At 36.4% G+C, this 72,089-nt stretch overlaps 1 pseudogene; it reads right to left on the reverse strand.

The window, feature by feature from the left end:
* Positions 1-26,307: 26,307 nt before the first annotated feature.
* LOC137763880 (ribosome biogenesis protein BRX1 homolog pseudogene) lies at positions 26,308-27,374 on the reverse strand (annotated as a pseudogene).
* Positions 27,375-72,089: the final 44,715 nt, after the last annotated feature.

Below are 72,089 nucleotides of genomic sequence, written 5' to 3' on the forward strand. Positions count from 1 at the left end.
CTCAGCTAGCTTTTATCCTTGCCTCTAAAGCTTCTTACATCCACTCTGTTCTTTGGTGTTCTCCCTACTAAGGCACTATCCATTTCTCCTGCAAAGCCATATCCATACATCCTTTTTGTTGTTGTTGTTACAATTATCAATAGTAACAAAACCTGGGAAGTTGCAAAACTTAAATAGTCTGATTTATATAGTTCATACAGTCATATTCCATGATGAAAATTTACAAATTCCCTTTTGGAATAATAACTGGAACTTCTAAAAGTTCCCTTTCTAGTCCACTTTGTACTTCTAACTTTTGAGTCTATTCTACAGACAATACTCAATGAAACATCCATCCTTAAATTCTGATTTCAAAGATAAGGATGTACAGATTCTTTCTCTTTTCCTGTCTTTACAATAAGAAATCAAAATAGATCATTAAGTGACTTTTTATCTTAATGGATAATTGGCATCTCTGAAGATTTCTGTTTTATCAGGACCTCTACTTTACCCAGAACAATCATTTTGAATCATTTGCCTTGAACATTTCCTGGAATTACTGCTAAAATTTATTATAAATGGCCTATCTAATCAGGCTGTACTTAGAATTCTTTGAATAGACTGTGATTTTAGTTATATCTCAGTGATATTGTGATGATGGAATTATATTAAAGAATATAATTAACTAGCATAATTAGGGACAGATAGAAATACTGTCAAGCATATGATTTGCCCCCCAGTGGTTAGAAATTAAATTAATAAAGTGATGAATTCACATTTGAAAACAATAACATACTTTTCTATGAAATATAAAGGGAAAAAATCACATTCTTTGTTATACGAGCAGAATGAACTATTCTCCTGGTAACTAACTGTGATGGTATTACAAATCAGTCAGGTCTGGGAAGGACATGTTAAATCAGAAGTAAATAAAAACCTCATTACAAAGAATTCCCTTTCCTATGTGTTATTCTTGCAATATTTGAAAAATGAAAAATACTTATCTTAATCTTCTAAAGTGTCAAGAGTTTCATACTACAAAATAAAAATTACATATCTTATTTTTATTGCTATCATTTTTTTATTGGTGACATTTTTGAATATTATTTTTCTTTTTGACACTTACCAACATCTGATAGTCTAGCCAGTAAGATATTGTGTTTCCTTCTTTCCTGTTTCAATAGTTAAATATAGAGATGCATATTTTACACTGCCTTTAGTATGAAGGGCCTTCTGTGCCATGATTTATTTTATATATATAAAAGAGCCTTGGCCAGACCATGAGGGTTATATTTTTAAATAACAAAGGGATCAGTGTGAGTACCTTTAGTTTTCTACTTTGAAAATAAATCATGTGAGTCAGACTTCTTAAACCACATACTAAATTAAAAATATCATTGTCCTGGTAATGGATATTAAATAGCTTATTGACTTAGTTTCAACATTACCATTTTTTCCTAGAGGATTCAAATACCCTCAACTGTGATTTGTAGGCAATATGCTAAGTTTTGATTGCTACTATTATAATCTGTATTGTATGTTCATTACCTAGCATCAAAGAAAACAAAACCCTACTAGAGTAAAATCCATTTTCAGATTGTTGTGATTTATTTCAAATAATATTTTATTTGAATATATTCACTGAGCACATATTTTATACCAGACACTCTGCTACCTATTGCAGATTTCAAGCCGTATGGGACATGATTCAAGCATCAATGGGACTTTTTAATCTGGAGAAGTAGTAAAATTACTCTGATGAAAGGCAGTTTATACCTCTTGAGTAGTTTAAACTGTGCATACAGAAGAGAAGGAATGCATCTAACTATGACAATTCAGGAAGTTGCATTGAATCAATGATAATCTGAACATTCATGGCACCTTAAGAGAAAGGGATGGGACTTCAGTGGATGACTGTGGGAGCACAGTGACAATTCTAGGTAAAGAGAAAGGCGAAAGCAAAGACGTAGAAGTGGAAAACGTGGTGGAATGGTGGATTTCATTAACTGGTTGACACACAAGTTATTTGCTCTGACGTAGCATTTAAATGAATCATTTAAATATAATGGACAAAGCCTTATCCCAGCGCATAAACAGAAAAGCCTGTGTCAATGGCCTGATCCAGTATTTCCTGAGACTTAATCAAAAGAAATCCATGCTTTCTACATGGTAAGAAATCCTTGTTTGTGTCTATAAATGCATACTTAGGCACAATTATAGAATATCAATAAAAAATGCAATAATCTATGGACTGATTGGGCATTTAGAAGTCAACAATTTGGTACTCAAACCCCAATTCTGAAACTCAAACCCCAATTCACATCCCAAATCTTTCACAGGTTCAGACTAACACCAAGGCCTAATAAACCCATCTTGGTTGTTGTAGGATAAACCAAAATGTACGCCAGTTGAACAGCTGTTTTGAAATCTGTTACTTTGGAGACCCCAGGGGGCTTTCTGACCCCTAATCTTGCTGAGTTACAATGGATACCCTAACTGATGTCTGTGTTGCCAGTTCCCTTGTAAAGCAGGATAATAAATATCAGGATGAGGCAGGATGTTAACAAAGGTCATTAGCTATACTTATAGGATTGGAAAACATCCAATTGTCAAGCAGAAGTATGGCACTCCAACCAACACTATATCCTTTTTCCACATGGCAACTTCCTTGCTTTCTCATGGAAAAAGAACACTGGAACATCACGTAAATTGGCTTGTTAAATCTAAAGGGATATGCAAATGCACAGTGATCCATCGAAATATTAATGTTCATGATTGTGGTCTGCCTGTGTGTTTTAAAACCATTAGCTGTAGAACCAGCCATTATATAGTAAATTCTGTATAATCAGGAGGTAGTCATAATAACCTAAAACTTCTATTTAGTTTATATTAAATTATGGAGATGGATGTAGTATTTGTACATACATACCCACCCAAGCTGAGATTTTTTTGTTTTAGAAAAAATAATTAGTTTAAAATTCCATTTTTTAACTAATATTTTACAGCTACTATGTCTTTTCACCAAAGTTAATTGCAAATTATTTTGCGCTACACAACATTAATTTGTCATGCTCTAGTTGGGCAAATAATAGTAAGGCTTATGCTTCTCTAAGTAGTAATTTTACAACCTATATCTGACAATGTCTTTTACTTTTGCCCCATCCTAAGTTCCCTAGGAAATATTTGAATCTAGGATTCATGCGTTTCTCAGATATGGAAATAAACAATTCATTTTGGCCTGACAAAAAATCATTAAGCTATATTCAGATTACCTAGTGAATAACTCACTTCAACTGAGTGGAAATTAAATTAATTGACATCAGGATTCATGAGTCCTTGCTTAAAATAGCTAACCTAATTAGGATCACTAATATTTTACAGTAAGCTAGAGATATGTATGTTTGCCAAATGGCATATTCATTCTTGACAAGTTCTTTTCATGTGAAAGCAATAAGATTCAGAAAGTGTTAAATCTAATTAGGATATAAATCTCTGGCAACATTGCAATATAATATATGTTATGATCCATAATTTTGCCTGAAATATTTTTATTATAAAGATTCAGGTTTCAACTTATATTAAGATTGAACTCTACCTCTACCATCTCCTTTTTAGTAATTGCAACTAATACAAAATAAGTTGCTATCCTTTCCCTTTTGCTCATTGTTACTTCTTGGAGAAGCTATTATTTATGAGTTTATAATGAATGAGTCTGTAGTTCTCAGAATATCCACCATGGTAAAACTGGTTAATTTAGTAGACATAATTTTAGTTATGAAACATCAACTTATTTATTAGCTAACACTGTGATGTCCCAAGGACAAGAGTCAGGTCTTTTTTGTCTTTGTGACTGAAGTCCATGCTAAGCACAAGGCCTGCCACATGGCAGACACACAATTTGAATATTCAAAATACCAGAGGCACACATGTTTAGCCTATTTCATAATATTTCTGAACCCATATAGGCTCAAGACAAAGCTGGCAATTGTCTTACTAATGTGATGGGTAATTATGGAGTCACCAGGGAGTAATTTAGAAAGAAACACTTTTAGACATAAGTCCAAGTCTCTGTTTCACAGATAAGGTTTTTTTTTTAATGTTTTCTGCTTCTTAGGTTGCTCAATTTCAAGAGCTCACTTAGAGAAAATACACTTCCCGTACTTCTACTTCAAGATAGCAGCAGTGAGAGTCTCTAAAACTTGGGTTTTATAAATTATTGTACTTGGATAAGAGCTTGATATTGGCAATGAAAATCTTTGATGAATTATCAATGACCTGATGTATATAATTACTCATTTCACAGTCAGTAACATAAATTGGAAAATATATTCTCTGGAATTAATAATCTTTATTATAAATATATGACATTTGCTTATGAAAAACCAGCTTTGACTCTGGTGCAACACAGGCTTATTTTTCTGCTTTTAATTTATTTAAGATATTTAAAATATAATTTCACCCAAGAGAGTGTTTTATTGTTATAAATAACATTGTATCATATTTCAAATAGCATATGATTATGATTAGTCAAATTCAGTAGATAGAATTCACTTAGAATTGTTATTTTTTTGAAATGACATGCCAAGCCATTTCAAAGGCTAATTTACCCTAGAAAATAGGGAAAAAAAGTTCATTTACAACTGCATGATGGTTTAATATTGTTTCAGTTTAACATTTTAACTCATCTAACCATATGCCTTTGTCTCTGACTCAAACAAAACAAAGCAGAATGAATAAACAAGAAAATGACGAATTCTTTTTTTGTGGAATTATTAAGGAGAGGAAGGTATTTTTGTTTGAGTCATCAAGCTTAAGGTGTCTGTTTTTTCAGTGAATCTCAATGATGTGTAGGTTGTTGGCGTAGGTGGTGCTGGGGACAGAGATGAACCTGCCTCGGTCCTGCTGAGAGTTCACGCTACCGGAGGGACGCTTGCATACACATGACAATATTACTAGGCAGACTGTAAGGGCTTGATGGGGCCACAACAGATACTGTGAAAATGTGATAGAGAAGAATATGAAGTTATGTCAGGGAAATCAGAAAAAACTTCTTGGAGGAGGTAGGGTATGAGTAATAGTATTTGTAAGGATAGTCAAATATGGAGTATGTTAAGCAAGTGAAAACTATGATTCAGATTGGGAAAAAAACCCCAATGCATGTGTATTCTGTATTTTTCATCGGGACAAACAGCAGTAAAAAGACATATAAATCATTATTTTCCAAAATCTAGCTTCCTTGGTGCTGAAGCAGCATAATTTGTTATTTTCCTAATAAAAAGAATTTGCATATGGTTGGGGAGGGTGAGAGGAGAGAGTTGAGTACACTGTGTTTAAAACCCAATAATTTTCAATAATTGCCACAATTTTCTCCCTACGTAGTGAATGCCAACTGGAATCAGCATTACCTATGAAGTACAATGGTGGAAAATGTAATGTGTTTTAGTCTAATTATTATGCTTTAAGCCTTTAGATAAAAAATTTATTCAAGCAAGTGTGGTTTTACTGTGTGCAGTCTATCAAGCAGAAACGAGCATGGTTCTTAACAAGTTACACTACAGGAATACTTTCCAAGACCAGAATAAGTACGTTATTTGGTCAAGTTCATTTTTTATGTACTTCTGCTTTCAGAACTCATGCCTCCCAATTTTTAAGCAGTCTTATGAAAACTAAAATATTTAACAATTACTTATTTCCCAAATTCCTATTATATCTAAAGTATCATAAATTGTTCCTAACCCCAATATGACAACTACTTAAAGAACAAATAAATTGCACTCATTCATGCTATATGTAGAAAACATGATTGCTATTTAGTTTTTCCTGGTCTTTAGCCTGTGATAATTCATTGTATTCAATAGTTTCACTAATATCAATAGCTTCGATCTCCAAGGAAGAAGAAAATATGCTTATCCCACTTGAATAAATGTAAGAATAGTTATCAGCTTTCCACATACATTATTTCTCTCCAGTATTTTAAAAATGGTCTTGTTTAGTGTTTCATTTGATTACCATTTATATATATACAAATATATTTATTTATAAATATATAATTTATGTATATACATATATGCATACACCTACATATATACATACATACTTATACATATAAATATACATAACATATAAATATGTGTGTATATATGTAAGTGTATGCATATACATAAATCTATTTTAATATGTTATAAGTAATGAATATTTATATTTTCTGTACAAAACTTGGAAAGTTTGGATAAGCATGGCAGATAATATAAAGGTCATACATACTCCTACCATCCAAAGATAACCAATCTAGACATCATATTAACCCAGGTAATGCAAATGGAAATCTCAGTATTAGAAATGGTATTTGATAACACAAGACCAAATGTGTTAAATCAGCTTCTTCTTTACGTTTAAAATAAGTTAAGAAGGAATTTTGGGCTAATTTAGATTAATATGGACTAATATTGTGTAGAATTTTCTTCCTGGTAGAAAATTTGACCAGTGTCCCAATGTGCAGTGATCAAAATTGCTTTAAGTGTGGACCAGCTGATTTTCACAGACATAATGACACTTTTATCCCAGCTGTGTGTAATTTGTTGTAATTACAACTTCTATTTAATGAACAATATTTCTGACTGAAATGCATTGACTTTCAACTTTCCCATTATGGCATACTGTTTTTGTGTGTTTTTATCTTCTGTGACACGCATCACAAATAATATGTTATTAATAGAAGTTAAAATACTTACAAGTACTATTCACAAACAACTTAAAGCTCACCCTAAAATAATGTCATTCTTAGTTTCATTCAAGTGTCCTTTCTTGAGAGTAAAAGAAGGAGTAACAGAAAGAGATGGAATGTAGTGTAATCCACAGCATGTCCTAATAACGCTACAGCTGTTAATATATCAATTGTATTGACAGTTGCTTACCAGTAGTGATAACTAATTATTACAGTGCTGGGTGTTCTGTTAAAATCTTGGAATGCTCATTGGATTACATTTGCTCCTTGTGACTATTATGTCGTATGTATTGCAGTAGGAAATTCACTATTCATGAGTGCTTTTCAAAAAGATTGAATTTTGAAGGAATCAATACAGTGAACACAAGAGTTTAGTTCCACAGTGTTCACCATTCCTTTCTGAATTCAGATCAGGCTATTTTAAGTTGTGTCCTAACCGAAATGTAGAATGATCCAGGATAAGAAATAGCATGATGGTGCTTTTTAATGTATCTTTTTCAAAGCAGAAATATTATAATATTTGACTTGTTAGTCTTTTGTAATTTAATCTTATTTTCCATTATATGGCACAGAAATAACAAGTGTTCCCCTCATTTTGAGGTAACGAGACAGAATGCCCCTCATGCCTGTGTGATTAAGTCCTCCAAAGTAAAGATGATTTCACCAGAAATTTTAATCTCTACGTAAATCAAGCCATGGCACATGGTAAAAGGTAGTCCTTTCCCCTTGGACAAAAGAAGCCAAATAGTGGCCAGCTGTGTGTTGGTTTTCTCACTACGTTCATTACTTAGTCATCTTTCGGACAGCCCTTAAACTTAGTGTCCCTTATTACGTTGAGTTATTTTCTGGCCAGTGTGGTAATCTCCTTTTCTCACCTTGGGTGTTACACCTTATTCTACATCCAATACTGTATTAATGTAAAATTTGAAATTTATTTCCTTGTGGCAAATTATTGAATACCTCAATAGAGTTACATAGATCTGTTCAGATTTTCACCGGATTTTCTCGAAACAACATCTGTGTGTTTTGTTTTTTTTTATCTCGTAAAAGCACAACTTGAAGAAGTGTTCCATAAAAAGCAAACCAAGCTATCTCCACAAAAATCACAAGTCCCCAAATCCTATGGATATAATATCTATTTTTGTTAAGGAACATTCAGATGAAGAGAAAAGACTTTTCTTGAAGGATTCCTATAGTAAATGGGAAATAAAACTATTTTCTTTTCTGTGTGTACACACGACCTTTTCTATCATATACACAGTATCCTAGATATGATTGTTGTTTCTCTTATTCTGTCTCCTAGATTTAAAATATTACTCTAGAATACAGCATTTGATTTTCTTAGAATTATCATTTATTTCAAACTCATTCTGAATTGATGGTAAGTTCATGTCAGTTCAAGAAATATTTATTAAATGCCTTTATTTATGTACCAGCTATTGTTCATGGCATAGGGTGTGCACTAGCAAGATGAAGTCTCTGCTCTTACTATCCAAAAAGTTTTTAATTAAACGTTTTAAAAGTTATCCCGCTGGGGGCTTCCCTGGTGGTGCAGTGGTTGAGAATCTCCCTGCCAATGCAGGGGACACGGGTTCGAGCCCTGGTCTGGGAAGATCCCACATGCCGCGGAGCGACTAGGCCCGTGAGCCACAACTACCGAGCCTGCGCGTCTGGAGCCTGCGCTGCGCAACAAGAGAGGCCGCAAGAGTGAGAGGCCCGCGCACCGCGATGAAGAGTGGCCCCCGCCTGCCGCAACTAGAGAAAGCCCTCGCACAGAAACGAAGACCCAACACAGCCATAAAAAAAAAAAAAAAGAAAAAAAAATCCTAATGTGATTTATTAAAAAAAAAAAAGTTATCCCACTGAACATGTTACAAATCAAGTTACAGAAATGCTTATGACTTATTTGCTATAGTTTTAGGATTTACAAGTAGCATAGAGAGAGCTTTTAAAAATTGATAAGTGGCTGCTTTTTAAAATAGAGGTTTACTCAAACAGTAGAAATGAAACTGTCTTAGAGTGCAAATACCGTTTCAAGCTATTTGGCAATGTCTTGACACTCCCAAGGAAAGACTAGATATCTCTCATTGACGGTTAAAGATGTTGAACTGGAATATCCAAGTTTAGGAACAGAAATAATGCCAAATAGCACAGTTCTTGTTGAAGCGGGACTGCAAAGAATCCCCTCTTGCCTTTAAAAGGGGAATTTTCCCCAGTGTGATCCCAACAAATGTGCTTTACCTCTTCTATCATCTGTTTTTGCTTGGCTACAACCACAGTTACTACACAGGCACATATTCAAAATTACGGGGTGTTCAGAGGCTGAGGGGGTGCTCAGATTATTTATATCCCTCCAATTAGTACATAAATAACATATCCCTAGGTGTTTCTAAGGTAACTATGTGATTTGTGAAATAAATTTCACACCATTAGACCTGTCATTTTGCAAAAGCAAATACATCTCATATGATTTTATATGATTAAAAAAAGAGTTATCAATACAGTTAGTACGTGAAGTAAATCTATAGTCCATATAGCTCAACTTTATTATTGTAGATACCTTATATTTAACAAATTAGTATGGCATTTTTTTTTCATCAAATTCTTTCCTTTTAATCTAAGTGACTCCTGGCTATTTCTTGTTTAAAAAAAAAAAAAAAATCCACCCATAAAATGTGAATATTTAATACCACTGGACAACTTTAAAACAGTACTGTAAAGGAAATTCCAAATGAGAATTTTCAAAGTTATTTGCAAATGTCAATGTCATTGGAACACAAGTAGCCCCTAGTTTTTGAAAGTTCGCTTTATGCCATTTCACTTTTACGAACGACCTATACAGTAAGTCCCTAACTTTCAAGTTTTGAGCTTTCAAAGTTGAACATGCATTTGGTTTCAGCAAGGAACCAGAACCTGTGCCATCAACATCAGGCGTGGGCGAAATTGCAGCTTGCCCTCCGTCTCCTATTGCTGACGATCCTTCAGCTCTACCATCTCCCACCTCCTCTCCCTCCTCCAGTCAGTAACTCTTCTTGCCTGTTCACTTAATGCCAGCCCCTGTATGCCAGCTGTTGTACTGTCCTACTGTACTTTTCAAGGTACTGAACTGTAAGATTAAAAGTGTTTTCTTTATTTTTTGTGTTTGTTTTTTATGTATTATTTGTGTGAGAGGTATTATAACCTATTACAGTACAGTACTATATAGCCGATTGTGTTATTTGGGTACCTGGGCTAACGTTGTTGGACTTACGAACAAATTGGACTTATGAACGTGCTCTGAGAGCAGAGCTTGCTCGTATGTAGGGGACTTCCTGTATTAGTAGCTGTTTTGCTAACCAAAAGAACTCCAAAGAGGATTTTTGTTTGTCTGAAAAAAAGGCAAAAAGTGAAAACAGTATTCAGTGTTTGTTTTGCTGGGAGCCATCGTAGAGGCGTGGCCAGCCCTGACCAGCGCTGAGATTGGCACCCCCAAGCTTCTCCAGGAACTGCACTCAACATGTCAACATCAGGCCGCCATACACTGAACTGTGTCTGTGAGCATCTGCTTTATGTCAATTTAGTATCCTAAGGTAATGGCTTCTTTGCTCTATGTCATTTTGGCTTACTAAAGGTTTCATAGGAACACTCTACTTTCGAATAGCTGAGGAAACCTGTATGTGACTAATGTCCTAAAGTGATAACTGAAGGTAGACTGAATAGCTGTTTGTGTGTGTGTGTGGAGTTTTATTACCTGCGTGTTGGTAAATAAAAGTAGTTAAAAAAAAATTAAACCCATGGATTTCCAACCTGAAATTTGGATGATAGGATACCAAAATTGTTTAAAAAGTAAACAATAAAGAAAAGCACAAATTTTTCTCTATAGAAGGGAAGGATAGCTAATATTTATTGTGTGCTAGTTGTGTCAATTATCCTATTGTTCTGTTTGCCTTACAAATGCTTTTTCTTTTAATTACAAAGGGCGATTTTACCCTCCATTTTACTCTTGAGGTCTCAGATAGTTGTATGGGTACCTGTAGGCTGTATGAGTAACTGCAGCTAGTCATTGGAGCTAAGACTGAAACTCAGGTCTTTTGGTCTCTAAGACTCTTGTTCTTTGAAGTATCCCAAGGAACCCCTTGAAATGTGAATATATGAATCATTGACAAGCCTATACTTATTAATAGGTCCTGGGGTCTAGATGTATTAATTTTTTAAAAGTTGGCCTAAAATTTAAGTTTGACAGAAATACTTTAATAACAAAATCTTGCAATTAAACCTTGAATAGGTTTTAAAGGCTGGAATCCTAGATTTATAATGCAGAATATTCACATGTTAATATTTTATGTTGATCACCACATTCTCGTGATCTGATTATAAGAGCAAATTTTTCTGAGAAAAGGACAGCAGTCAGGCAGTAAAGCGATAGTCAGGATAAGAAATGAAGAATCCTTGAAAACCTTGAAGCTATATGTGATGACAATGGGTCAGCATAGGTGGAAGAAATAGAGAAACAACAATTACGATTTTATCTTGAAATTTTAACTAAAACCCCTTCTTGTCCAAAGCCAGGTTTCTTGGTCTGAACACGCAGGCTTCTGCTAATTTGCCTATCTCTTGTATTGAGTTTCCTTTCTAGAAAGATAATTTTAGGAGTTCTATAACACTGAAATCATTTTCACACATATACCATCAGGGAAATTCTGTGTATCAGCCTGTTTATTGCAAATGATACACCATATGTAAAAAAAAAAAAATCTGCTTTGAAATATTCTGAGTGATTTAGCATTCACTTAGTAAAAGTTGATGACAGCTTGTATATCATATATATACGATTCAAATTTTTATTTCTCTCAGTCTTAATCAATGATGATTTCTTGTTACTGATTGGGATTGTGTAATCCAAACCTAAAAAATTCATATTCAAAGATTTATTTTATGTCTATGTTGAAATAGTTTAGATGTTCAGCACAGAAGTATGTTTTGAAATTTGTTAAGTGCTTGCTAAAATTAGTCCTGTATTTTCCAGTTTTAAATTATGTTCTGAGTTCGTGTTATTTTTCCATTAATTTTGAAAATATTTTTCTTAAAGCCCATGCTATTTGCTCTATGAGGAATTACTTTCCTATTTTTCTCCTTGTTTTGCTAGAATCATTTTAAACCCCACTGCTTTCAGAAAATCCCGACCCAGTTTCTTTAATCCCTTTCTTTTTTTTTTTTTCTAATTTCTCTAGTGCTTTGCCTATACTGTACTATCAAATTATTAGAAACTATTTTTAATTATACCAAATGGAGAAGTACAACTTTGAAATAACTTCATCTAATTAGAATAGGTTCTTCTCTACGGCCTTACCACCCTGAACACACCCTACCTCGTCTAATTAGAATAGCTTCTTGAAGAAGGAACTTTAGGAATCAAGAGAACTATAGGGAGACTTTGTAAGCTGTGTATATTGTTAGCCCTTGAGGACAAGGAAATTGTTTTGTATGTAATAGATTTCTAGTGTTCAGACTTCTGAAAATGTTGTCTATCCAGGAGTCTTTTAACCCAGAAGAAGATAAAAAAGTCACATTGAAAACAAAGGCAAATAACTGTATAGAGAGGAAGAGAGTTAATCATTGGGAAGCAAATCATTCTGCAGAGTTTTTGACTTAGATTATATTAAGGAGTGTAGGAGTTTTAATTTTAGTTCTTCAGTACTCCAGCTAAAGGCTATAAATGATATTGCAGTGTTGAGGAATCGGAGCGGGCACTACTTGAAGCAGATAAAATGGCTGTACAGAGAAGTCTATGTAGAGTCTTTGTGTTTTTTCTACACGTTTCGTGCAACTGTAGAGAATTTCACAATATAATTATTTTGTGATGACACTGATGGCAGTTTTATAATGATTATATGATAATAAATGTATATCATATATTATTATATATAATAAATTATAATGAAAAATTTAACTATATATTAGATTATATATAATCTTATAATTAATATTTTGAGTGTTTATATATAATCTTAAAATTAATATTTTGAGTGTTTATGAATTACCAGCTATAATCTTGAATTAGTATAGATTACTATTTCTGATACAGAGAAAGAAACAGAGTTGAAATTGTTTTGAAGAAGATAGTATTCTCCAATAAAATCATTAAGATCTATGGTGCTATTAGTCAAGGTAGAATATGAGTTGCTGTAAAGAGATTCCAAAGAATAATGGATTAACAGAGTGGAAATTTATTTCCTCTGATGTAACAGTTTGGCATCTCAGGCTTCTGGAACAACTCTGCTCCACAAGGTCATTCAGGATCTCAAGATTTCTCCATTGTATTATGTCTGTCTACACCTGGGCCATTGGCACCTCCATCTTGTTCAGTGAGAAGAAAGGAACAAAAATGGACCTCCAAGAAAAGTCATTTCTTCTTAAGCAAACAATGTGAAAATTGTAGATATCACTTTCCTTCCCATTCCACTGAAGGACTTAGTCACATGGCTACGCCTTCAAAGGAGGCTTGAAAACATTTTGCCTGTAACTTGGTAATTATGGGAAAAGAAGTCAATAAACTTTGGAAAAAAACTAGTAATCTGCTAAAAGGAATATTGTTCATTTGCCTTCTCTCTTTAGAAGCTGTTAGTTCGAATTACAGTGTTGAAGATTGGGCAGAAAACTTGTAATTCATTTTAACATACTTTTCTCCTGGGATGCCATTTTTAATTAAAATATTTAGGAAATCTATTTGATGTTCTTTGTTTCACGTTGTGTACCATAACTGCAATAGAAAAGTAGGAAAGAAAATGGTCACCTGGAAGACTACAGCCTCTTTTTATATATGGACTCCAAAGTGAGTTGTTTTATAGCAATAGGACAGAAGAAAGCTTTCATATAATAAATTTTCTTGAAACATTATAGTTATCTCTTTTAGCTCTAAGGTAACCCAGGAAAATCACTGTTAAAGGGACATCCTATAATTCTGTTTTCAATTTTAAAATAAATAATAGGTTATAATAAGTTATAATTAACTTTTTGTGACTATGTTTCACTGTCATTCATAGATGTTCCTGAGTCTGTCTTTGAAAGCTATCAGTTCCCATGCTTGTTTTTAGCATGAAAAAGAGTCATTTGGCAACATTTCAGACAGAAATGGAAGTTCTAAAATAATAAAATACATTCTTATGCTTTCTATCTAAGCTGACTCAACTCTAATGGTAAAAACAAAGGTGAAACCATAAACAGTTGAAATGACTCACAGAAAAATAATAAGAAAGAAAATTTGGAAAATTAAAAGTTCAACGGAAAATAGTCTAATTAGAAAACTCAACAGAATGAGCTCTTACATAACTTAAGACCTAAAAACTAAGCGCAACCCTAAAAATATATGTATGTATAACTCTAAAAATATCTAATAAACCAAATGAAAACATAAAAGGATAGATTCCACATTCAGATAAACTTTCTACTTTGATATTTAAGGATCATAATCTGCTATATATAGTCTACCAAGAGTTCATTGTGAAAAATCAAATTGGGAGTCATTTGGGAGAAACCAATCTAGATAAGTGAAATTATTCTAGAAACTTAATATGCAGATTTTTTTATTCTCAACATGTACATTGATTAAATAAGGTAAGCAATTTGGACTTTTATTTAACACAATAACATTTGTAACTACGGAATCTCTATTTACAAATATATCTCAGAGATATTGCAGGTTCAGTTCCAGACCACCACAATAAAGTGAATATTACAATAAAGCAAGTCACATGAATTTTCTGGTTTCATAATGAGTATAAAAGTTGTGTTTACACTATACTGTAGTCCATTAAGCATGCAATAACATTATGTCTAAGAAAACAATGTATACGCCTTAATTAAAAAGCACTTTATTGCTAAAAGTTGTTAACTATCATCTGAGTCTTCAGTGAGTCCTAAACTTTTTGCAATTGTAATATTGAAGATCACTGATCACAGATCACCGTAACAAATACAATAATAGTGAAACATTTGAAGAAATGCAAGAATTACCAAAATGTGACAGGAGACACAAAGTGAGCAAATGCTGTTGGAAGAATGGTGCTAACAGATTTACTTGACACAGGGTTGCCACACACTTTCAATCTGTAAAAAATGCAATGTATGCGAAGTGCAAGAAAGCACAGTAAAAATGAGGTCTGCCTGTACATGATTCCTGAAGGATAATTGTACACAATAACAAGAGTTGAAATAAATGTACTATGACACTCAAGAAGTAGAATAAGGTATAATATATAGTGGGAAATATTACAAAGAAAGGGACTAAACTTTGCTTTAGACACAAGAAGAAATGACCCTTGTCCTTATCAGGACTAATCCCTCAAGTGTTCTTCCTTCGATCTTCTTCCAGTGCCTGTCTCAGGAACCCTATCCCACTGGTCAGGCCTTATTCAAGATGTTAACTGTTCCCTTTTTATTCCTCTCCCTCTGACTTTTAACATGAGTAGGTTCTCTGTTTTCATGAAGTGGAGGACTTTCACCAAATTTAAGCACCATTGTATGAAGGGCTTTCACTGTCTTGTTTACCAGCTGTATCCTCATCTCTCAGAACTTGACCTTCACTGTTCAGTTAATACTGAATTAGTAATACAATCTTACCATTCCTTCTTCCTTAACACTAATACTGCTCACATGTATGCCTATACCTTCCGATTCCATTCATTCACAACCGATTCACTTCTGAGAGCGAATCTGGCGTTCCTCCTCACCACTCAATGGGAAATGTGTTCTCCGCCATCACCCAAATCCTCATGAGTTACAGAAAACTTCTCAGCTCTCCTTCTCCTCCAACGATCCTGCTGCACTTGAAATTAAATTTAATTTTTCTAGATTATTTTCTATCTCCATGTTCCAACAGCCATTTCTTGTAGTTCGGTTTCTGATCTTTTGTTCTTCTCTGTATTATAAATAACTCAGAGTCCCTTTTATGTAGTTGTCTTTCAAATCTAAATGTCTTATTCTAGTACAAGTTGATGAAGCATTATGTATTTATATTTTTTCTACTTAAAATTCTCTCTATCTCTACATTGCAAATTCTTGCTTCTTCACTAAGATTTAGATCAAATAATTAAAGCATCAGTTTCATTATGGACCCCTTGCTTCATTATGGGAAATCTTGAAGGAGTTTTAAGCAAAGGCTTGCATTATCACATCCTCTGCTTCCTTTTGCTACCCTAGTGCTTCATTATTCCAGTGTCACTTTCTCCAGGATGCACCTGCAAAATTCTACAGCTTTTTCTTTATTTGGAAATTTATAACACTTATTGCCAGCAATGCTCTTTAGATATTTATTACAAAAAGCTTACATAGGGACTTCCCTGGTGGCGCAGTGGTTAAGAATCCACCTGCCAATGCAGGGGACATGGGTTTGAGCCCTGGTCCGGGAAGATCCCACATGCCATGGAGCAACTAAGCCCACGCACCTACAGCCCGTGCTCTGCAACAAGAGAAGCCACCGCAATGAGAAGCCCGTGCACCTCAATGAAAACTAGCCCCCACAAGCTGCAACTAGAGAAAGCCCGTGTGCAGCAACGAAGACCCAACACAGTGAAAAAAAAAAAAAAAAAAAGCTTATGTAGATTTTTAGTCATACCTGTCCTCTCTTTCTTAGTGAATTTTAAGTTTCTTAAAGTTTGTAAATCTTATAATGGATAGCAAATTCGTACTAGCTTATCAGCTGATACTTCTTGGATAAATTACTTAATGAATAAATGAGTGAAGGAACTCAAATGTTGGCCTCTGCTATTCTTTTTTTCTTACAATATAATATAACCTTATGGTTATGAATCACCTACCTCAGAAATACAGATCTTTAACCAGATCTGCCAGCTGGGCCTATGTACACACAGCTCAACACTGCTTTCCCCACATTTCTCTGGCAGTGAGTGAGAGGGAAGCAGAACCACCGCAGTGACTCACCCCATTCCCTACATGTCCTAATACAGCCCTAACAGTCAGGTTTAAAATCATATATATTCAGCCACCATTATTCCCACCTGACATGTCTTCGTTTCTCTCTCTATCATAGTGTAAGCTCTTGCTTATAATTTCCGAAGGTGATGGAGGGCTAGAATATTTCCTAAAGTAGGAGCAGGAATTCAGTAGCACTCAGTATCCTGCATAAAAAGGATGATTTCTTGGCCTCCTTTATTGTATTAATGTACCTATTCTTTTTTTTTTAAATAAATTTATTTATTTATTTTTTGGCTGCTTTGGGTCTTCGTTGCAGTTGCTGTGCACGGGCTTTCTCTAGTTGTGGCGAGCGGGGGCTACTCTTCGTTGCGGTGCGCGGGCTTCTCATTGCAGTGGCTTCTCTTGTTGCGGAGCAGGGGATCTAGGCGCACGGGCTTCAGTAGTAGTTGTGGCATGTGGGCTAAGTAGTTGTGGCTCGCGGGCTCTAGAGCTCAGGCTCAGTAGTTGTGGCGCACGGGCTTAGTTGCTCTGAGGCATGTGGGATCTTCCTGGACCAGGGCTCGAACCCGTGTCCCCTGCATTGGCAGGCGGATTCTTAACCACTGCACCACCAGAGAAGTCCCTAATGTATCCATTCTGATTCTCAAATTTTTCATGATTGTCAAAGCACCCATCATCAGAATAATTTAGGAATTACTTTCTATATTTCAGTAAGAATTGAGGTGGAGGCTTGCAGATAGATGTGTTCACAAATGCAAAATCGGAAATGTTACATTTCACAGCTCTGGGGGATGGAGGGTAATCAAGACCTGCCCATCACAGCTGCAGCTGTCCGCCAAGCTTTGTCCTCCTGGGAGACTTCCTGGAAGGCCAAGCGAAACTCATGGCTATTGGACTCTTCTGCAGATATGACAAGAGCTTTGGGCCAATACGGCGTTGCATTGCAAGGCTTCCTAGGTGCTTGCACTTGAATTCCTTCTCTTGCCTGCTTTGCCTTTCGCTGACCTATGACTCATTTTGTTCTCAACAAAGGTCCTTTGATCTCCCATTTTGCTCTCTGTCTTCCTTGTTCACATCTATCTCCTAGTTTTTACCATTCACAAACACCCTGATTCTACAAGTTATTCAACTCTATGAAATGAGTCAGAGGCTCACATGCCTATAGGCGCTAGGTCGGTGATATAAATAAAGAAATTCGGCTTGAGTGAAAACAGTGGAAAACTAAAGGGGACATGACTGCATTTATTTCTGATTGATGGTTGCCACAGGGGAATATGGGCCAAATATAGCCAATATTAAAAAGGAATTTTTTAGACTCTGCAGACTAATTAGAACATGTTTGTGGGCATATTTGGCCTGTAACCGGCCTTTTTTTTTTTTTTTTTTTTTTTAATTTGATACTCTGGGATTAATCCCTGAATTACACCAATACAACTGTAGGGATTTATGTCTCAATGCCAACTTTATTTTAGCCAATTCTCTTACTCTTATTGAGTCAGGCAATTAGGTTTCTCACTGTTCAAAATTATTTTTACCTTGATATTAGAATATCTTTTTGTGTCCAAATCAATAATTATGTACTTTAACTTAAACACAATTAGAGCTTCTGATACTCTGTTATAGGCACCAATTTAGCTAGTATTTACTTCAGCTCTGATAATTGGCATCATAGTTGTATTTTTAGACGGGGAAGGGTGATTTTCAGTGTCACAGAGCTGGCAGTACTAAAGACATCCTGTCTGAATCAAGGCTCAGAGCAAGGTCTTCTGTCTCTGGTCTACTGAGTTTTCTATTCTGCCACAGTAGTTTCTCAGCTATTACTTTCCAGAGTAATTTACCTTTTTGTTAAATCTTAAATATTGATACTGGAGCTCTGTCCTGTAATTCTCATGCTTTTTTTTTTTTTAATTTCTCAAAAATTAAGATGAAAACATCAGTCACAGGTCTAAGACTCTTAATGATATTCAAGTCATTGACCCTGGTGATGAGATGTGTACAGATGAAGTTCTCATATCTGAAAACAGACAAGATAAGTCAAAGATCTGATGCATGGAAATTGCTACAGCCTTTGCTTTTGTGCTATAAGAGAGATTTCTAGTAAGAGTCTTTCATTCATAAGATAATGTGTTAGGTTGGATTTTAAAAATTCCTATCCAATAATAATTAAAGCCTAAGTGAGCACCTATTATGTGCAAGGCATATGATACTTTGTAGAATTAGCTATTTTATCTTCACAACAACCCAGTAAAGATATGATATGATAAAGATATGAAGACTAGTACTTTCAAAAGATAAGAGAGTTGCCAAAGAAGTTTGCTTAGTACCTGGAATTAGCCAAACGTGAGGTTAAGGGTACAGTCCTCCAGACCACTGAGTTTTCCCAAGACTTCTGACACCAACTGCGACTTTGGCAGTTTCCCAAAACCACAGAGAGTCTCTATAATTTGCTAGGACTCACAGAAATCACTGGAACCTACGATATTCGCAGTCCTGTTTATGACAAGCAAAGGATGCACATGAAACAGATGCCTAGGGTGGAATCTGGGACTGAGAAGGGTCCAAATGTGAAGCTTCTGAGTCATCAGGGAGGCTCTATCCTCCTGGCATCAATGTGTGGCAATACATGCATGCAATATTGCCAAGCCAAGAAGTTTTTATTGAGGCTTCATTATCTAGACAGGATGGATTGAATCTTTGTCCAAATGGTTGAACTCAATATCCAGCCACTCTGGAGGTCAGGCTGATATCACAGTAGCTCCAAACCCCATCTCTCTCTTTTTTTGTTTTTGGCCTGGCCAGCTCCACACCTGACACATCTCATTAGCATCCACTTTCCTTTCTAGGGGCCCTGGTCAGTGTAAACTTTCAGATGTGGTCCTAGGGGCCCACCGTAAATAACAAAGACACTCCTATCACTCAGGAAATTCCAAGGGTTTAGAGGCTACCTTCCAAGAACCAGAAACAAAGATCAGACACATTCCTTATAACACACTCAGTTAATAAATATCAGAATCAAGATTTAATCTTAGATCTGTTGGACTCCAGATATTAGTATGTGCATTTTCTTCTCATTCTCATCAGCATAGTACCTGACACATAGTAAGTGCCCAATAAATCTTAATTAAATGAATGAACGAGTCAGATATTTTTTCCTTTTGCACAGACAGGGTAAAATTTCATGGCAATGGTAGATACTCCCAAGGGTGGGTAATTTTGTCATTTTATGAATGATAGTCTCACAGGCAGTTGTTAATTATAAAACCCTTAAAACGAGCTTTTGTCCTCCTGAAAACAGCTTGCTGTTGCTAAATAGAATCACCAAGAGATGAAAGAGGGGCTGGGAGCGGGTGTATAATGCTTGTGACTTAAGTGATTACATAAATTGGTTTAAGGCTATTCTTCTGTGGGAGAATATCATTTCTTAAGAGACGTTACTCTCCTGCGTAATGCTTGAGTGTGATCACATGAGATTTTCTTTTAAATAGGACATAAGCTCTGCCATCTCTGAAAAAAGAGTACTTACATTGAAATAAGATAAAAAATATATTATGAAAAGCAAACTAAGAGTCAGCCAGTTAGGGTTTGTGTGTGAACGCAACAGAGAAATGTGAGTGAGGAAAATATTTTTGGTGAGGGAAATCAGGATTTATTGAAATTACCAAATTCAAATCTATCTTAAAAATCTCTATATGTTACTTTAAATAAAGGGTCTGGTCCAATTTAATTAAATAAACTCTATTAAGTCCTTAGTCAAAAACAGATTATGGGAAAGCATTTGTAAAGCATTTGTCTTTTATCTTTTCTGTGTTTCATCTATTATCCTTTTCATTTTTCTGGATATTAAACGATCAGAATGGCATTAAAAAGGAAACAAAACCTAACCTGTAATTCAGAGTGGATGGCTTATTTTAAAGTAATGGCCTGCAAAAGAAGAACGATGGATGGAATAACCTTTTTTGTGTGATATATCCTTGGAAAATTTTCTGACTATATAATCATGAACATGGGAAGTTAAAGAGAGAGTATCTCTTTGGGTGTGTTCCCAGACTTCTAATAGTTATGGTTTTTTATTTCTTAGTGTATTGAAATTATTTTATTTATGATTGCATCTAAAAATACATCTAAACATGAGGCTATGCTACTGCTATTTTGTTCACTTGGCCTACGACAAAGAATGGAAGTTGGAAATGTTGTAGTTACTGAACCATATCTCTTACACATTTCACATAATTGTACATTAACCTAATGCTGCTTTCACTGAAACAAAATGTAGTAATAGTATATTATTAGGAGGGAGTGAACTTATAATGTCAAAGTAGAGTCATATTCACTTAAATCTCATGTAAAGACAGAATTCACAGGACCACATTTACAAGTGCAACTACAGGAGATTTTAGGTCCTTGAAAATGTTAACTAGAAGGAAACGTAGTAAGATAAACTCACATTATTTTACCCAAAATGAAGAATCTGTTTTCCTTTAATGTTCAATATATAGCTTAATTTCTGCCTGTGTTAGCAGATAATCCGTGAGTATGCCTTTCTGTCAAGCTTCTTTCCTTTATTTCCGGGAACCACAAATCAATTCAGGACTGATTCCTCAGCCCTGACCTCCTGAAATGGCCTTCTAACCATAGTCTTGGACATACCTACCTTCTACTCTCCTATTGAAATGGCTTTATAAGTAGGCCTGTATTTAAAAAATCTGTAGTATCATCTCCCTCTACAAGAAATTGATCTTAGAAACATTCATATACCTCAGTATAGAATTTATTCAATAAGTACAACAGTCCCCGCTTATTCACAGGACACGAGTTCCAAAACCCCCAGGGGATGCCTGAAACTGCAGAGAGTACTGAACTCTATACATATGTTATGTTTTTTCCTATACATACATACCTACAATAAAGTTTAATTTATAAATGAGGCACAGCAAGATATTAACAACAATAACCAATAATAAAATAGAACAATTATAACAATATACTGTAATAAATGTCATGTGAATGTGCTCTCTCTCTCTCTCAACATATCTTATTGTACAAATTTGGCAACTTTTCCATCCTAACTAAGCACTTATCTGCACTGTAACGTTTGCAGTTTGAGGTGCGACAGCAAAACTAACACACATTTCTTTTTCCCCTCCACAATTTCACAGATAGAAAATTTGTTCTTACCATAGACCTTAGCAATCTCAACATACGATTTTTATCCTTTCCTTACTGGATAGAGAACTTTCACCTTTTCACTTAAAGGAGGCACTTCATGGCCTCTCTTTGGCATATGTAAATTGTCAACATCACTCATCTTGCACCTTGTGGTCATTATTAAGTAAAATAAGTGTTACTTGAACACAAGCACTGTGATACCTGGACAGTTGATCTGATAAGTGAGATGTTTACTAAGTGAAAAATGGGTGGGATCCTCTGGACAGAGGGATGATTCACATCCCAGGCGGGATGACATGGGATGACGAGAGATTTCATCACACCACTTAAGATGGCACACTATTTAAAACGTATGAAATGTTCATTTCTGAAACTGTTCACGTAATATTTTCAGATTGCAACTGACCGAGGGTAACTGAAACCTCTGAAAGCGAAACCACAGATAAGAGAGGACTACTGTCCTAAGGAAAAATAATTATTTAAAAAAATACTATTTTAACAATTCCCCAAATTCTCATTAACTGATGCATCCTGCAATGATGTTTCAGATAGCTGCTACCACAGTCATTAACAGGTATTTATTGCATTGTGCTAGGCATTTTAGAGTACAAATAAAGATCTGTTCCCTGACCATAAGGAGCTTGCAGGGTTTATTTTGCTAAAGTATATGTCTTTAGTCTGAATCCAAATACAAAAAGTAAATTCTCAGTGCTAATGATACGTGATTTGGCATCTGGGGTATGTAAAGGCATGGACAAACATTGGAGGGAGGTGTATTTTAACAACTAGGAGTATGTGTAGGGGAGGGAAAAAATATGTTTTTCATGTACGCAATTTAGGTTCTCTGGCTGGGACCTTGTAAATTAGACTATTGAAAGACAGATTAACAAGAGAAAAACACGCAGAATTTTATTAACACGTGCATTACACATACTCATGGGAGCACATGGAGATGAGTAACCCAAAGGGCTTGTTAGCATTGTGCTTAAATACAGTCTTAGGCTAAACAAAGGAAAAGGGGTTTGGAACTTCTGGATGGAGAAAGCAAGTTGTGGGAGGGCGACCAGGAAGAGTATGGTAAAGACTGGTTGTTTAGTAAGGTTTGTTTTGCAGATTTAACTTGGTGCCTTCTCCATTAGTAAGTTATTAAGAGTTCTTCTCCTTGTAGGATAGGAGAGGGAGAGAGATACCTTTACAAATGTAAATTTCCTTTACTAAAGAAAAACTTAGGTACTGTTTTGAGAGCTTTTTCTGCATCCACCTCTTCTTCATGGCCCTTAGCTCAAAAAATCCATATGCCAAAGAGGCATGTTTTGGGGTAACATATTCTGGTACCCTTCATATGGAACCGGTAGAGTTGTTTGCCAGTTTGTAATGAAGGGGCATATCTTTGGCCCAAACACGATTCACCAATTAGAGTTTAATTCATCTTTTTTTCACTTTTATTTTCACAAGAGGTAAAGGATTTTTTTTTATCTCAATCTTATTTTACATATGTGTTGTGTCCATTAAATTTATCTGAATCACTTGAAAATGAATAGAGAAATTTTGATTCTACACAGCTGATTGCATATACCAAACTACAACTGAATATTTCGCTAAAATGACTAATAGCATAATATAAATGTATGTGGCAAAGAGAAAGGAAACAGAAAACTTGACAGTTTCTATTGCAATATTTGCAAGTTTATCTTATGCAAAATATTCAGAGCAGTCTAGGTGCTTAGTGAGTACTGGTAAAAACCATATAAACAAAAACAAAATCAATAAATTATATTTAGATCATCACAAAGAAGAAGGACACTTCAGAAATTGTTATTATTATTGCAGTTTTTAGTTGTCATCTTACCAGTAGGAGTAACAAGACTGATGAATATTGTTATTGAGACAAGGTATAATTTTTGTCTTATTAAAGGCATATTCTAGATGTTCATCAGACCGTATTAAGTCTGTTCCCTGGTGTTTCTGCTATAGTAATTTTTTCCCATTATTTTTCTGTTGCTAAGAATGCACACTGTGTAACGATGGTCTCTTTGTGACCACTGGCTGTCAGTGCCAATTATAATTTAAATAGCCCAGGCAAAGAAAATTTAAATTTGAACCAGCAAATAGCTGTCATCAGCACATAAAGTCATTTAGACTCAGCAGGCTAAAAATGAAAATAGCTGAATTTAAAATAACATTTTTTTCTTTTAGTAATCTTGATAAATGTATTCGTAAGTGAGATAATTGGGCTTTGATTAATCAAAAAATGTTATCCATAGCATGAAATAAATTCAGGTAGGCTTGAGGGATCTTAGTTCCCCGACCAGGGACGAACCCGTGCCCCCTGCAGTGGAATCTCAGAGCCCTAACCACTAGATGGCCAGGGAATTCCCGTGGGTAGGGAAATAAGAGGTTTAACATAGCAATATTCAAGGAATAATAATAATTTTCCTAAGTTTCCACAAACAAAGCTCGGTTTCTTTTTCTACCTATTAAAACAAACAAACACTGCTTTTAACAGTGAAAAGGATGCTTTGAATCTCTGTGTAGAAATGCTTTTAGCATCGTTTGTCCAGTAGGGGTGATGAATTTGCATTCAGCATCCCCCATCTCAACTCATTTCCCTCATTTTAAAGACCAATGGCTATGGAGAATCAGCTATTGAGTCGGGGGGGCATCAAGAGATTGCAGAGGACCAGAATAGGCCACCCCAAATATGCCACTTTGGAATAAGGATTATGTTGAGCTAAAGGTCATTAAAAACCACAGGTGCAAGAAAAGCTCTTTACCTCCCTGCTAACTGCCTAAAAATAAAGCATACATTTCCTCTTTTGTAAAGGAAATTTACATTAGTAGTAAAATAAGTTTCCATTTGTAAATCTATCTCTGTACCAGGAGGAGTGCTTCTCTTGGAGACAACATTTAACACCCGAGAGGCTCCTACCTGCATAACAAGACAACAGTTACTTACCACCCATTTTCTCCCCTCACCTCCCCATAACTTGCCTCTCCCACCCCGAAGCCCCAAACCCCTTTTCCTTTGTGTAGCCTATAGTGGTGTACTAGTCTCAGTCATCTGGACTCCTCCATTTGTCTAATTTCTTTTTGAAACTCCCATGCATAAACACAAAATTAAACTTTTTTTCCCCCTCTTGTTAATCTGTCTTTTAACAGTTTGGTTCTCAGGCCCCAGCTATTGAACCTAGGAGGGTAGAGGGAAAAAAGTTCCACCTCTCCTATGAGTTCAAAGCACACATGTTACATAAAAAGGGTGCTTCTAGAGGTTGTCAGGGAGGAGAAAAGGAATTCCTAAAGAAGAAACCCTCTGAGCTGGGTCTTCAAGATTGACTAGTTCTCCAGCAGGCATATTAGGGTAGGACATAAGAGAGGAAAAGCATGTTGTAGTGGCATGAAATCATGCAAGGGCATGGTATGTTTAACCCGTTAAAGAGAAAAACCACAGACCCCCAATGGCGTCACTTGCGCTAAAAGCCCACGTTAAAATCTAGATATAATACCTAACTTAATTAAGGTTTTCACCTTCCTCAGAAATGTAATCTTAATCAACCATTTTCGAATTTTCTGGTCAGCACCAACGTGGTGATCTGTCACATGGGCCCTCTCCATCCTCGAGGAAGAAGAGACCATCTGCATGATTAAACCCCTGCTGGTCCTTTCCCCACCCCCCGAGTAAGATGTCCTGGCCTAAAAATAATCCTTTCTTTTCTTTTCAGCTCCCTAACCCCACCCTTCTTCCTATAAAAACCTTCCATTTTGTACAATCCCTTGGAGTGCCCTTCTAGTTGCTAGATGGGACACTGCTGATTCATAAATCGTTGAATAAAACCAATTAGATCTTCACATTTACTCTGTTGAATTTTGTTTCTTAACAAAAGAAAGCTGGCTGTAGTTGAGGGTCTCTGGGGTGGAGGGTGCTGGGAAAGCAGTAGAGACTTTTTAAGGTTATACGTGCTCATACAGCATCAAGAAGATAATAAGGTCTTTTGACCAAATTATGTGTGTAAGTGGTTATATGATAAATTTTTATTTTATGACTTTTATATTTTATTAAAGTTACATATATAAATGCTATTAAATGACAATATTTCTATAAAGCTTTCAGTAATAAACAAGTTATTCTTTGTTCCATCGTTCTCCACTACTCCTTTCCCCTCCCGTCTCTACCACTCCCTGGAAGTAACCCTGGAGGTGACCATCTTCAACTCTTGTTTCCTTTTGCATTTGCTGTGCTTGCTCTAAATTCCTAAGTCATATGCTTATGTTAATTTTTAAAATTAGTTTTATATATTAACTTTAGATTTTTACTATGGAAGATGAAAATTTAAGAGTTGTCTTTTTTTTTTTTTTTTGAGTTCTTGTGATATTTTATTTAGAAAAACATAGGACCCCCCCCCCGACCAAAGCCACAAAATCTTAATTTTTCTCTTTTAAATGTCACACTAGTTAGATATAAGGCCGTCCCGAATAATAAAAGTATTTACACATTGAACATAAAATAAATATAAAGCAACTGAGAACAAATTAGTTATCCATTGATTCATTTTGCATTCCCACGGTTCATCTTCTGTTTCATCTTCCTTTGCCTTTTATAAATCCTTTTCTTTCTTGCTTTCAAATCTACTCTTGGCTCTGGTTTTACCCGCTGTATTTCTATCGGCTTTTCCTCAGCTGGTGTAACAAAAACATCTGCAGTGGGATCATGGAGAAGAATAGTCTTTGGTTGTTTCTTTCTCAGCTTCTGCACCTCTTTCACTTGCTGTTTTTCTCTGTATTTTGCAGCTGTGATGGATCTTATGACACGCCGATACATGTTTGGTGACTGGTAGTGAGGATTTTCATACAAAGTTGGTCCTCCAAAACTTCCCTGGAAAATCTTTATGAGATTTAAGACAAAACGGGGTCCTATTTCTACAAGAGCAGCATCTTCTTCTATGATCTGAAAGTTCCGAAACCATATCCTATTATCCAAAATAGTGAACGTAAACACATGGTCCACAAATGGTTGACTTTTGGGATGATACCGTGGTGTACTAAAGATCTGAATTAAGAGTTCTTTTAACAAAGCAAAATGTGGTAATTCATCAAAAGCAGGATCAAAAGACAAGAGGGGCCGAGAACCTTTCAAACAGTTTCCAGTCATCTTTAGCTCAGCTAGGGTATGAATATTTTGAACAAGGAATTTAGCAGATGGTCCATGAGGTGAATTTGAAAGCCACATATAGAGATCTTGTTTTTTCTTAGCTTCAAAATAGATACATTTATTGCAGTTTTTCATTTCACAAACCTCGTTAATCACAAATAACTTACCTTTACGATCCATTTTTGTATCTGCTTTAGAATGAGGCATCAACATTCTCAAGTCTTGCATTAAATGTCTTGTTCTGAAATTTATTGCTCTAGAAGAAAAGATGAGAATCCGTTCCTTATTTTTCTACTTGCCCTTGCAAACCGGGCCTGGGATCCCATCTCTCTCTTCCTCCTCCGCCTCCTCTGCTACGTCGCTCGGCTTAGCATCTTTTTCGTTTCTTTTTAGCTTTTTCGCCTGAAACGCCGGGCCTCCACGCCGCTTCCTCTTCGTCACCGCCATCTTGCTCCAAGAGTTGTCTTAATTCATTCAGTCTGCTCTAACAAAACACCACAGACTGGGTGGCTTAAAAACAATAAACATTTATTTCGCACAGTTCTGGAGGCTGTAAATCCAAGATTAGGGTGTCAGCATGGTCCAGGGAGGGTCCTCTTCTGGGTCCTAGATTTCTTGTTGTAGTCTCACATTGCAGAAGGGACAAGGGAGCGCTCTCAGACCTCTTCTATAAGGGCACTAATAATCCTAGTCACCCTCCAAATACCCCACCTACTAACGTTACTGAATGCAAGTTCGTGGGTCCAACGCACAGTGAGGCCAAACAAACCTAAATGTTGGAGTTTGCAGCAGAGAAAGGTTTATTGCAGGGCCAAGCAAGGAGAATGGGTGGCTCATGCTCAAAAACCCTGAACTCCTCAATGGTTTGTGGGGAGAGGTTTTTATAGGCAAAATTTGGGGTGAAGGTTGCAGGGTATGTGACTTTCTTCTGATAGGTTGGTGGTGAGGTAACAAGGTGATGATCCAGGACTCATGCTCAGCCAGGGTGCAGGCAGGTTCCTAAAAAAGAACTCAATGATTCTCTATTAAGTATATTCCTGGAGGGGGAACCAGGACCCTCCCTCTTTTCTGCACTATGGTTTCTTGACTGCTCCTCCCTTGTTTCTACTTCCCGTTTCTTCCCTGATTAGCAGCTGTTTGAATCTGCCCATTGGAACTCAGGGAAGGTCAAGGAGGCTCAATGAAGCCTATTTCCTACAAAAAAGAAATTGGGGACATGGAAAGGGTTTGTACCCGAGAGGACCCCACAGGGTCCTGCTCAGTTTCAATCAGAGTAATAGTTTGTGGCGAATCCAATCTCTAATCTAGAAACATGAGTAGATAGTGTTTATATCTACTCTCATATTCAGCCTCATCCCAAATGTGCCTTTTCCTACTCTATTCTGTTAAATTTTTCTCCCACCTCTAAGAAAGCAATGATCTTCTAAAATCAGATTCCTTCTTGGCTCATGATTCTATCTTTTCCTGATTCCTGAGTAGACTTCTTTGATTCTAGCATCTTCAGGGACATGATTGGAACTATTTTTAATATTCAAAAAACATATTTCAAAAGCATAAACCTTTTGTTAAAAACTGTATATAGTAAAATCTCATAAGATGAAATTCAAATTGTATAGCCTGGCAATTGTAATATCTATAACTTCTTAAAAATTAACTTATTCTATGGATTTAACATATTGAAATTTCTATAGGGCCACTCAGGGTTTATAGATAAGTAAAACCTGTGGAGTGTAATAAAAATTGGTGGGAATAGTGGACAAGTGCAGAGTGAATGCTCCATCTAAGAGTGGACAGCCTCTGCTTAGCGCCAGCAGATTTTTGACATGCGGGAATTAAGCCTAATTTTTTCAGATACTTTGAGAGCTAGGTAAAGTCTCTCTCTCTCTCTCTTTTTTAGACATGTGGGCAACTAGCAAATATTTGAAAACTACTGTGCTTGCCAACAAAACCAAAGGTAGGATTCAGCTACCAGTTGCATCTTCTGCCTGCTCAAAGTCGGTTTATTGACTCTACCCCAGGCAACTCTTCATTCTTGTTTCCTTAGCCTTTCTCATGATATTTATTTAACTTTAAGTATTCTTCCTCTGTACCTATTCAAATACACCATTTTTCAAATTCTAGGTCAATTTTCACCTTCTCTCCCCTACACTTTCTGCTTCAATATCACCCTCCACTGGGATAATATACATTTATTACATGATGATCTAATTTGTGACTAATGAACTACCTTTAATTTTACTGTTAGTTCTGCCATGATTTTTTAATTAAAGGTGAAACAAACTTTTTTTGTGGAAAAGACCTTAGGATATTGTAGCCCAACCCTTATTATGTAGAGACTTGAAGAGGATAAGTAAATTCCCTAACATCATATTGTTAGTTGGTTACAGATTCCAGAGGCTGTTTTAATTGCCTTGAATATAGTAGGTGTTGGATACATATATGCTGATTGACTAAAAATTGTCTATCATTGTAATAAAGGCCTTCTTTAGACTTTTGTTGCAATTTCTTAACATTTAAACACAAAATCCTAGATTCAGCAATAAAATCATGTTTTATAGAGTGTTATCTTTAAACTATAATCTTCCTCAAAAAAAAACCACAACGGTTATTTCTCAAAGAAAAAAAAAATCCAAAACAATGGTATGTGTTTGCATTCCATGTTAAACTGAAGAAAATAAGTGTGCAAATTACTTTTGTTTATAAAATGCAGCTGTGCCTCTGTTTAGATTTAGGCAGTTTTAACTGAATTAACCATTTTTCCTTCAGAATTTTAAAGTTGCTTACCCATTGAAAATGTTGGTATTGAATTTTTTCCCAGGTGACAATTTGGTAGTGATAGATATTATTTTTTAAATCATGAAATATTTCTAATGCATAGGAAATTATTAAAATCATATCACATACACCCATATAAACACTACTCAGATCTAACGTAAATTAAGATTTTGCAATATTTCCTCCAATCTGGAAAATTTAAGGAGACATTGTCATCCTGACTAATACTATCCTATTAAAACATATATTATGATTACCAAGGAAATACTGGTCATAATATTTAGGCAGAAAAGAATGGGCCTAAAGAACTGATTAGACTAAAGCCAAACACAGCATTATAGGATTCTCCATCCTTTAAAATCTGAATCCGATTTTTTTTTTTAATATCAGACACATACCCCTCAGCTCATGGCACATGATCATCTTTTTTTTTTCTAGACGCTCTTTTATTTAATGTTCATATTCCCCTTTATCTCCATTCTGTACTCCCATTTCTCTTCCTCTATAATCAGCAGTGAGGAAGTACTGCTCTTGTGATCTGATTACTTTGCTGGAGAAACCACGTAGACAGGCTCTGAGTGTACAGTTTAGCAGGAGAGCATCCCAGTTGAGCCAAGACTTCTCTCGTGTCTCTGCCAAGGCATCAGAAATGCGAAAGAATAGGTCTTGGTCTCAGCTACTAATATAATAATGCTAATGCCCTCTCTGGATACCAAGTAGGCACAGGTGTCACCTACTTAAGCCATGCTTTGAGATCCTGACTCACAGACTTGTGAGCAAGATGAAAGATTGTTGTTGTTTTTAGCTGCTAAGTTTTAGAGGGGTTGGTTATGCAACAAAGATAACCAGAACAACCATATTATTGTGTTTTAACAGACATCTTTTTTTCCCCAATGTGTGTGTTCTTACAAAATATGTGTGTTTTGTGTGCAGATATTTTGATTTTTTAAAATGTTATTATAAAATACATCTCATTTTCTTTTCAGTTAAGCACAATGTTTTCGATATTCATGCATGTTGCAACCTATACATCTATCTGTTACTTTTATTTGCTGTGTAAACTCGTGTGTTCATCCAGACATTTTATTTTTTTCTCCTAGTTGCCAGGTTGCCTCTAACTTCCAGCTGCTACACATAATGCTGTGATAGATATCCTGGCAAATTCTCTTTACCTACTTGTATGAGAGGTACTTTAAGTTTATAGGAGCAGAAAGACTCTATCATAGGTTGCGTCTACACTTTATTTGCCTAAGTAATGACAGATTCTCTCCAGTACGGTTGTACCAGTCCATCCTTCCAATAGCAATGTATTGGAGTCTTATATTACCACATTGTCTTCAATAATTGAAATTATCCAGCTTTCTCATTTTTTTCCTGTATAATATTTTAAAATGAGATCTATTTTTAATATACATGTTTCTGATTACAGTTGATTTTTTTTTTGATTTTTTTTAAAAATTTTTATTCTTGGCTGTGTTGGGGCTTCGTTTCTGTGCGAGGGCCTTCTCCAATTGCGGCAGCAGGGGCCACTCTTCATCGTGGTACGCGGGCCTATTCACTATGGCGGCCTCTCTTGTTGCGGAGCACAGGCTCCAGACGCGCAGGCTCAGTAATTGTGGCTCACAGGCCTAGTTGCTCTGCGACATGTGGGATCTTCCCAGACCAGGGCCCAAACCCGTGTCCCCTGCATTAGCAGGCAGATTCTCAACCACTGCGCCACCAGGGAAGCCCTACAGTTGATTTTGAATGGCACTTTTGTGCACGTTGGCCTTTTGTATTTCCTTCTATTGACTTTATATTTTTACGTTTCTCACTTCAATATTTTTTTTGTCTAGAGTGCAGTGTAACACTATATAACATATATAACACTGTATGTAGTGTTAGACTGGAATCTCATCTTATTTTTCTCCATACAGGGAGCCCTTTCCATCTGCTCTTTCCACCCCCCTAAACTCTACTAAACAATATGTCCTTCCTGCCTTGATGTGTGATGTCATTTCTATCTTATGTTGCTATATATATACAATGATATATCCCTAAACTCTGTTCTCTTCAACTAGTATATTTTTCTATTCTTTAATCTTTTTAAAAGGTTGATTTATTTATTGCCAGTATGGTATTCTTTGTTATAAACATTTCAATAATTTTATCTTGTTTCTTGAAAAATTAACTGGAATTTTTATTTAGATTATATTGAATTTACATTTCAATTTGGGATGAATTGACATCTTTACAATTTTAAGTCAAGAGTATGTAATGCTGTTCATTTATTCAGAGCATCATCTTTGATCTTATATTAAAAAGTTCTTTCTGATTGGGTTTTCATATATCCTTCTGTAAGTTAATTTGTAAACACTATATATTTTGTTGTTGTTTTGAATGATATCTTAATTATTACTGTACTTTCTGGTTAGTGTACTGGTCAGCTGTTGTTACATAAGAAACAACTAAAAAAAAATCTCAAGGCATATAGCAATAAGTATTTTCACTCATGTGTGTGTTGATTGGCTTGAGTGAAACTCACTCAGTGGGGGGCAGGGGCTCCCCAAGTCATAGGCTTCATATGGTGGAAGTTAGAAGCTCCCAGATGGGTGAGTGGAAACAAGCAATGCTCAGAACTGTCACACACATTGTCACGCACACTGTCACTTCTGCCCATACTTTATGGCCAAAGCACGTGGTCTAGCCCAATATCAGTGGAATGGGAAAGTACACTTCTCCCATGAAGGTAGTTCAGTGTGGGAGTGAAAATTTGCTAAATAGTAACTGAATCAAATACAATTAGCCAATTAGCCTTCTAAGTCAGCAAATGAGTTGAGATCATTATACTGTTAGTTTAATAAAAAGATCATTTGAAGGAAAGCATTTGATTTCAATTAGGGAAATTTCTGAATGATATACATAAATTACATGCATTAAATTTAATTAATTGATTCTTAGCTTTATTCCAAAAAGTATTTTCATTTTTAAACATAATGTTATTGAATGGTATATTATTATTGTGTGGTTATTTTATTTTTTTCAGGTTTATTTTGATCAATTTCACATAAGAGCTTGAAATTTTTATTTTAATATTTGCTTCACATTTTAGGATGTTTGTCACTGTATGCAGTATTCAGTTATATATGTATATATATATTTTTTTTTTTTTTTCATTTTTTGGTTGGGGGGGGAATGAGTAAACATATCTGTCATCTAACCAAGAACTCAGGGACCCAAGACTTTCTCAATTTGATATTAGGCAGCTTAGTAGACAGTATTATGTCATATGCTCCCATATGTCTCAGCAAGTCTGTATAATGCTAGTTATAAAGTGTGTACTTTATTTTAAATTAAATTAAAATAACCTAGATAAATCAGAATCCTAGTAAAACAAAAAAATAACAAATCATCTTAAATTTGATATAAGAAAATTTTATCTTTAACTAATAAGTCACAGTGGTAGATAATATCTTTGGACTTTGTTGCATATTTAATATACTATTGCTTCTTAAATATTGTTGCATAACAAATTCAATGTGAGTTATTTTATTTGATAAATCATTGAGCCAAATTCCTTGAAGCAGTCTTATTTGTTGTTCTTATACTAAACTTTAAGATAATTATTTTATTGGGCTATATATTGGTGTTTAGAGTCTCTGGCTGGGAAAATATTCTATTTTATTTATTTTATTTTTATTTGCCTTACTTGTGTTTATAGACATATTTGCTCACTTGTGAGCTCTAGAAATATCTTAGACCCAAATAAAAATGTATTTGGTAATAAATTTCAGCATATTTTAATAGAGAATTAAGAGGTGTTTTACCTATATACGTTATATATTTTATATGAAGGCATTATCAGAATCATTTAAGCATAATTAATCTACATATCATATATGAGAGCATTATATGTTTAAATGGTACTTAATAATGCCTCCATATAGAGAAGACCAGTGAAAACACCTTAAAACAACAGCAAACAATTTTAGAAATACAAGTATAGCTTTGAAGAACAACAACAACAAAATCTGTATTGGAAACGTCAGTTGATTTTTAGCAATAATTTGGGGAACACTGAAGACGTAACCTGAATTCATGTGTTTTCAGTTAAGTGAGGCATAAATAAAAGCACAAAATCTGGAAATTGGATTAATTTATTAGTAGTAATTCTAGCCTGCCAAATTCAAAATGCCCCAGAATCTTTCCTAACGTTGAGCTTTTGAACTTCAAAAATCCCATCTGCTGGGGCAAATGGGCAATATCTCTAAGTCTGTGGCCTCTAATCTGGTGACATGAAAGGGAGAATTTGGGGACATGAGGTCTAACTCTTAAGGCCTTATAACCTCCTGGAGGTCATCTCCAAAAGTATGTTATGAAAAAAAAAACCCTTTCATTGTCATATCTCTCGACGGTGCTAAAGATAAGTGTTTTTCAATCTTAATATTACATATTTGTTTTACACTTAAAAAAAGAAATAAACACTAATGTAATGCTTTGATGGCCTTGCTCTCCAGAGAATCAAATTTTATGCTGTTCGTTATCTTTGACAGCTTTCATTTTTCCTAAGAACAATAATGTTTGATGATAATGAATATCAATAACACTGGAGACCAAAAATCTATTCATCTATTGAATGTTCATGAATGAAACTGGGTTAAAAGGGTATATATTAGATTGTCTCCAGTTTAGATCTTTGCTATAGTAATCCTTCTTTATACAGGATCCTTCTTCTACAGGATTTAATACCAAATTGAAATCTAGGTAATGATAAGCAACTGTTTCCCATAAAAAATTACATGGTATGTCTTCAAGCTTGTGCTAAGTCACAACAAGAGACAGCAAATCTTAAGGTTTTATTTCTTTTTCCGTGGAAGCATATGTCTTTAATTCACATGTACCTTTGGAACATTGCCACTGTTTGAGTACTTCATCAGCAGCATTCCAATAGAGCATTAACTTATAGTATTTCTGTTTTATTATTATTTGCAGGATTAGAAACGAAATAAAATAGTGTAAATGTGCTGTGTTTGGGAGTTATTTCAATAGAGCCAATTATACAGGTTGTTTGCAAAAATATTTCTTTAAACTTGCAAAATAGTGTTGTTTATTGTTTTTCAATCTTATATGCTTTACAAGTAGCTGTGATTTTTTTCCCTTTGCTTAGAAGCAGTCCAAACTGAAACTGGCTTTGTTTCAGCACTTCAAAATGAATTTCACCAAATGGAATATAAATTGAATTGCTCTCAGGAATAAAATCACTTAGCTGCCATGAATCACAATTTTAAAGAGCAAAACATTCTGATACGTGTGTGTGCGTGTGTGTGTGTTCTAACATGTGTTCCTGCTTATATACCAGAAGGAGAAATAATACATTGTTGACTGAACTTTGAAATTCACTTGGAATTCCACTTGCTGAAGTGGAAGACAAGTTTTATCTTTGCCATGACTGGTTTTGACAGTCAGAGATAGTATTGTGTGATGATATTTTATAAGATTCTCCACTCTCCACTCATTTCCCAAGCTTTAGTATAGCATATATTATATTATCACATTGTATTATTTTCAAATATTTAACATATTTGAAATATTTTAGTATGCAAATAACTTCAGCATCACCACTTCTTCCTTCTATTCAGGAATTTAAGTAATACTAATGTTTCACATTTTGGATTATCAACTTCATTTAATCACATACTACTCCCAAACTTGTGAAATACAAACGGTGCTACCAATGAAGTACCAGTATGCTATATTTAAAGTTATTTCAAGAGTGAAGTTCTTCAATAGATACTTGTATTTCTAGCAATTGGAGGTTCCTTTTCATTATACTATCTTCAAAGTTATTGTTTCTAATTTTTTCATTCCTCTTTCTTGGAGAAAGATTTGCAGGAAATATTTAGAAGAGGGTATCAACTAGCAGATTGAGTTACCTGGTTTCACTGCCTGAATCCCCAAAACCACCTGTGTCTTTCAAAACATATTGTAAACAGAATTAGGTACTTCAAAATTCTTAGACTGCATTTTATATATGTCCCGCATTATTGCTCAAGTAGTTTTTTGTGTTTTTTTTCTACTTTATTACTTTCCAGGTAATTAATGAATTACCTACACATGTAATCAACCAAACTATAAGATACTACTATTGTAAAAATGCTTAATCTTTTGTATAGTTTTCCCCCTTTCTATAAAACATTTATTAATATTGCTTTACAACTTTATTTTGATTAGTGTTTGCACAGTGTGAATTTTTTCATCCTTTTGCTTTGAACCTATGTCTTTATATTTAGTGTGCATTTTTGTAGATAGCATGTAGTTGAATTTTTCTTTTTCAACTAACCTGATATCTGTGTTGTAATTGGCTTGTATAGATTGTTTTTAATTAATGTTATTATTAAAGTGGTTAGAATAAAATCTACCATCCTGCTGCTATTTTCTGTTAGTTCCATTTTTTTGTTTATTTTATCTGTTTTTCTGCTATCTTTTAGTTTATACAATATGTAATTTTCAGGATTCCGTTTAATCTTCTCTATTATTTACATCTTCAAAAATTGTAATGATTGCCTTCAGGTTTACAGTATACATCTTTAATTAGAACGTGCATTCAAATCATCTTATACAGATGTGGAGAAGAACCTTACAAACAGTATGTTCCGAATTCCTCCATCCCATTTCTTGTACTATTATCATCATATATTTTGGTTGTACATGTGCTATCAACTCAAAAAATCTTGTTAGCTATTTTAGCTTTTGAGGTTTTCTTTTAAAACAGTTAAAAATCAAAAATGAATTTTATAGTATCTTCACTTATTCCATTTTCAACACTCTCCCTTTCTTTTTATAGATCCAAGTTTTTGACATATCATATTGCTTTGCCTGCAGAATTTCCTTTAACATTTCTTGTAGTACTGAATAGTATTGACAGTACTTTCAGCTTTTATTTATCTGAAAAAAGCTTTATTTTTTTCTTCCTTTTGAAATATATTTTCATTATGTATAAAATTTTGCATTGAAAGTTTTTTCTTTTTTTTTTTTTTTCTATCAGCCCTTTAAAGAGTCACTTTATTGTTTTCTGGCTTGCATAGCTTCTGGTGTAATATCTGCTATAATGTTATATATGATGTGCCTTTTTTCTCTGGCTTTTTAAAGATTTTTTTCTTTCTCGTTGGTTTGGAGGGACTACACCAATTTCTCTTTGTTGTTTTTTTGTTTGTTTTGATATTTATCCTCTGAGATCCTGGGACCTGTGGTGTAGTCTCTGTCATTAATTTTCAGAAAATTCACAGCCATTATTTTTTCAAATATTTGTTCTCCCTGTTCTCTCTTTCTTCTCCTTCTGAGACTCCAAATATATGTATTGCTATTTTAGGTGACTTGATAATATCTCACAGGTCTTAGATGATCTTTTCTTCTTTTTAAAAAGTTCACTGTTTTGTGTGTGTGTGTGTCGCTTTGAGTAAATTTGTTGACTTATTTTCAAGTTTATTGATTAACTCCTCAGTTATGCCCACCTACTGATATGCCTGTCAAAGGCATTCCTCATTTTTCTTGCTCTTTTTATTTATTCTAGCATTTTCATTTGATTCTTTCTTGTAGTTTTCATCTCTGCTGAATTTACACACCTGATCATCCATTTTGTTCACCTTTTCTTTTAGAGGTCTTAATCTATTAAAAGTAGTTATTTAAAATTCTGTGTCAAGCACGTCTCTGGTGGCGCAGTGGTTAAGAGTCTGCCTACCAATGCAGGGGACACGGGTTCCATCCCTGCTCTGGGAAGATCCCACGTGCAGTGGAGCAACTAAGCTGGTGCACCACAACTACTGAGCCTGCGCTCTAGAGCCCACAGGCCACAACTACTGAGCCAGCATGTCACAACTACTGAAGCCCATGCTCCACAACAAGAGAAGCCACTGCAATAAGAAGCCTGCACACTGCAATGAAGAGTAGCCCCTGCTAGCCACAGCTAGAAGAAGCCTGCGCACAGCAACGAAGACCAAACACAGTGAAAATTATATAAATAAATAAATAAATTTTAAAAAAAGAAGCAATCTAAAAGAGAATACTTTTTTATTTTTATTTTTTATTTTATTTTATTTTTTTAATTTAATTTTATTTATTTTTCTACACAGCAGGTTCTTATTAGTCATCCATTTTATACATATTAATGTACATATGTCAATCCCAATCTCCAAATTCATCCCACCTCCCCCCACTTTCCCCCCTTGGTGTCCATACGTTTCTGACAGTCTCTAGATCCATCCACGTCTCTACAAATGACCCAATTTCATTCCTTTTTATAGCTGAGTAATATTCCATTGTATATATGTACCACATCTCCTTTATCCATTCATATGTTGATGGGCATTTAGGTTGCTTCCATGGCCTGGCTATTGTAAATAGTGCTGCAATGAACACTGGAGTGCATGTGTCTTTTTGAATTATGGTTTTCTCTGGGTATATGCCCAGAAGTGGGATTGCTGGGTCATATGGTAATTCTATTTTTAGTTTTTTGAGGAACCTCCATACTGTTCTCCAGAGTGGCTGTATCAATTTACATTCCCACCAACAGTGCAAGAGGGTTCCCTTTTCTCCACACCCTCTCCAGCATTTGTTGTTTGTAGATTTTCTGATGATGCCCATTCTAACTGGTGGGAGGTGATACCTCATTGTAGTTTTGATTTGCATTTCTCTAATAATTAGTGATGTTGAGCAGGTTTTCATGTGCTTCTTGGCCATCTGTATGTCTTCTTTGGAGAAATGTCTATTTAAGTCTTCTGCTCACTTTTTGATTGGGTTGTTTGTCTTTTTAATATTGAGCTACATGAGCTGTTTATATATTTTGGAGATTAATCCTTTGTCCATTCATTCGTTTGCAAATATTTTCTCCCATTCTGAGGGTTGTCTTTTTGTCTTGTTTGTAGTTTCCTTTGCTTTGCAAAAGCTTTTAAGTTTCATTAGGTCCCATTTTTTTGTTGTTTCTATTTCCATTACTCTAGGAGGTGGATCAAAAAAGATCTTGCTGTGATTTATGTCAAAGAGTGTTCTTCCAATGTTTTCCTCTAAGAGCTTTATAGTGTCCAGGCTTACATTTAAGTCTCTAATCCATTTTGAGTTTATTTTTGTGTATTATGGTGTTAGAGTGTGTTCTAATTTATTCTTTTACATGTAGCTGTCCAGTTTTCTCAGCACCACTTATTGAAGAGACTGTCTTTTCTCCATTGTATATCCTTCACTCCTCTGTCATAGATTAGTTGACCATAGGTGCATGGGTTTAATTCTGGGCTTTCTATCCTGTCCCATATTTCTCTTTTTTGTGCCAGTAACATACTGTCTTAATTACTGTAGCTTTGTAGTATACTCTGAAGTCAGGGAGTCTGATTCTTCCAGCTCCATTTTTTCCCCTCAACACTGATTTGGCTATTCGGGGTCTTTCATGTCTCCATACAAATTTTAAGATTTTTTGTCTTAGTTCTGTAAAAAATGCCATTGGTAATTTGATAAGGATTGCATTGAATCTGTAGATTGCTTTGGGTAATATAGTCATTTTCACAATATTGATTCTTCCAATCCAGGAACATGGTATATCTCTCCATCTGTTTGTATCATCTTTAATTTCTTTCATCAGTGTCTCATAGTTTTCTGCCTACAGGTCTTTTGTCTCCCTAGGTAGGTTTATTCCTAGGTATTTTATTCTTTTTGTTGCAATGGTAAATGGGAATGTTTCCTTAATTTCTCTTTCAAATTTTTCATCATTAGTGTATAGGAATGCAAGAGATTTCTGTGCATTAATTTTGTATCCTGCAACTTTACCAAATTCATTGATTAGCTCTAGTAGTTTTCTGGTGGCATCTTTAGGAATCTCTATGTATATTATCACGTCATCGGCAAACAGTGACAGTTTTACTTCTTCTTATCCAATTTGTATTCTTTTTATATCTTTTTCTTCTCTGATTGCCGTGGCTAGGACTTCCAAAACTATGTTGAATAATAGTGGTGAGCGTGGACATCCTTGTCTCGTTCTTGATCTTAGAGGAAATGGTTTCAGTTTTTCACCATTGAGAATGATGCTTGCTGTGGGTTTGTCGTATATGGCCTTTATTATGTTGAAGTAGGTTCCCTCTATGCCCAATTTCTGGAGAGTTTTTATCATAAATGGGTGTTGAATTTTGTCAAAAGCTTTTTCTGCATCTATTGAGATGATCATATGGTTTTTCTTCTTCAATTTGTTAATATGGTGTATCACGTTGATTGATTTGCGTATATTGAAGAATCCTTGCGTCCCTGGGATAAATCCCACTTGATCATGGTGTATGATACTTTTAATGTGTTGTTGGATTCTGTTCACTACTATTTTGCTGAGGATTTTTGAATCTATATTCATCAGTGATATTGGTCTGTAATTCTCTTTTTTTGTAGTGTCTTTGTCTGGTTTTGGTATCAGGGTGATGGTGGCCTCATAGAATGAGTTTGGGAGTGTTCCTTCCTCTGCAGTTTTTTGGAAGAGTTTGAGAAGGATGGGTGCTGGCTTTTCTCTAAATGTTTGATAGAATTCACCTGTGAAGCCATCTGGTCCTGAACTTTGTTGGAAGATTTTTAATCACAGTTTCACTTTTATTACTTGTAATTGGTCTGTTCATATTTTCTATTTCTTCCTGGTTCAGTCTTGGAAGGTTATACCTTTCTAAGAATTTGTCCATTTCTTCCAGGTTGTCCATTTTATTGGCATAGAGTTGCCTGTAGTAGTCTCTTAGGATGCTTTGTATTTCTGCCATGTCTGTTGTAACTCCTCCTTTTTCATTTCTAATTTTATTGATTTGAGTCCTCTCCCTCTTTTGCTTGATGAGTCTGGCTAATGGTTTATCAATTTTGTTTATCTTCTCAAAGAACCAGCTTTTAGTTTTATTGATCTTTGCTATTGTTTTCTTTGTTTCTATGTCATTTATTTCTGCTCTGATCTTTATGATTTTTTTCCTTCTACTAACATTGGGTTTTGTTTGTTCTTCTTTCTCTAGTTCCTTTAGGTGTAAGGTTAGATTGTTTATTGGAGATTTTCCTTGTTTCTTGAGGTAGACTTGTATTGCTATAAACTTCCCTCTTAGAACTGCTTTTCCTGCATCCCATAGGTTTTGGATTGTCGTGTTTTCATTGTCATTTGTCTCTAGGTATTTTTTGATTTCTTCAGTGATCTCTTCGTTATTTAGTAACGTATTGTTTAGCCTCCATGTGTTTGTGTTTTTTACATTTTTTCCCCGGTAATTGATTTCTAGTCTCATAGCATTGTGGTCAGAAAAGATGCTTGATATGCTTTCAAATTTTTTTAAATTTACTGAGGCTTGATTTGTGACCCAAGTTGTGACCTATCCTGTAGAATGTTCTGTGTGCACTTGAGAAGAAAGTGTAATCTGCTGTTTCTGGATGGAATGTCTTATAAATATCAATTTAATCTATCTGGTCTATTGTGTCATTTAAAGCTGGTGTTTCCTTATTAATTTTCTGTTTGGGTGATCTGTCCATTGGTGTAAGTGAGGTGTTAAAGTCCCCCACTATTATTGTGTTACTGTCGATTTTCTCTTTTATAGCTGTTAGCAGTTGCCTTATGTATTGAGGTGCTCCTTTGTTGGGTGCATATATATTTATAATTGTTATATCTTCTTGGATTGATCCCTTGATCATTATGTAGTGTCCTTCCTTGTCTCTTGTAACATTTTTTATTTTAAAGTCTATTTTATCTGATATGAGTATAGCTACTCCAGCTTTCTTTTGATTCCCATTTGCATGGAATATCTTTTTCCATCCTCTCACTTTCAGTCTGTATGTGTCCCTAGGTCTGAAGTGGGTCTCTTATAGACAGCATATATATGGGTCATGTTTAAGGTAATTATCAATATGTATATTTCTATTACCATTTTCTTAATTGTTTTGGGTTTGTTTTTGTAAGTCCTCTTCTCCTCTTGTGTTTCCCACTTAGAGAAGTTCCTTTAGCATTTGTTGTAGAGCTGGTTTGGTGGTGCTGAATTCTCTTAGCTTTTGCTTGTCTGTAAAGCTTTTGATTTCTCTGTCAAATCTGAATGAGATCCTTGCCAGGTAGAGTAATCTTTTTTGTAGGTTCTTCCTTTTCATTACTTTAAATATGTCATGCCACTCCCTTCTGGCTTTTAGAGTTTCTGCTGAGAAATCAGCTGTTAACCTTGTGGGAGTTCCCTTGTATGCTATTTGTCATTTTTCCCTTGTTGTTTTCAATAATTTTTCTTTGTCTTTAATTTTTGTCAGTTCAATTACTATGTGTCTTGGCGTGTTTCTCCTTGGTTTTATCCTGCCTGGGACTCTCTGCACTTCCTGGACTTGATTAACTATTTCCTTTCCCATGTTAGGGAAGTTTTTGACTATAATCTCTTCAAATATTTTCTCGGGTCCTTTCTCTCTCTTGTCTCCTTCTGGGATCCTTGTAATGCGAATGTTGTTGCGTTTAATGTTGTCCCAGAGGCCTCTTAGGCTGTCTTCATTTTTTTCATTCTTTTTTCTTTATTCTATTCTGGGGCAGTGAATTCCACCATTCCGTCTTCCAGGTCACTTATCCGTTCTTCTGCCTCAGTTATTCTGCTATTGATTCCTTCTAGTGTAGTTTTCATTTCAGTTATTGTATTGTTCATCTCTGTTTGTTTGTTCTTTAATTCTTCTAGGTGTTTGTTTTTTAATTCTTCTAGGTCTTTGTTAAACATTTCTTGCATCTTCTCTATCTTTGCCTCCATTCTTTTTCCAAGGTCCTGGATCATCTTCACTATCATTATTCTGAATTCTTTTTCTGGAAGGTTGCCTATCTCCACTTCATTTAGTTGTTTTTCTGGGGTTTTATCTTGCTCCTTTATCTGGTATATAGCCCTCTGCCTTTTCATCTTGTCTATCTTTCTGTGAATGTGGTTTTTGTTCCACAGGCTGCAGGACTATAGTTCTTCTTGCTTCTGCTGTCTGCCCTCTGGTGGATGAAGCTATCTAAGAGGCTTGTGCAAGTTTCCTGATGGTAGTGGCTGGTGGTCGGGTAGAGCTGTGTGTTGCTCTGGTGGGCAGAGCTCAGTAAAACGTTAATCCGCTTGTATGCTGATGGGTGGGGCTGGGTTCCCTCCCTGTTGGTTGTTTGGCCTGAGGTGACCCAACACTGCAGCCTACCCGGGCTCTTTGGTGAGGTTAATGGTGGACTCTGGGAGGGTCACTCCAAGGAGTACAACCCAGAACTTCTGCTGCCAACGTCCTTGTCCTCACGATGAGCCACAGCCACACCCCGCCTCTGCAGGAGACCCTCCAACACTAGCAGGTAAGTCTGATTCAGTCTCCTATGGGGTCACTGCTCCTTCCCCTGGGTCCTGATGCGCACACTACTTTGTGTGTGCCCTCCAAGGTGGAGTCTCTGTTTCCTCCTGTCCGGTTGAAGTACTGCAATCAAATCCTGCTAGCCTTCAAAGTCTGATTCTCTAGGAATTCCTCCTCCTGTGGCCAGACCCCCAGGTTGGGAAGCCTGACGTGGGTCTCAGAACCTTCACTCCAGTGGGTGGACTTCTGTGGTATAAGTGTTCCCCAGTTTGTGAGTCACCCACCCAACAGGTATGGGATTTGATTTTATTGTGATTGCGCCCCTCCTACCATCTCATTTTGGCTTCTCCTTTGTCTTTGGATGTGGGGTATATTTTCTGGTGAGTTCCAGTGTCTTCCTGTCAATGATTGTTCAGCAGTTAGTTGTGATTCCGGTGCTCTTGCAAGAGCAAGTTAGCTCACATCCTTCTACTCCCCATCTTGGACCAATCTTCTAAAAAAGAATACTTTAATAAAGAAAAAAAAAATTCTGTGTCTAATGATTCCAGTATCTGTGTCATAACTGAATCTTGTCCTGATGATCGCTTTGCCTCTCAACAATGTGTTTTTGTTTTCTTGATTCTTTGCACATCTTGTGATTTTTTTGATGAAACTAGACATTTTATGCAGGACAGTAGAGATAGAGGTAAATAATTTGTAATCCCATTTCTTCTGTGGGCTTTTCTTGGAGTATTTAGGAAATCTAATCAGTAGGTGATCCGGGTTTGTTTTTTTTTGTTTGTTTCTATAGTTATCCTCAGTTCACCACATGCTTCAAATTTCTCTAGCATTACCTTGTGTTTGAGTAGGGCTGGTTTTCTGAGGTATTTTCTTGATGTCTTTTCCACTCCCAGCTTTAAGTCTTCTCTTTGCCCTGTGCCTCAGAGGGGATTTCTCTCCATGCTTTTACCCCCCTCCCAGTAGTAAACCACTGTTAATCGATACTTGACTCTTGTTAACTTCGTGCAATAAGTGGTGGTGGTAGAGGGGTTGTTCTCTATTGTTCTGATTAATTTGAGCCTTAGACAGGAGCTGTATATCTGGGTCTTGAGGGTGGGTCTTCTCAGTGGTTCTGTCCTGTCTCCAGATGCAAATCTTGGCCCAACATATATTCCTGCCCCTACCCCAGGGACAGAGAGTATTTTACTCTTCCCTTTCCTTAACTGCAATGGTTGTTCACCAGAGGCTGAAGGGACAGTGTTTTTGCCCTTCTCCCAAAGGTTGATCTATAGCAGGGGTAGACAAGGTTGCAGATGAGCAATGTGCCTTTCTGCCCATGGCTGTTTGCTCCTCTCCCCTAAGCCTGCATGACTGTAGTCACCCTGTCCCCAGCTGTTCCTGTGAGCGTCTAGTAAGATCCATGGCTGTGAGTGGGTACAAATTCCTCTTTTATCTTCTGTTTCCAGGAGTTCAATATTCTCTCAATCACTTACACTTTGCCATTAGTATTTTATTAAAATTTTAGCTAAATTCTTCATGCTGGTGTCCAGTGGCAGGTGCCCCAGTAAGCAAGTGCTCATGTCTAATCACTCATTTGAGGCACCTGACTTTCCCTTAGATTTCAGCTTAGTTTGTTGACCTGTGACCTAAGCTCTTTGAGAAAAGTTGTGAATTTGTAAGTTATCTTTTATTATTTTTGTCAAAATAGTGGGAGTTTTGCTCTTTCCATCTTTCCCTAAGCAGAAGCCAAGTAGCTAAACTAATTTTTTTAAATTAAATTTAATGTGTTCTTGTAAGAAAAAAAACCCTCTTCTCCATTCAAGATATTCCTTACTTTGACCATAATAACGCCAATCACTCTTTATTGACTATTTACCTGTGTCAGGTATCTTATATATAATATCTCCTTTAATTACTTCTGATACCCTGTGATACAAGTGTATAGCGTAAAACAATCTTTGTCACCCTTACAGTATCTCTACCATTTCCCAAGAATCACTTCCTGCAAGACTAGAAATATAGAGGAGCATGCAAATATGTCTCCTGGGCTTGAACACCATAGATACAAATTCCCACATATTAAAAAACATTATATATTTTGTCTTTTACATCTTCTAACACACCACAGAAAATGCAAGGCAAATTTTATGTGGTATTTTTCTCAGAGTCTCACACGGGAAGCTAATTCAATTCTTAATTACTTTATAAATGTCAGATTCAATTAACTTTTTAACAATTAAACTATTACTATCTTGACAAAGTTATTTTGAATACCAAATGGCAAATATGAAGAAAAAAAAAATCTCCTTAAAATTCTTAGTCTGTAGTTTACAATAAAATTTTATTAGCTGAATTGTAGAATATTTTTTGTACCAAACAAGCAAACTTTTTAAAGAAAATAAAGTCTGTTTTCCATATTAATATGCTATAATTTATTTCACTGGAATCCAAATGCAATCTAAAATAAACTTTAGAGCATTCATGGGAATTTAATGAGCAAACACATTAGTGATAGCCAGAGTTCCCTACAGCACAAATCATTATTGCTTAGTTGAGATTAATGTCCATCAAGTGAGAGCTTTCTGTAGGGTAGTTAGAATTATTTCACTTACGGAGAAATTGGAAAATTTATTATGTTTATACATTTAATATTGCCTCAAGATATGATCTGTTTTAGTTTAGTTTTTTTTTTTTTTTTAAACACACACACGCTTAGGGAAAATGACTGGAACTATTTCTAATTATTTTTTTAATAGCACAGTGTTGGATTGTGCATTCTTTTTCCTGTTGGGACAACACAGAATTGGTGTTTTGTTTTGTTTTATCTCTCAGGCAGATAGTTAGATGAATATATGAGCAATCAGGTGTGAGATAAAACTCCATCATTTTCCCAACACTCCCAATGAACTCTTATTCAGTGTAACAAGAAGGGAGAAGATGGAAACATGCTTTCTTGTTATTCTTAAATCTTAAGTGGAATCTTCCTTGGTATACATTTTGAACTGTTATAATGTAGGGGAACAATTCCCAGCTTGACTTACTTCCTTGGCTACTCTACTTTCTTCTTCCAGTAGATTATTAACTCTAGGTTCCAGTTTTTTTTCTCCTTTTTCCTGTTTCTCTGAGACTGGCTGGGTTTTCATGTCCCACAGTTATTATCTGTCATAGGGTGAGTTCTCTGGAAGCAGATTCTATGATAAAGGTTATCATTCAGGAGATTTATTAAAGGTGCTCCTGGAACCAACACTTATGGAAAGGAGGGAGAGGAAGCAGGATTGGAGAAAGGAGAAAGTGGACTGTGTTGGGGTCTCCACAAAGGCCTCAGCGAATCCCATGGAGAGATCTGAATCTTGAATGGTCCTTCAGAGTTGTCATGCATTGGGGTGAGGAATTCAGCTTTAGACTCTTACGTTGGTTAATCATTGAATGTGAGCCAGCTGAGAAGTGAATTTGCCTTGGGTGAAGCAGATCTCTTTAACACGCATCTCCAGATTAGGGCTGACCGTTGAGGGATCTCTGTATGAAGCCCTCCCAGAAGGTGGAAGAGTAAGTCCTTCATCCCCAAAGGGGGATAGGTAACAGTCACAGCATGCATAAGAGTCCACCCCTTGTGCCACTCAGAAACACATCTTTGTATGAAATTTGGGAGCAGATCTTTCAGGTTTCTGGGGGCTCTTAATCCTGTAAAAATTAATGAGAGGAACTATAGCTCCCACCACTGTAGTTGGTCTATGGGCTACAACTGATACTCACTGTTTCCCTGCTCTACTATCCTTTTCAGATTTCTTTGACCCTAAGCTAGTACCTCTACTGTTCTTGGTGGCTTACCTGGTGATATGACCCAGACCCACATCCTTGAAAAGTTTCACCCCTGTATAATGCATTTTTCTGAATCATGACTGCTGCATTTTTTTCTATTTACCATAAAAGTTGTGGATAGATTGCAAGATGTACCCAAGTAGATTACCTTGGTTGAAACATATTTCTCCCTGACTCATTGTGTAACACAGCCGTATCTGGTGATCAGGATCAATTATCCTTTCTAATATGGTGAGTCCTATTCCTAATTACTGGTCTTTTGGCACAAGGAGCCCAAAGTGACCCAGTTGCAACTGACCTTTATAGTTAAATAGAACTATTTTTTGTTCCCTTATTGCAGTGTTCCCCCTTTGAGAACCAGAACTTCTAAACCCTCACAGTTCAGAGTTGTAGGAATAGAAAGCACACATTCTCCAATAATGCCACTAGTAGTGATAGTAGCAGAGGGTTTCCTCTTCCTACCACTTACATTCTGGGTCCAAGTAGTCCACCCATTGAAGACACAGCACCATATAAAAGTTGTTGATTTAGAATGTGCATTGCATCCTGGAAGATGGCACCAAATCCTCTCAAGTTACCTTCTCCAGGCTGGTGCTTCAGCTGTGTTTTTACCATCTCTTTCTGTCATTTCATTAGGCCAGAAGCTTCTGGGTGGTATATTATGTAATAGAACGAGTGAACCCCATGGTCAAGCTCACACTAACACTTCCTTTGCTATGTAGTAGTACCCTGTGCTGGTAAACTAAGCAGTCTTTAAATCCTGGGAAAGTATTGTTGACTGAGACCCTGTAGTCAGAAAGTGCAAATCCATAATGAGAATGTAAGTCTATTCTTATCAAAATCAGTCATGGCTGCTTCCTTCATAGAAGGTGTTCAATGTACTCAGTTTGCCACCATGGGGCTAATTGGTGACCTTGAAGGTCTGTGCCATATTAGGACTCATCTTTGGTCTCCATCACTGGTTTTTGACCATTCAGCAGTGCAGTATTTAACCTACTGCTGTAAGTGGAAGCTAGTGCTGTTTGATCCTTCACACTCTCCATCCCTGCCATTATGATTATTTAGTTATGCATGTATTGTTTAATCACTGGAATGGCTGATGACCAGGAATAGCTAAGGCCACTGGTTGGTAGTTTTGTCTCCTTGGTTTTTTAATGCCTGTTCTCCTTCCACACAGTGCGGATGACCAGCTGTACTGCCTAGAATTCTGCTTTTTGGAAACATTTTCTCTTACCACCTTCTTTCAAGGTTACCTTCTTTTAAGTGCAACCTCTTGCCATTTCCAACTTGCATCCTTATTACTGAGCTAAGCCATCCATGATTCATGATTGCTTTCTGCTTCCTCTGTCAGTTGCTCACAAGGGAACTCCTTCATCCGTCATTAAATATAAGCTGCCTCTGGGCCTGTAAATTTGGGAGAAGAAGCTCTTCTTAACAGAGGCAATTCCCCAAATGGCAAACAGTTAATGAATGCTGCCATCAGCACTCCTGCAGCGGGGGAAATAAATCCTTCATTCTTGAAGGGAGATCTAGGTGGTTGAGATATTATATATATTTGCACCTAGAATAATAATTTCCCAGAATAAGAAAGCAGAAAATATGACTAAGTTTTATCCTAAGATGACAGGTGTCTTGATGTTTTGCCCCACTAAACTTCAAATTCAAGAGGTTCACAATGAACAATTACACTCAAACTGTAATTATAATAAAATACAGAACACTGGGCCCTCTGAGCCATAGAATTTCTGTATTAATGTTCTTCCTTACCTAAAAATCAAGCACAAACTTCCATAGTTTGGACATCAAAAACTCTCTATAGTCTTGTCCCAATGGATTTCAAACTAATTTCTCATTTGTCTCAGCCATTTACTTTATATTCTCAGTGCCATCAATTTCATCCTCACAACAACCCTATGAATTAGATTTTATTACCTACATTTTACAGACAAGGAAGAAAAGGCTTAGAGAGGTTCAGTAAATTGCCTGCAGCTACACATTTGTTCTAGTGGCAGAACTGGGATGTTTACCATTCTTCATAACTCCAAATTTTATTCATGGTGCCTTCCATGTTTGGTAAATACGTGACTGACTTAGAAATGGATCAGTAGTCCAACCAATAAACAAAAATATTTAACTGTAAGAGATACCTTCTCCCAATTTATTAATCCATTTATCTTTCTAATCAAACTAACAAAATCAATCCATTCCAGTAGTCTTTTAATAAACTAACCATGTGTAAAGTAATTTATGAATAGGTATTTATATATTGTTTTTAAAGTTCCGTAGTTCAATAAATAGCTGCTTATTTCATACCTCTGACTTTATACAATGTATCCAAAGTAAATTCCCTGCAGAATTTATATGCTATGAGGTACAGAATGATAATAGAAAGAGCAGGGTTTTGCTTTAGTTTTTTAAATATTACTTAAGTGAATCTCTATCGTGATTTGAACTGATGACAGAACGTATATTCTTCTGGTTTCCAAGAGGTTCAGTTTTGAGAGGTTTAACCATAGTCAGTTTGTAAATCAATGCTAGTCCTTTTTTCCTCCAAATGTCATCTTGTGCTTAGGATAGTTTATTAGTTTGCTAAGGCTGCCATAACGAAGTATCACAAACTGGGTGTTGTAAACAATAGAAATTATTTTCTCACAGTTCTAGAGACTTGAAGTCTGAGATCAAGGTGTCTGGTAGGGTTAGTTTCTTCTGAGGCTTCTCTCCTTGTCTCCCAGATAGCTGTCTTCATGTTCACAAGGTGTTCTTCCTCTATGCATGTCTGTGTCCAAATTTCCTCTTATAAGGACACCTGCCATATTGGATTAGGAACCACACTAATGACTTCATTTTAACTTAATTACCTCATAAAAACACCTATCTCTAAATACAGCCACAGTCTAAGGTAATGGGGGTTAGGACTTCAATATTTTAATTTTGGGGGGATAACAAGAGTGGAGTACTTGTGGAAGCCACAGTATTGGTAGGCAATGCTGGGTCTTTGTTGGCTTCTAGGCTCTCTGGCATGCCTTGAGGTGCATATTGTCAAGTCTGGCCATCAGCCACTCTTTAAGCTCTAGTTATAAGATCCACATGTCTTTCTGCTGACACCTTGTCTCTCCATGAGACTGCTGGGTCTGTGGACTCTCTATCTTTGTTAACTTGTACATCTATCTGGAGTCTGGGGGAAGGTTTTAACCTTATGCAGATTGCGCAGGCTACAGGAAAGTCTCCGATTCTGCCTTGTTTCTTCTCTTTTTGCAATACTCCAGGTAGCCTTTGCAGCCCTTTAACCCAGGGAGCTCCTTCAAGGCTACTGCCTTCCTGTGAGTAGGCACCAGACCCCTTTGCTTTAAAATCCCTGGACTTGTCTGCCCACTTATCATTTTCCTTTTGGAGTGAATATTGATCAAGTCTGTTTCTTAATTGTTATCTTCTCCAAGACTTTCCTTTCTTCCTCATCTTGAAGGATTTTTTTTTCCGCTCTCTATATATAAGGACAGAAGAGGGAATGGAGAAATGAAGAACTAGAGCTCTAGTATCTGATTGCAGCTCTCCTAGTGAGTTTAGGCTTAGCACTTATGTTTTTATGGACCTCAGTTACTCATTTATAAAATGAAGAGGTTGGTGTAGATAATGTCTGAAGTCCTTCCCACCATTAAATTTCTATGCTTCTGTGATGATATATTTAAATTTACTTAGTCTTCTAAAGGGCTATTTTCTATTGGCACTTTAAAATGAATAGAAATGAGATGCCTTATGTTTCTCCAGTTTTTAATTTCACGATTGCCCATGGGTTTTAACAAATACTCTTTTTCTTTGACTGTTAGAGTTACAAATGATTATAATTTTATGTGACTTACCAGGCAATTCCACTGCCCTCAAAGTTTTTCATGACCTATCATTTAAGAAAAAAAAAAAATAATACATTATCAATACACAAAGCTCTGAGGGGCTTTTTCTCTGAGAGAGCCCAGATAAATAAAATTACATGTGGTCAGTAATTCCAAAATCAGCTATAAAAAAGTCATATTGCAAAATAGTACCTTATTCAGTTACTTGTTTTGAATATCTTGGAGACCAGCCCTGCTTTTGTTGACAGTATTTCTGAGAATGTTGACATTCCAACAGCAGCACCCATCAATTTGGGGGTAAGTGTTTGGAGTATGGGACAGTGTAGGAGATTGTAATTCGCCCTCTACAAAATCTGCTTAACTGGTTTTACCTGATTCTAGATCTTATGAAGTTTTGAAGGGAAAGCCCAAGTGTCCGCCCTAAGCAAAATTTTAGGGTTGAACTATAAAGCCTTCAAAAACATATAGAATTGTAATTAGCGATGACGAGTGAAATTTTATATGGTTTAAGGCTCACTTTGTGCAAGCACGTTGAAACCTGACGTGATGTATGCCATTCCTCTTGATGATTGCCAGAAAACTTCACCATGTCAGATTTCTGTTGTCACGTCTACTATTGCCATTTGCTGGCCGAAGAGTTGGCAAAATTTCAATGAGAGATTTGCCTGAGTCCAAAAGTTGTCCCTGAGGATACAGTGGAAAAACATAATGAGACCGTGTGTTGTGTTATTTGGAGGAAAGCAATGTAAAAATTTAACAGTTAACAACAAGTTGACACTTTTTTATTGGTTCTATTAGTAAAGATAATAAAAACTTGTCAACTGGCCCTTATTTTTCTCCTCACTTGAAAGCCTGGTCGACTGTTGATTGATAGGCTAATACGTTTCTCCATGCTTCTGTCCATGCTGGCCTTATACACATCTTTCCATCCTCTATCATCTCTTCCTCTGTTCTCTGCGTGACTAATTCCACTCACTCTTCAAGATCTAGGAAGTTGCTTCTGGTAGGTGATGACTTTCCCAAACAGACTTCGTTGTTTTTTCCCCCATTGTGTTTTCATAGCATTTTTACACCGATTTTGAAACAGGTATCACATCGTGCTACAATAGATCTCTTTTATTTTTTCCCTTTCTTCCTCACTAGACTGGGAAACTTCTCAAAGGTAAAGCCATGTCACTCCCTGCCTTCCTTGTAGTGTCTTGAATTTAGCCGACACTCAAAATGCTGATGGAGTGAATGACTTCTTTCACAGCAATGGTCTGCATGTCTGATCAAAAACTAGTTCTGGGGACTTCCCTGGTGGCGCAGTGGTTAAGAATCCACCTGCCAATGCAGGGGACACGGGTTCGAGCCCTGGTCTAGGAAGATCCCGCATGCCACGGAGCAACTAAGCCCCTGAGCCTCAGCTACTGAGCCTGAGCCCTAGAGCTGGTGAGCCACAACTACCAAGCCCACGCACCTACAGCCCGTGCTCTGCAACAAGAGAAGTCACCACAATGAGACGCCTGTGCACTGCAACCAAGAATAACCCCCGCTCGCTGCAACTAGAGAAAGCCCGTGCGCAGCAACAAAGACCCAACGCAGCCATAAATAAATAAATAAATAAATAAATAAATAAATTTATTTAAAAAAAAAACTAGTTCTGCATAACGGTAGAAAAATGGTTAGGTTCATGATAGTACTTAGTAACCATAGAACTCTCTGTGTAGTCTTAGGACTGGAAAAGGAGAAGGAACAGAAAAGTGAGTGGTGATATACCAGATTTCATTCGGTTTTAATGTGTTCATGGGTGTGAATACAGCCCAAGAGCACAATTCTTTTTTTTTTTATTATTATTGGAAGGAACACAATTCTTGAACTTGGCATAAACCATAACAAAGAAATGCAACATAGAAATAAAAGTTTTACACTAAATTTATAAAATTCAGTTCAATTCTTCCTTATGGAAATAACTTTAAATATCATTTAATTTACTGTTTTTCACATTGTTTTCCTTGGAGGATCCATAAAGATGGTTCAGGAGCCACCCAGATAGACTGAGCCTGACCAATGGATAGATGTCTAGGCCCCGACATACATTTCCAACGGAGAGGTCAGCTTTCATTACTTATTTTGAATGTTAGCTTAGGCCTACCTCCCACTCAAAACCTAAGTAAAATTGGCTCAAGCCCACACCAAGTCAAGAGACTCTTGTCATTTAAAACCTGTTATATATTTTTGAAAATTCCCAAAGCTATCTCCATCTCTGGGCTCTTGAGTACCTGTGTGCTGATTCTGACCTCCATGTGATAGTAAGATTCATTGATTTATGTAATTAAAAAAAATAGAACCCAAGCATTTATGACTACAGTAGGTCTCCTCTCTCCTCTTTTTCCTCCCCAGATTGTCCTAGGAGTACAAACCTCTTTCATTGCTTCTGCGTCGGCTTGGCTCCAGCCAATGCACAAATCTTCTGTAGGAGCAGGGGAAGTGGCAAATTCCCCAGCATTGGTCATAGTCTATTTCTCAATAAAACAGAGAGTGAGCCTGCTCCCGAACTCTGTCACACTTTGTCACTTGAGCCAAGAAACCTTGCTAGCACTTAGAGATGCATAGAATGTCACGTAAACACCTTCCTCAGTCTTTGCTTTGATCTCTACCCCACTGGGGATATAAACCTTCTCATACTGAGTGAGAATATGTTATTCACTCAATTCTTTTGCCTTTACTTCCTACCCCAGACTAGCTCTAGTACTAGTGCTAGATACACACACACACACACACACACACACACACACACACACATTTTCTTTTCTCCTTCAGCCTGAAAATAAAATTCCTCCCCACAATAACATATATAAATAGATTTCTGGAGTAGTCATCATCTCTCTGATTTGGCAAAGTTATTCTAAGTTAGTCTGGGCAGGGTACAACTGGGACATCCTTTTGCATTTATGTTTTTATAGCATACTTCCATTTATAAAGTGCCTTCACATACTCAATTCTCTTATTAACCCTAAAAATACTATGTCCTTATCTATCACCAATTTACAGATTAGGAAACTGGCCAAGAAGATTGCCAAGGTCACAGAAGGACGCTATGTGTGATGTGTTATTTTTATGTGACTGGGCTAAGGGATGCCCAGATAACTGGTAGGACATTATTTCTGGGCATATCTGTGAAGGTGTTTCTGGAAGAGATTAGCCTTTGAATATGTCAAATGAGTAAAGAAGATCACCCCCATTACCAATGTGCTGGCATCATCTAGTCTGTTGAAGGCCTGAACAGAACAAAAAGGTAGAGGAAGGGCAAATCCTCTCTCTCTGCTTGAGCTGAGATAGCCATCTTTTCCTGCCCTCAGACATCAGAGCTCCTGGCTCTTGGACTTACGGACTTTAACCAGGACTTACACCATCAGCCCCCAAATTTCAGGCTTTCAGACTCACTGAATTACACCACTGTCTTTCTTGGTCTTCCAACTCACAGATGGCAGACTGTGGGACTTCTTGGCCTCCAAAACCATGTAAGTCAACTGCTATAGTAAATATTTTCTATCTCTATCTCTATCTATCCTATTGGTTCTGTTTCTCTGGAGAACCCTGACTAATACATGGTGCATCTGCAGCTTTGACTCAGGTCTCCTGGCACCTCCCCCCCCCCCCCCAAGGAGTTAATGATGATGATGGGATGACTTTAACACAGGTTAGTCTTTAAGGACTAGATTTACTTACATGTAGTCTATTTTCTTTTCTGCCAAGTTTTCTTTCTCCTTCCTCTCTTCTTCTCCTATATTCTCCTTTTTTAGTTTTAACCACTTAAAGCATGGTGGGAGGGAAGAAGAAGAGTGGAGGAAGAAGAATCATCTGCTGAACCTCAATATTTTCCTATCCTTTGAGGACTAGGCAAGCTTCTTGGACCATTATTTTGAGACATGCAAGTTGGGCTTTAGTAGTACATAATAAGTTGCAAGGGGGTGCCCTTAGGAGAGACCCCGGCTAGTAGTTCCCCGTGGATCATCTGCTATTGTCAGACACACTGGCTTCTGGGGGCTACTTTATTACCAGCAACTCTGAGCTCACTGGGAGCAGGCCCCTTTCAAGGATTTTCCACAGTGCCTTGTACAGTGTTAGGCAAAATAATTATTTGCTAAGCTAATGGAAATTAAAAATGAATTAATTTTAAAAATTAAAAATGAAGCTAATGATATTAGAAATGAGAGTGAGTGATGTTCATACCCTCTATAAGATTGGGAAAGTGAGAATACATGGCAGTGAAAATTTTAAAAATACATGTTTTTCATTTGTCACTAATACTATCTAGATTATATACCTACAGAAAAAAAAAAGATGTAACATAAAGGTCCTAGGGAGAGGAGAGTTATTGTTTCAATGTTTACTGCTTAAATAAAACAGAATAATAAGGTGATGTGTAAGAGATAGTCTCATCTCTTTAGAATAAATTCATACAGAAAAGTGACATAGTGTAATTTTTATTACTTGTTTTAAATCAAACCATTCTCTTTTGGAAGTATGTCTGTTGAAGGTCTGGTGAACAAAAAAAATAAATTGGCCAAGTTCAACTCTCTTCCCATGGATTGTCCTGATGCCCTTAAGTGGGCACTGTTTATGTAACACATAGGGTAATTTTTCTTATTTTGTTTTTTTTTCACATAAATTATTCCAATTTAAATAAAAATAATATATGCTCACTCATTATTTTAAAAAATCAAACTGTGTAGAGAGCAGAGAGAGAAAAAAAAAAATCAAAAGCATTGCCTACTTCTCCCCAGTCCACATTACTCCTAATGGAAGATTTTAGTGAGAGTTCAGAGAATTTTGTAGAGTCATTTTCTTTTTTTAGGGGGTTGATTCTGGGAGCAAGGAAGCTGGCTCAGGGGCCCACACCACACCACCTGTCATATCAGAATTCTGTTTCTTTCCTTAGCTCTGCTTTTTGAGGTTAATGGCTTTCATTTGTTCTTATTTCCTTATTTGATTGTTGCTTGTGAAGGAACTTTTTCTTCTTTTTTTCTTTCTTCATTTAAAAACTATTTTTGTTCATTTTATTAGTATGGGGGAGGGTAATTTTTTGCTGTTGTGTCACTCAGCTAGTAAACCTCAAAACTCCTGCTTGGTTTATAAAGCTAAAATGTGAGGTAGATTAAGATTTCTAAAGAATTTTCACCCTGTGTTTTGCTTCTTCAGAGTTTGAGATTGATATGGCATGATTGGACAAGTAAAGGAAAAACGTTACATTTTGTTTTAGTCTAACTCTGATGAGCTGGAAGAATGTAGAATTAATCAAAACACTCTTTGAGTTCCATTACCAAACTTGGAAAGTAATTAGCTTTCAGAGTTCAACCAGTACACGCAATATATTCATGAATATACAGTTCCTTCAGGAATTGTCTCCCCTGCAGAGAGCTGCCAAAGTCATGCCCCTTTCCCTGCAGCCACATCCAATGGCGGGTCTCACTGGGAGCATATACGTCTGGCTATTTTTCCACCCAGTTGAGAACAACTCTGAAGGGCCATTCTAGCTTCAGACCTCCTCATGGGAGCAGCAAAACTTGCCATTGGTCTCACTGCTCTGCCCACACTTGCTTCCTTCCCCTCCCTATGCAGGTATTGATCCCAAGGATACTCCCTAAGAAAACCATCTTGAATACTAAGCCATCTCTCAGAATTTGCATCCAAGGAACCCACTCTGTGACAGTGGATACTGTGAGTTTTCTCACCAACATCTACTGAATCCCTATCCCACTATGTTGCAACATTTCTTTTGGTGGGATTAGCTTAACACTCAGCGCTGGGGTGAGTGCTTTATCTAAAACAGTCAGTGTATACTATCTAGTTTGCCACAGTCAAAGTTCAGATATTCAAAGGCCAACAGATTAGCACATTACAGTCACCTGATCATAGGGAATGACTCAGGGACAGTTTGATCAGTGAATTTCAGGACTTGGGTAATTACGGGAATTAATGCTACTCTCTACCTAGGTGTAACCATATTGCCTTCAATGGCTGCTAGTATTCAACTTCCAACAATGATGGAAACCAACTTGTGATGTTAAGACACAAAGGACAGAACTGAAGAAGATATTAAGAAAATGAGCCCAGCCTGGAATGCAGCTATGCCTGAATCCTGTCCTACAGGTGGGTGTAGGTGCAGATGATTTGTCAGGATGCCAGTCTTCTTCTTCTAAGAAAAACCACTTCAGAAACAGCATATTAAATGGGTCTGAGTACTCTTAAAGGGTAATTGACTCTCAGAGTGAAAACTTTAGCCTGACCATAAGTTGGTTTATGAAACAAACCTGTTTGAGTTCAGGATGATTCTTGTTGCCCTATTATTTGAGTTAGACCCACATAAAGAAACAAAACATTGGCGATAGTTGGTATTTCAAGTAACTTGGCCACATATATCTGTATATGTTGGTCATAATTTTATTGCTTAAAGCCATTGCAAATGCATGGTGATTATGTTAGTGAGATAATGAATTTTTCTTTTCATTCTCTTTCACCCATTAAAATAAACCAGCAATTACTAAAAAACAGCTCAAATCTTAGAAGTGCAGTATGGGTACATTATAGTAATTTCTGTGAAGTTTAGTGACACTGGAACAATGCAGACTGTGTCATTTGCATTCTCAATTGAACATCACTTAAACGGAAATTTATTAGTGGGTTTTTATGTAATGAATGAGGCATATAGATTCAGGCCCGAGATCTTGCTCAACCTTTGGGTACGTTTTGCAGTATTGTATTTTTAACTTTATTCTGTCTCATTTATTGTAAGAAATGTATAATACAAATGGAAAATACTGGCTGCTTAGTAATATTCACATGACAAAATTCAGCTGACAAATGAGAATGATATTTCTGGATATCTAGCTCAAAATTATGTATGTAAACCCACTAAGGACAGAAAAGAAAATAACAGTAGCAGGGATACAAAAGTATTCACTTATTCTTGAGTGTGTATATGATATATATATATATATAAATGATATAAAAATCTACAAGAACTATTCTCATTTTAACACTAGCGAAGATCTAAAATCAGAGAGGAACAATAACCCTTGTTCACTGACCATTCAACAGACTGCAAATAACTTTGTTATTTGGGAATGTATTTGGGAATTTATAGACAGAAAATTGTTTCAACTATTTTCTAAATGAATTCCCATATGAGCTCTGACATGGCAAACTAAAATATCACTGAATATTGCTCCCCAAAACTTAAGAGTACATCATATGTAAATTTTTCTAAATAGTCCACTCATATTTTATTTATTTTATTTACACTGGAAACAAAATTCTGGTTATCTGTAGGGATAAAATAGAAACTAAGGTTGTATTACTACTTCAGAAATTTTTTGTTTTGTTTTGTTGTAATTTTTTTTTGGCTGTCTTGCAATAGTATTTTTTTCAAATAAAAAGGAGATATACAATATATTGGACAGTAAATTTCCTGATAATAAGATAATTCATAAAAATCGCTCAAGAAACTTAATTTACATTTCTTGTCAGTTTAAAACTACTCTAGATAATGAAAAGAAAAAAAAGAAGGTACAATACAATTTCTAACATGGAGACTTTTGCACTACTATAAAGTATTGAGAATATATTTTAGCTTAATGAATGAGAAAGTGATATAAGCTGAAATAATTAAAATACAGCAAGTCCCCTACATACAAAACTTCAAGTTGCAAACTTTCAAAGATGCAAACGTGCTACAACCCAGACATCGCTGGATCATTTTTTCAGGAGGGTAGATAGAATTGAATCCAGCAAGGAACGAGAACCTGTGCCATCAACGTCAGGCGTGAGTGAAATTGCAGCTTGCCCTCCGTCTCCTATTGCTGATGATCCCTCAGCTCTACCATCTCCCACCTCCTCTCCCTCCTCCAGTCAGTAACTCTTCTTGCCTGTTCACTCGATGCCAGCCCCTGTATGCCAGCTGTTGTGCTCTACTACTGTACTTTTCAAGGTACTGTACTGTAAGATTAAAAATGTTTTCTTTATTTTTTGTGTTTGTTTTTTTATGTATTATTTGTGTGAAAAGTATTATAAACCTATTACAGTACAGTACTATATAGCCGACTGTGTTAGTTGGGTACCTAGGCTAACTTTGTTGGACTTACGAACAAATTGGCCTTACGAACGTGCTCTCGGAAGGGAACTCGTTCGTATGTAGGGGCTTACTGTAAAGGGGAAATAATTGTTTATTGACTTAATATGTAAAATTTTCTTTTTAATTATATCACTCCATTGCTTAAAATCACTTGATAGCTTCTAACTGCCTATGAGATAAATTTTCAAGTGTGTGTCTGGGCATTTAAGCTTCTCCCTAATGTATTCCCCATCTAAAGTTCTACAGTTATTTCTCCCTCCACAGATCCTTCTCTAGAGCCATAAACATCTCCTTGTCATTCCCTCAAATTGCCCAGCATCACCTCATTCCCACACCTTTGCTTTTCCTGTCTCCTCTTGGCAAGAAAGTCTTCTGCAGTGTCCCAGCCAGAACACATTCTTCTTTCTCGTCCAAATCCCCATCCTATGTTGGAAAGGGCAAAAGAAACATTATCTTACTACATATTCCAGAATTCATCTGAGGAAGATAACTGGCTTTGCATAGAAACAAACAAACCAACTTTATAAAATTACTGAGGAAAAAGGCAAGACTCTGAAGTTATGGAAATAAATCCCCAAACAAAATACTTTGCTCAAGTATAAACAGGAAGAGAGGGGAATGAGAAGGATGTGTGTGCATGGTAGTGGGGGGAAGGGTAGTGACAGAAGAGAGAAAATACATAGATGTGCAACACGGTAGCTTTACTTTGGACATTTTAGAAGCCAGAATATATGCTAGTCTATGTTAGTGTTTCTGTGATATTCTAATCTCTTAAATCTTTGGTAGATTCTGCCACACATAAAAGGCCTTTGAGCATTTTCTTTGCCTTTTCTTTTGAAATAGGAGAAAGAGTATAAAGTCTACATTTGTTTAAATGTCAGTGAGGAGATGAGTGAGAACGTCAAGATTTAGGGCAAAATATAAAACTTCAGGGTGAGCAGGAAACAGGAGCAAGAGGTGGCTAGAGAAATATCTTTTCCTTAGGATTTAGCAGAATTCTTAGGGATGGCATGGACTTTCTATAAGGCATATAATGGGAGTGCTGCTCAGGCTTACTGTAAGGTGACCAGTCATCCAGTTTGTCCAGCACTGAAGGCTTTCCCGGCATGGGGACAGTCAGTGCTGAAAAGTCCCAGGCAAACTGAGATGGGTTATCCACTCTTGTAAAGAACGGAAAGCCACTAACCTACATCCTTGTGCCACAGACACTCTCTCTGGTACACATATGGCACTTAACACACAATATCTTGAATTATTAGTTATCATTCTCTTTGTAAAATATGTAATGAAAAGTTATATATATATATATATATATATATATATATATTTGGTTCAAAAGAACCACCTGATCTATAATCTAAATCTGCATCCCCCCCAATACTTACCTAAAAATATTTTAACCTTAATAATTCCCCTGATAATTTATTCAGTGCATTTTTGTCACTCTCTTTTTGGTGTTACCTTTGGGTCACTCATTCTCATCTGGTAGTGATTTTGCCCTCTTCCGCCAAAAGACATTCTGTCAATGTCTGGAGAAATCCATGACTGTCACAACTCATGTGTGAGGGGGCCGGTGAGGGGGTGGCCAATGGCATCGAGTGACTAGAGACCAGGGTGCTGCTAAACCTCCTACAAAGTACAAGATAGCACACCCCACTCCCTGCCACCAACGCCACCCTAACAAAGAATTTTCTGGCAAAAAAGTATCACTGATACCCAGATTGACAACCCCTGATTTAGACCCTGAATCATATATTTTTTTTTATCACAGTGTTGGCAAATACTTGGCTGGGCATGAGGATTTGATATTTGAAAACTATCAAAATCATTTGAGGAGAAACTGGCACTGTGAAAGCTTGTTTTAAAAAGCCCCTTTTCCATGCCAAGCACAGAGCAATGACAGGTAAAATAATTTTAAAACATCAAAAGTAGTGTCCGTAAACAAGATAACGATCTTTATGGACCAGAAATGGAATAGAAACACACAGCTGTAGCCCGGGCTTGCTGGGATCTGGCTCCAAAAGCAAACAAAGGCAGCCAGAGTTCAATTCTGTGGGGAAACAGGATCCCAAAAGCCCTATGCCTGGCAGGGGACCAGAGCCAGATTCAGCTCCAAAAGCAGTGAGGCAGTGGTTGTCGCAGCATTCCATGAGAAAGAGAAAAAAACCTCTTGCTATAGCTTGTATAAGAGCTGTATGAGTCAGTATAGCCTAGCTTATGCTGTCGACAAGCGGCTCCAAAGTCTATTGGTCTAAAGCAATGAAAGCTTATATCTGCTCAGCTACATGTACATCAGAGGTTGATAAGGAGTCTGTGCTCATTGCAGTTTATGTCATTCCAGACTTAGGTTGACAAAGAAACCACCACTTGCATATGTGCTGACATCCAGGTCAAGTGCTAAAGGGCTCTAGAAGGTCTGGTATCAGTGAAATCTATGCTCTGGCTTGGTAGGAAAACATATCACGTCAGGCCCAAAGTTATTGGCTAACATTATTCACCCGGCTTCAGGAAGTGCAATTCTATCGTGTGCCTGGAAAGAGGGTCAACTACACTAATAAATTCCACAGTCTCTTTATCTAAGTTCTAAGAAGAAGCATAAAAAGCCAAGAACAAGGTCGCCAGCCAAGTTGCTTGCTTGTTCATTGACCACATCTCTGATAACTCTAATTTCATGATGGGTTAGAAAAAGAGCTGTCAGATGAGATCTGGGCATCATGAGAGGGCTCTTGATGAGGCCAGGAGGAAGCCGGCTATATACCATTTATACAGGTAGAGAAGAGTGAACAGAGAGAAAGAAAATATCTCCACTTAAGGTTAGCCCTCGTTTAATCTCAAGGCACACGAGGAAGCATAGCAATATTTGCGGTTCTCCTCCTTCTGGACAAACGGTAGGATTTCACAACCTTGCTCTCTTATGGTTAGGGCTGGCCTGTAAGGAGAAGGATGTGTTTCAATTCCAGATTGAAGACTGTAAGAGCTGGTGCATGATGTTTCTTTCCTCCATAGAAACGGGTGTATGGCAAATAGCACAGGGTCTGGTAGCCTGGTATCTGAGTGAGGATAAGGTAGAGCGGATCCCCCTCCAAACTAGAGATGGACGTATAGCATAAGTGAGTTACCTACCTATATTGTTTTAATCCACTGAGATTTTGATGTTATGCAGCAAAATTTATCTTATCCTGACTAATATACTAGTTATTCCAGAAATATTTATTGAGTGCTTAGAAAATCTTTAAGCTGGTGGGTGTTAAGTTGGGCTTTTAATAGAGTGTAAACTGAATTGATGAAGATCATGGTAGAAGACATTCCAGGCTCTGAATAGCAGAGGCAGAGTGCTAGCATAGTGTACTGATGTCATAGAACAAACAAGGGTGTTTTGCTTGGGTGTGCAGGTGAAGAGCAGCTGGAAAGAAAATTTCATGGGAGAAGAAATATGATGTAAATTACATCAGGTAAAGGGGTATCAGTTAATATAGCACTTTTCATTCCAGTTTGAAGAATTTGAATCTTACCTTCTTGAGAATAATTTAGGTTATTTTAAAGGTGAATGCCACATTGAATGTTAGTTGTTTTTAATGATGATTAATCTAGTAGTCATATTTAGGATGGTTTCGGATGTGGAAAACTAGGCAAAGAAATTACTATAATAAGCTAAATGTGAAATAAAGAGCACAGTTTCTGTATTGATAGTGGGAATGGTATAAACTTGAGAGCGATTGACAAAAGGGAATATTAACAGAATGTTTTGATTAGTATACATGAGAAAGTTAGGGGGGCAAGTTTAAGAAAATCAATCAAAATCAGAATCAGGGTCACACACCTGGGAGATGAACAGGTGTTTGGACTGCAGGAGAAGATGACAGATTGAACTACAGATTTTAGGGGTGGGAGGACATTTTGTAGTGATATCTGGAATGCAGTTATAATTCTGTGGCTTGTATGGGAGGTTAGGTCTGAAGATGTAGATTTATTTACAAACATTCCATTTATTCCATCGGTGTGGTTCATATTCACTAGACAGGCGAGCAAAAGTTTTGGTGAGTCATTTATGCGATACTCAGCAAAAGTAAGAGCGATGCCAAGTTTGTAATTATGTTGTTAGATTTATCACTGACAGGCTTTAGAGTTCCAGTATTTTAAAAAATGGCTACCATGCAGACAAAGGAGAAAAGGGATTGCCAAAATATATGGATTTTTACAATTTATACTTGCTCCTTTTCACCCAGCTTTAAGGAGCTTAACTTTCAGCTACAGAATTGGCTTCAGGGTGATCTGAAGAACAAATACAAACTTACTCTGGGAGATGGTCTTTTTTTATTAGCCCCTTTAACGGTTTTAGGTTATATGTGTGCATCGTGAAATCTAGTCACTGTAGCTACTGCTTTTGAAAACTTTTGATCCCTTTTAATTCAAGACTGGATTTATTGTCATTATAAGTATCCAGAAATAGGCTGTGCTTAAGTGAATTTATTTGAGTTCACAAATGTTAAAAAAATGAATATTTTCTTCTGGAGTCATGGCATTTTATGATCTTTGTTGCTATGGTTAGAAGCTCAAAAGCACAATGTTAGCTTTATATAAAATACTTAATGCAAAATAGTATAGTCTTAAAAGTGCTTCCTGTGAACTCGATAGCATGGAACGAATTAAGAAGCAAGCAAGAAATCCATGCAGATTTTGCTATGCCACCAAAGGAACTAGCATATATACAGGCAATATACGGCAATCAATGTTAAAGTATTTTTTATTATTTTCATAATATTTTTATTGGATCAAAACATAGACCAATTTCCACATTAAGATTTCAGGAATCTTGACAAAAGCTGCACTATCATATACAAACTAAAATAAATGTTGCTGACAGTACCATGTAACTTAAATTATTTAAAGTTTAATAATGTGCCCGTAATTGAATGTATATTAATTTTGCTTTTGGGAAAAAATGTATTTCTGACAGAATTACTATAATTAGTGAAGAAAAAATTCTAAACTATAAAATCTAAAAAATAAGTAAATCATGCAGGATCCAAGTATTTAGGATTCCTAATTTAAACATTTTACTGAGTTTTTACACATAGTAAATTATACAACAATTTCCAAATATGTTCCCACCTATTAACACAGTTTCCAAACAGTGAAAACTTCTTGAGGATTGCATGTATTTTTTCCTCCAAATTTCCTAACAAATTTATACTTAGCCATCAGGGCAATTGAAATGCTGCTAGACCCAGATAGACCAGATTCTGCTCCTCCATAATCCTCTAAAAATTGTCCTATTTTCACACAGTCTGGGAATCTGTTTGAGGAGTTTTAAACTATTAAGAAACAAGCGCTTAAACCATGTCTGAAAGCAAGTGCTTGGAAAACTGATGGCTAATTTCTCATCCTATGTGGGAGAATTCTCTGTGTGTGATGTAGGATGAGGGACAAGCCAAATGATCTCAAAACAGCATCATTGGAACATTTTAACTCCATGAAACACTTAGTTCCAAAGGGAGATTCTGAACACTGTGGAATTTGGTTTTCCTCCTTTGTGGGGCAAAGAAAACATTTTCCTTTTTCTTCCTTTTTTTTCCCTTTAATGTTTTAAAAAACAACTAAAAAGAAGCCATGCGTGTTTTTCTAGTAGTATCATTTTTCTGGTAGCTGAGACATTCTTAAGTCTTACACTACAGCACTACAGAAAGAACATTATTGATTTTATATTTCAGGTATGTTTATGATTTAGGCTTCACGTCGGCTGAGGGAGGAGCTTGAAAAATGTTATGCCAACAAGGATTACTGTGAAAGTCAAGAATCTTTCTGATTGCTTAATGACGTTCTCCATTTTGAATCATAAAAGAAATATGGAACTTTGTCAAAACAGGATGGAAATACCCATCATGTTTTCTGTTGCTAAGCTAAATGCCTAGATATTTAGCTGCAGAAGCACTCTGGCTCCAGCTGGTTGTCATGATGATTGGGGAGAAACTGCCAGGAGTCAAATCTTATAAATGTAGAAGAGTGATGAATACTTCTAAATCAGAATTTACTGATTACATAGCATTTATATAGCACTGTTCTAAGTAGTTTAAAATATTAAATCATAACAACCTGATGAAATAGTTACTCTCACCCCTGTTTTAGAGAGAAGGAAGCTGCTTCTCATAGCAGTTAAGTGACATGCTTAGGTCCTAAGGTCAGGAACCAGCCAGGTAATATTTGAATTGGGCAGATCAGGCCCACAGTCTACACTTTGAGCCAGTATGCATGCTGCCTCAGAAGAAAGTTGCAGTGTATCATGCAGACACCATTGTTAGGGCTCCTACTGCATTCATCACCTTTGAAAGCAAATACTTTCCCCCTCAGTTTTGTACAGTATAAGGAGAAAATTGCTGTCAAACAATATGTAAAGCTTCTTTATTTTTGATCAATGTGGAAAAGAGAATGATTGTCAGTTTTCCTGGTTAACAAAGACAACTGAGAATGTGTTAAGTTGGACTGAGACTTCATCATTCTAGAATATTTAAATGCATAGAGAAGTATTGTCTGTACAGAGAAAAGGCATTTCAAAGTAAGTGTTAAGTCTTGAAATTATAGAATTATCTAAGAGAAGATAAAAACTTATGAAGAAAATGTATCATCTTGGTGCTAATCTTGACAGAATTTTATCTGTAACTCTTTATGGGCCAGTGGGAATGATTTCTGATGAGTTGCCTTATATATTACCACACATATATCATATACTGTACATGCGTATACACTGACACCCAATCATTTATATAGCTAATGTAATGCAATGTTTTCCTATTAACTTTTATGGGAAAATTCTGTGACAGAAATTTTATTCTCATAAATATATTATGAGAGTGTTTTGTTTCCAAGGACTATAGTCTGAATCCATGTGGCTCTTGGAGCCTTACCAGAAAACAACACGATTTCCAACCTCGCTGAATATTCTATGCTGTCAGCAATCGTGTTATATATGAAGCCACAGGCTGAACTATTTCAAACTATTCAAATGGAAGTCCATATGAACCAGTTATCTCATGGAAATTGCCTCATGTACCAGGTGAATGATATCTAGATAATTCTGTAGTTACAACTCCAGCAAACTAATGATGCCAAGGCATATATAATATTGTTCAACATATAAGATTCATTGTATTTTTTTAAGAAGCAAAGTCCCTGTTCTCCTCAATCAAAGCAACTTCTCAAAATAGCAGGAGTTTCTAGTTCTCCTTGGAATTGAAGGCAGGAAAGGGTAGGACATGTATGTACCAACTTCTGAAAATTGTCTCCTGAGAGATCTGAAATACGTTTATTTTAGAATCTTAAAAATAACGTGTCTATTGATGAAACAAATGTGATCCAGAAATACTTAGTGTGAAAACTGAAATCATAATTCTGAAGAAATGGGGGTACGTTATCTCCATTGTTCACCAGTGGAAGCAGGTATTGGAAGGGTGGTTGGGAGGAGCTCCTAGGTGCAGTGCTGCAGGAAAGGAAACAATTTTCTGCTTGTCTCTCAATTGCAAAGTTCTTCTTCTGATGCAAATGTTCTCATCACAGCATCTTGAGATAACACAGAAGCAGTTGCTGAAGAAACTTAAAGCCCTAAAATTAGAGAAAGATGGAAAACTTGAGGACCACACAAATAGAGAATAGTGAGTTCTGTGGTTATAAATATTCAGTGACAGGCATTTTGCAGAGAAAATGAGAAGAAGCCATGTCCCGCCCACCCTTAAGAATAGAATTAGTAAAATATGTTATCAATATACGCAACTGGAAAACTTGTAAAACTTCAGAAAATGAAGAATCCCACACAAGGATCATTCACCTAACAACACCAGGCAGAGAGAGAGAGAGAGAGAGAGAGAGACTCATTTTTAACTTATTAAGAAGAAATGAGAAATCAGAACCCCATACCATATGATCAGAAGTTTGTGGTATATAGTTTTTCTTACGTTAACTGAAGTAAAATCGATGTCGTTCTCTTCATGTGTGCTGCCCAGGGGTGGGACAATATCCAGATGGCGCACTCAGAAGGGACAATTGAAGAGAGTTTTATAAAAGGGACTATTTACAAAGTGTGGTGAGGACCGGGGGAACCCATGCTGCCTGGGTAAGCGCCCTGGTGCTAGAACCAGCGGGACAGTTACGAGACCCATTGAGAAGATTAGCTGTGGGAGAGCGGCCACCCAGCAGGAGGTGTGGCTATAATTAGAAAAAATCAGCTTGTGCCTGACCAAGTGTCCACGGGGAGGTAGCCTAAAGAATAAATGTCCAGTGTGTCTCTCTTTCTCTGATCTCCTATATGTGCCCCCTATTGCTTAAACCCAAGTAAAATCCAGAAGGAAAGGGAATTTGGTTGGTATAGTAAATAGAAGTGAGAATACCCAGTGCTACAAGAGGGTGGACAAAGTTGAGAGTAGATTTGGAGGGGAGACTCTTGGACACGTTCAAAAAGCATGTTTTTAGTTTTCATGTCTTGAATTAAGATAGGATCAGTGGGGGAAATCCAATGATGTCAAGAGTCTGGTACTCAGAACGTGTAAATCCAGTCAGCAGCAACTTTTATAGAAAAATTGCTTTCACAAGACTACTTCTACCTAGGTGTACTTCAACATTCAAGGGGCATTTTTTACGCCCTGCAAAAGTCAGAATTTAGCCTTAAGTATTCTGGAAAAAGACTTCCAGTTCTGAGATTTTTTTTCACTTTGACTAGTATAGAAAACTTTTGATTTGGTTGCTTAAAAAAATACATATATTTGAGCCAACAGACGGCCTCATTTAGACTGTCAGGGAAAAAAGTTAGAGTGAAGCAAGGTATCTTTTTATACTATTGTGAAATAATCTCTGAGGCCCCATATATATGCACACATATATTTTTATGTAGGTACTCTTAATTAATCAGGTACTCTGCCCTAAGGAAAATTTACTTGGAAAGTACAGTCTGTTCACTCTTATTATCCTTTTAAAGGTAAAAGGTGACAAAAAGTTCTGTATGAAGAATAGAGGCAAAAGTACCATGGTCTTGACAAAAAAAAAAATCCTTTTACTTTTGTAAAGATTATGCATTACTTAGTGAGCATTTTCCAAAGGACACACAAAACTCCCTGAGAATTCAGAGTTTGATTCTTTAAATTAATCTCACCATAGTAGTTGATAGAGCATTTATCAGTCACTTCAAGAAGTGAGAAATTTCAAACAACACATGAAATGATCTTTTCCTTCTTTTTTTTGTTTGGACTCTAGGCTTATGTTAATAAAAGATGAGACAGCTTGAGTCATGCATCTTCTCCGCACTCATCATTTCAGATGGTTCCTGACTTTTTGATAGAGAGGTTTTATCATCTCCCACCAGGGAAACACACAGAACATGTTTCTTTTCCTTCTTTTTTTTTCTTTTAAATAAGAGTCTACTTCTTCCTTCCTCCATTTCTCTCTTCCTTCCTTCCTTCCTTCCTTCCTTCCTTCCTTCCTTCCTTCCTTCCTTTCTTTCTTTCTTTCCACCAGGTCTTAGTTGTGGCTCCAGGGCTCCTTAGTTGTGGCTCGCCAGCTCCTTAGTTGTGGCATGTGGGCTCTTTAGTTGCGGCATGCATGTGGGATCTAGTTCCCTGACCAGGGATCAAACCCAGGTCCCTTGCATAGGGAGCACGAAGTCTTATCCACTGCGCCACCAGGGAAGTCCCAGAACAAGTTATGTCCTGATGGTTATTCAGCAGTTCCATGGAGCTCTCTGTTTTCTTGCTTGGTTGAAACAAACTTGATGATCTTTCTACAGGACAATATCAAAGGTCAGTACTTGCTTCTGTGTCTTCAAAATATACCTGGCACAACTGTCATCCTTACAGGCCTGAACACTTGCAGAAGAAGGTTGAAAAGTACAAGCTTTTCCTGGAATCAGTAATGTTGCACATTTTGGCCTCCTATCTATCCCTTAAAGAAATCATTTTATTGGTCGCATCATGTGCAGGGCTATCTCAGTAGTATTCTCTAGATTCAGCCTGATTTACTTTTCATGCATGAAATGTGTATAGTTGTATGAAAATATTATCTACTATTAACTAAAAATAGCCTGGATATCTGAATTGATGCCATATCAGAGAAAGAAAGTAAAATATATATGACCACTAGTTTAATTTTAGTCTAACCTCAGCTTTAAAGAAAATACATAATCACTATGAATTATGTATTGATATGTAGTTGCAATAAAAAATAATAATCATAATATTAAAAGCTGAGATTTTTTTTGTTTTTGTTTTTTTTCTCCCCCAGGACCTAAGAAGAATTACGTGTAATCTGTCTCTTCTTTCTCCATGTAGGGAAGTGAGGCTGTTAAGACATGTGTTGAGAGTGGAGCTCAGAGCAATGCCTGAAATTTATTCTTCCAAATCATGCATGTTCCAGCAAGCACATGACCTTGGCGGGGGACTCCAGACTACAATTATCTCTGCTGAACTCTAGCAGCTAGTTTTCCCACACAATAACTTAGAAAATACACGATCTGGAGCGCAAAGCATAGGTTTCCTTCAAAAGCATAAAATGATGTCATTAATGAAGGTTTTATTTATTTGGGCAGGCAGCATAACAAGAAGACAAAACACAGAAGTTGGAGCAAGAAATGCCCATGTGAAAGTTGCCTCGCCTTCAGGTTAGAAAGATGTGGGCTGGTGTGAGGTGCAGGCAGCTTCTATGTGATGAGGAGAGTAAGCTCATTAGCAAATCAATTCCTAGAGTCTTTGTAAAGCATTTATGAGAGCGATTAAAGCCTCCAGTGTTTTTTATATGACATGATATAGTTTTCGTCATTACTCAAGGCCTCACAATTGATGAGTAATACCAGAGATCAAATCTCCTGACTCTCTTTCAGCGTCCCTTCTACTAGCCTCAGTACCATTCTATTTACATATTTACAAAGAGATAGCCAACACTTGAAAATGCAAATCAAATTCTTTAGGAATTTGATTTGTAAGCAAGTCCTGGAGGGGACTGGGGAATTTGGAGGATACTTTGCTTATTTGGAATTTCTCACCTTCAGCTGTCTGGTCTGATAAGCCAATAAAAAGGCACATTGTCTCTCCTCCCTCAAAGGCATGACATCTGATTATTCCTCTGGCTGTCATAGAGTAATGATGTGTTTAAGAGATAGAACTGAAAATGGAAATTATTCAGTGTGTCATGTGGTGAAAGAGAAGTAAACCAAGGACACAAGTTAAATGCTCAGTAAATTAAGATAATTTTTTGCCAACTTGGGTGGTTGATAATTTAAAATTTAAGTAGCGGATCAGAAAATATATTTGTTGTCTTTTAGTATTATTCCACCCTTTTAGATTTGGGGCAACCATATTTTCCTTTTCTTTCTTTCGCTCTCTTTCTTTCTTTCCTTCGTGGTATAACAAATGTTTTAACTCTTAAATATAATAGAAAGATCTACCTCATATTTAACTTCAAGAATAATTTTAATGAAAAATATTTTTTACATGTCACATTGTATTTTTTTTGTCCTCTCTAGAATGTATTCATTCTGCTGCAGGAGTAACCTCAGAGCATCTAACATGTCATAATGCTAGAAACAAAAATTGCTAGCTTTTAAAAAATATGTATTTTCTTAAACAATAAGAACATTTATTACCTAACTTAAGAAGTCTATAGTAGGCAGTTCCAGGGTTGGTTCTGTAGCTCACTGGTACCTTAAGGACCTTTTCTATCTTTTGAGTTGATCATCCATTTATTAAGAATATATCTTGCACAGTTACCAGATGGCTGAAGAAGTTCCAAATATCTTATATTCATACAACAAAACCCTTCCTGGTGTTCTCCATTTCTACCTGTCATTCTGTATTTCTATCTGGAATTATCTTCTATTACCTTAAATAACTCTTCTTAGTTTATTATTGTAAGACATATATGCTTGTGATTAATAGCATATTTTCATTTTTTATGAAAAATATTTATTTTACTTTAATTTTTAAAAGATATTTTTGGCTTGGTGTAAGGTTCTAGCCTGATGGATTTTTCTTTCTGTATTTTGAAGATTTTTCATTTTGCTTTGGATTTCATAGTTTCTGACAAAAAAGTCAGTCAGCATTCAGTCAATGTTGCTCCTTTGCAGGCTCATTTGGAGAATTTTCTTTGACTGCTTTTAAGATTTTTCTCTTTGATTTTCAGCATTTGACTAAGATGTGACCCTGTGTGATTTAATTTATATTTATCCTGCTTGAGGTTCATTGGGCTTCTTGATGTCCTTGGAATATTCTCAGCAATTATTTCTTCAAATATTGCTTCTGCTTTTTTCTCTCTCTCTTCTCCTGTTTTGAGACTCCAGTTGGACACAATAGAACTTTTGAGCTACATGTCACATTGTATCTTAATTTAGTACATTGCATTGTAAACATATTTTTGATGTAGTGTTTCTTATTCTAAAAGCCCTACAGCTTATCAAAGGGAATACATGAAAATTCAACATCCTCTGCTCTTAATGAGAAGTCAGGAAAACCAACGCAAATACTATTATAGTGATAACTATAAGGACTTTGTACTGATTGAAGTATTGGCTTGCTATAAATGGAGTCTTTTTAGTCTGCCCAGCTCACCTTATCTGTCTAAAACACGTTGGTATACTCTCCTTTAGAATTTGTTTCAGCTTGCTTGCCTCCCTCCCCCTCCATCCTTAGCACATATTTCAGATTACCTATAAAGGATTGTATTAAGAAAACACTATGATTTAAAAAAAAAAGAAGAAGAACTTTTAAGGTCTAACTCAATAGAGTGGGCCACTTTATGAATTGTTACAACTGTGTAACCACCACCCAGATCAAGATATAGAAATATCCATAATTCCAGAAAGCTCCTTTGAGCCTCTTCACAGTCAGCATTCCCAGAAGATAACTACTCTTTGACCTCTGCCATCATAAAATTGTTTTGCCTGCATTTGAAATAGAATCAAACCATCTGTATTCTTCTATGTCTGGTATTATTTGCTTTGTATCACATCTGTTAGATGATCTTTAAGAGTTATCCTCCACTCCAGTTTTTATTTTTATTTTATTTTATTTTTTTAAAATTAATTAATTTATTTGTTTTTGGCTGTGTTAGGTCTTCGTTTCTGTGAGAGGGCTTTCTCTAATTGCAGCGAGCGGGGGCCACTCTTCATCACGGTGCATGGGCCTCTCACTATCGTGGCCTCTCTTGTTGCGGAGCACAGGCTCTAGACGCGCAGGCTCAGTAGTTGTGGCTCACGGGCCCAGTTGCTCTGCGGCATGTGGGATCTTCCGAGACCAGGGCTCCAACCCGTGTCCCCTGCATTGGCAGGCAGATTCTCAACCACTGCACCACCAGGGAAGCCCCACTCCAGTT

This window comes from Eschrichtius robustus, chromosome 4 (assembly GCF_028021215.1).
Source record: "Eschrichtius robustus isolate mEscRob2 chromosome 4, mEscRob2.pri, whole genome shotgun sequence".
NCBI lineage: Eukaryota > Metazoa > Chordata > Mammalia > Artiodactyla > Eschrichtiidae > Eschrichtius > Eschrichtius robustus.